General features: G+C 37.5%; 4 protein-coding genes and 1 pseudogene across 4 annotated transcripts in view; 3 read left to right on the top strand and 2 right to left on the bottom strand.

Annotated features, from left to right (window-relative positions):
* The window catches only part of LOC143566581 (cytochrome P450 CYP72A219-like), a 4900-nt gene extending 1242 nt beyond the window's left edge, over positions 1-3658 (top strand). Inside the window, exons 2-5 of the mRNA XM_077053244.1 lie at positions 1668-1885; positions 1978-2222; positions 2382-2766; positions 3155-3658. Coding sequence (XP_076909359.1) covers positions 1668-1885; positions 1978-2222; positions 2382-2766; positions 3155-3580 — 1274 coding nt within the window. The 3' untranslated portion in view covers positions 3581-3658. The remainder of the gene's footprint in view (positions 1-1667; positions 1886-1977; positions 2223-2381; positions 2767-3154) is intronic.
* Positions 3659-8503: 4845 nt separating this feature from the next.
* On the top strand, positions 8504-13402 carry LOC143566580 (cytochrome P450 CYP72A219-like). Its single transcript, XM_077053243.1, has 5 exons — positions 8504-8862; positions 11414-11631; positions 11724-11968; positions 12128-12512; positions 12899-13402. The coding sequence occupies exons 1-5, from the start codon at positions 8583-8585 to the stop codon at positions 13322-13324; spliced, it is 1554 nt and encodes a 517-aa protein (XP_076909358.1). The 5' UTR covers positions 8504-8582; the 3' UTR covers positions 13325-13402.
* An 8686-nt stretch (positions 13403-22088) lies between these two features.
* Positions 22089-22661, bottom strand: LOC143566592 (omega-6 fatty acid desaturase, endoplasmic reticulum isozyme 1-like). The gene has a single exon (XM_077053252.1). The coding sequence runs from the start codon at positions 22659-22661 to the stop codon at positions 22089-22091; it is 573 nt and encodes a 190-aa protein (XP_076909367.1).
* An 8045-nt stretch (positions 22662-30706) lies between these two features.
* LOC143566591 (uncharacterized) lies at positions 30707-31435 on the top strand. The gene has a single exon (XM_077053251.1). The coding sequence runs from the start codon at positions 30707-30709 to the stop codon at positions 31433-31435; it is 729 nt and encodes a 242-aa protein (XP_076909366.1).
* Positions 31436-50678: 19243 nt separating this feature from the next.
* LOC143566578 (delta(12)-fatty-acid desaturase-like) lies at positions 50679-51808 on the bottom strand (annotated as a pseudogene).
* Between the last annotated feature and the right edge of the window lie 17061 nt (positions 51809-68869).

Below are 68869 nucleotides of genomic sequence, written 5' to 3'. Positions count from 1 at the left end.
TATTTTTAAATATCAAAAATTTAAATTACTTAATTATAAATGCTAACATATGAATAAATATTCATACATAATTAAATTTACATATACTTAACGATAAAAATCAAAACCAAAACAAATAAAAGAAATTGATAATTTTGAAAGAATGCCAAAAGATTTTTTTAGAATTGTACACTGATCTATAGATGCTTTAATTTATGATATATAATAAACTAAAATAATGAAAAAATAGGTTTTCTTTGTAGGTAGGTTATAGGTGGGTAGCCTATATGTTTTAAAATACTACTTTAACTATTTTCATATTACATAGTATACTTCTTCTTCTTCAATGTTTCAATAAGAGTTCGCCAGGAACCGCTCTATTGCAGGAAAATTCTTAAAAACATTTTTTTTTCCTCTTTGAACTTCAAAGGTAAAGCTTTTGAGGGGTATCCTAATGTTTGTTCAAGGGTAACCTATCTCTAAAGTAGAGGGAAAAAACAAAAATTTAACATATCGTCAAGAAAGTTGAGGGGTAACCCGGGCAACCCCTGGCTTCCATGTAGATCCGCCCCTGGTGTACAATATCAGGATTAGGGGCATGGATACATGTGCCGGCTCAATTGTTATTTGGCCTTGGAATGTAGTCTAACCCGAGAATTAAAAAGGGTTATTAATTGGTTGCTTAATGATCATGTTAGGGTTATTAGGTTTCTTGTTAGTTAAGTTGTGTTAACATTTATAAATAAGGGCAACCGAGTTAGGGATTGTTGAGAAGAAGAGTCAAACCGAGTTAGGGTTTGAGAGTTGTAATCAGTTTTTTTGATTTATTTTTCTGATTAATATAAACGAGAGTTAGTCGTTTACTTCGTGTTTGATTATCGATGGAGACTTGAATAGGCGATCAGAGGAGGATAGAAGAGTAACGTATACTGGAACGATATATATGGTGAGATCCCAATAGCAAGGATGGTAATCTTGATCAAAGAGGCGCCTCTACGGTGTACCCTACCCGATTATGGCCTCGGCCGGCCTTGATTATATATATCTCAGTCAATCGTGCCGCCCTGCCATCTCCTTCCTCGAGAACCGAGTGAGTCTCATGTATGCCTTGTCCCCCGTGAGAACTGTAGAAATGCATGAGGCTCATAAACCATCTGAACACTTTCGTCGGAATTGGAATTTCTCGACATATTCTACGCAACATAATCAATAAAAAAAACCATTTTTTTTTGAAAAATTATGAGTCATATAGAAGCTATACGGGCCGTATAGTGGTTTGATGTTCTTGACCAGATGCATCATATAGGTCGAGGCTTTTGTTTAGAAAGATACGACTCATATGGTGGAAACTCTAAATTTAGTGGCTTTTAATAAGTATCATATAAAATAATTGTTCGACATGTTTTATCGTAAAAAACATTGATAACCCACAAAAATAGGTATTTATACTAGTCATATATAGCGGGTATAGGAAACTTTGCATATCCAGTGAGAGGTGGTGTCTGTTTAACAACTTTCTTATATTTTTATGGATGTCGCTTGTTCCATTAAATCTACCATTTAATGCATTTCTACACTATCGTGCATTAAACCAAGAAAATAAATGGGAACTATTTGCTAATATTTTAAAATTTTTGATTGTTCTTCAAATGACATATATAAAAGATGTTATTTTATTTAATGCATAGGAAAAAACTACTTCACCTGGTTGGGACCTATACCTGTGGTGCATATAACTGAACCGGCTATGATAAAAGAAGTCTTTGCAAATAATTATCAATTTCAAAAGGCGAAGGGAAACCCTTTTATAAAGTTACTAGTAGCAGGTCTAGCTGACGTTGAATGCGATCAATGGAGCAAACACCGGAAAATTATCAATCCTGCTTTCCATGTTGAGAAACTCAAGGTTTGTTATTATATATTGTCTTATGTCTTTAAGAAAATGTAGCAAAAGTTTTTTTAAAGAAACCAGTAAATGATATTAAGTTTTCTTTATAGCATATGGTTCCTGCATTTGATATGTGTTGTGCTGAGATGATCAACAAATGGGAAGATATTTTAGGGACGGAAAGCTCGTGTGAACTTGATGTATGGCCTTATCTACAAACATTCTCGAGTGATGTAATTTCGCGTACTGCGTTTGGTAGTAGTTTTGAGGAAGGTAAAAGAATATTTGAATTACAAAGAGAACAAGCACAATTGGTCATAGAGGCTATACAATCAATCTACATTCCAGGATCAAGGTGAGTATATATGTTCTTCATAACCTAACTTTTGAGCTCCTTTTGTTTTGATTCATGGAGGTCGAAGGATTATTACAATATATTTCATTTTAAAATTGCAATACTTTATGTTTTATTGTTGAAACGATATGAGTTTTAAAATCAAACACAACTTCGCAGATTTTTACCAACAAAGAAAAATAAGAGAATGAAGGAAATTGACCGTAAAGTGAGGGCTTCAATAAGGAGTATCATCGACAAGCGAATTGTCTCAATTAAAGAAGGACAAAGCACTAATGAAGACTTGTTGGGCATACTTCTGGATTCCAATTACAAAGAAATAAAACAACAAGGGAATACCAATTCTGGATTAAGTATTGATGAAATCGTTGATGAGTGTAAGCTTTTCTACTTTGCAGGACAAGAGACCACAGGAAACTTGCTTGTTTGGACGATGGTGTTGTTGGCTCAACACAAAGATTGGCAAGCCCGGGCTAGAGATGAAGTTTCACTAGTCTGTGGAGAGAAGAAAATGGATATCGATGGATTGAATCGTTTAAAAGTAGTAAGTGTTTTCACCCTTTGATGGAAAAAAAGATCTTATATATTGTGCTGCATTGTTTTTAGAAATCTATTTATTTCCATGATTCTATGGTGTAAGCTATAAAGTATCAAGTAACACTAGTTCTAAGATACTTTTCTCACTGGTTGGCATTAATTATAACTTAGCATAATAATAATAATAATAATAATAATAATAATAATTGGGATTCTTTTATAATAATAATAATAATAATAATAATAATAATAATAATAATAATAATAATAATAATAATAATAATAATAATAAGGTTTCATACTTTTTGCCTAAAGTAGCACCAACAATTGTGCAACATATATTGGGATTTGTCTATATTGTTTTTAAGAATATTTTACTCGCTATTTTTTTGCAGGTTAACATGATTTTTAGTGAGGTGCTTAGACTTTACCCCCCGGTGGTATTTTTAGTACGCACGATACATCAAGAAACCAAATTAGGAGACATAACCTTACCTGCTGGATCTTTGCTACAATTGCATAATATGCTTTTGCACCATGACCATGGCATATGGGGTGATGATGTTAAGGCATTCAAACCTGAAAGATTTTCCGAAGGTGTGTCAAAGGTGACCAAGGGTCAAGCATCATACATTCCTTTTGGTTGGGGTCCTCGTATATGCATTGGACAAAATTTTGCTTTGTTGGAAGCGAAAACCACGCTAGCAATGATTCTACAACATTTTCAATTTGATCTCTCACCATCTTATTCTCATGCCCCACACGTAATCGTCACTCTTCAACCTCAGTTTGGAGCTCATTTGATATTAAGAAAACTTTAAATGATATGAACGTCATGCATATGCTCGTATTTTGCTTTGTTTATGCTACACTAAAACTACAATACGTTGTCACCTCAGGGTTTGAGCTATATATATGTAATGTACGTGTTATGTTGATGTCTATCGAACGAATAAGAATTACTCTTTACATCCTCACTAGTTTTTATGCTTGTTTACCCTCAGTACTTGTTTTCAGTACTTCAAATCCACAAAGAACTTCAATAGCCTCTAATCCTCACAACAAGGGGCTTCACTGTGAAATTGTATGATGACTCCAGCTATCCACGGACCATGACATTTATCGTCCTGAACAGAAGGCATCAAGTTAGGCAACACAAGGAATTCCAGGGTTTTTTTTTTCTACAAATCTTTCTCATCTTTCTCATTTTTGTCTCATTTTATAGAATAACTTGACCTAGAATATTAACACTAAAATTAGTTTTCTGCGCTAGAATTTTAGCTGTATTAGTTTTCTATTGTATTTTAAGTAAACAAAAAAATAAAAATAAAAACGAAAGAGTGGCTTTTTGAATCAAAATACTCTTTAATTCTAAGTTCAGGAGTCGTGCTCTTAGTGTAATTGGTAAAACACAATTTTAATTGATATAACGCCCTATATATATATACACATCTTTATATAAACATGTACATGCTGTTCAAAAAATATATGTTCTACCTTTAAGTGTATCGTTATATATCGTAACATGGTTTGGACCTAAAATGTAGTATGTCTTGGAGTCCTTTCTTTGTCATTGTTAACGTACAATAATTTTGTAATTGGTTTTCTTGCCTCCCTTCGCATTAATCTCTCAAATAACAGCAATTTACAATTCTCTATATTAGGATAGAGATCAATATAATAAATATAATTACAAGGTAAATATACGTGCCAGCTATACACACCAGTAGTCGAAGCGAGAGGTGAACGGATGCTGAGATGGGAGTGAAAATCTTTGAATAATACTCGTGGAAGACCTTTAGTAAACATATTTGCAATCCGATATGGCGAGGGAACATGAAGTATACGAACCTGCTCGCAAACGAAGTGAATGTCAAGTTCAATGTGTTTCGTCCGCTGATGTTGCACAGGATTACCGGAGAGATAAATAGCACTAACATTATCACAATATGCAATGGTGGCTTGAGATAACGGTCGGTGAAGCTCCAGAAGTAGATTACGAAGCCAACATATTTCTGCTACCACGTTGGCTACTCCCCGGTATTCTGCTTCTACACTTGATCTAGAAATTGTTGGTTGCCGTTTGGAAGACCAAGAAATGAGATTGGAGACATAGTAGACACAATACCCTGACGCGGAATGGCGAGTATCTAGACAACCAGCCCAATCGGCATCAGTGTATACATACATACGTATATACATACATGTTTCTAACATGAAAGTTGACATGCATATCAAAAATAAAATAAAATAAAAAGAAGAAGAAGGAAAGAAAGACATGCGTAAAAGGCGGGGAGTTGATCACGGAGGAATATGACATCTTTGGATAATAAAGTTAAAAGCTTCTAATGTAAAAAGCCAGAAAACGAGTGAGAACATAGAGGATGTGTTAGGCGGGCGGGTAACCACTCCCATTATATTATCCATGTTTTCATTAGAGTTGACTACAATCTGGTCGTTATTCAAACAACCACGCGACAATGGATACACTGAGGCCATCTATAGAAACTAAGATTAGCATAGACACATAATATATCGCTCATTTACTAACATCTAAAAAGGGCTTCAATCTTCAACCGAGGAGGACTTGCACTGGCTCTCATTATTCTCATCGTTGTTAGCTCATCGTTCCGAACCATTTCGTTCGCAGATGCCCGACGCCGATACAACCGCGTCCGTCAACTAGGTTTGTTTATTATCCTTTTGATATACAACTGAGTTTTAGCTTTCATATGTTGCTGTTTAGAATTTTGTGTTTTCGTTAATAACTCTTAAAAGAGATTGCCGCATGATTGTTATTATATCTAAAACAATTATTATTATACACAAGTTTGAACTACAGCAGCTTAAATGGACCGGATTTGTTGTCGCAAACACTCGCAATTGCCCTTTTGCCACCACTTTGCAACCGAAACCGCTATGGATAAACCATGAGAAAGTTTTCTACCGCCTTAGACCGTCACAAATTTTATTTTTTTCTTCTCATTTTTGCGACTGCTCTAACAGTCGCAAAGTTTTCCATAACCATTTTTGTAATAAATTTCGTCACAAATTTATTTTTTTATATGGATTGTTTGCCACCGCTTTAAATGGTAGTTTGCCAACAAAACGGTGACTTGTTTGTGACTGAATCGAGGTTGGTCATTATTTTTGCGACCAATATGAATTTTGGTCGCAAGTCCGTCGCAATTTATTCACAATTTTTAACGTTGCAAATTAATAGGCAGCTTTAGCGGTGTGTAACTAATATATATTATACTATTCAAATGCTCAATTGCATTAATTAACGAATACAACTTTTTATTTAAACAATAGTTTGGTTGGATTTGAATAAATGCTTTAAGTTGTTCAATATATAAAATTTGCGTTTGAAAACTCAACTATCACAATTAATATTCTTGTTAATCAACAGATCACTTGGTTTAACAAAAGTTTAACCAATAAGTTGATGGTCTTGTTATCTTTTCCACACATAATTTTGTTTTGACCTTTTTATGTGCAGCTGACGACTGCATTAATTCACCAAGACAAGGAGAAATACCCAGGTGTGGCGGCCAAGGTGGAAGGGGTGGACCATCTAGACCGGGAACACCAAGTGGTTCGAGCCATTGTGAGAACGGTTGCTGTAAAAAGGATAACTTTGGTGAATGTGTATGTTGCTAATAGCAAACATATATGTTCAACATGTTAATTAAGATTTGAAATAATTTAGTTTTTTTAAAGGGAGATTAATAACAATTCATCTATGTTATGTTGACACAATATTCGATATATAATTATAGCAAACCAATACATTCTTGGCTCAATATGGCACTCATAATTTAGATATCATGACTCCTACGTCCAAGTGTGTGTTAAGTTATTACTCAGCGAGTAGAAAACGCTCTGACTAGATGTTGCGTTTATTTTCCACGATATTTTCAATCAAACATAACTTTTAAGTCATGACAAGTATATAAAGATTTGACAGAATTGCAAATTTAGTTTTTTAAACAGACTAAGTCGTCTAGGTATCCCATGGCAAATATAGCTGAAGGGAGCCTATCTGACGAAGCCAAGGCCTTTAACTCTTTCCTATATGCTGAAAAAATCCCGACTTATGTGGAACAAGCCTTACAATCAAAGAATTGGTAGGATGCAATGGAAACAGAGATGAGGGCACTAAAGAAAAATGACACATGGGAAAAGTGTGACCATCCACCGAGAAAGAAACCAGTAAAATATGTCGATGGATCTTCTCAATTAAACATAAGCCTGATGGAACTATTGAAAGATGTAAGGCACGATTAGTGGCTAAAGGCTATACCCAAACTTACGGAGTTGACTACTCAGAAACATTCTCTCCGGTAGCCAAGGTCAACACAATCCGGTTCCTTTTTTCTTTCGCTGCAAACGAAGGATGGCCTATTCATCAATTTGATGTTAAGAATGCATTCTTACATTGAGAATTAAAGGAAGAAGTATATATGGAAGCTCCTTCTGGATTCACAAAAAATAAGGAAGTCTGTCGATTAAAATAATCACTCTACGGGCTTAAACAATCTCCTCGAGCTTGGTTTGGCAAATTTACCCTAGCAATGATATGATATGGGTTTCGCCAAAGCAACTTCGATCATACACTTTTCCTTAAACAAAGAGGTAAACTTGTAACTTGCTTAATTATATATGTTGATAGCATGATCATTACAGGAAACGATAAGAAAGAAATGAAGAAGTTAAAGGCAAATTTATCCACAGAATTCGAAATGAAGGACCTAGAAAGACTTAAGTACTTTCTTGGAATGGAAGTACTAAGTTCTAAACAAGGGATCTTTATATGTTAGAAGAAGTATATTCTTGACCTTCTAGCTGAGACAGGAATGATCGATTGCAAGCCTACCGACACACCAATTGCGGTAAACCATAAACTCCATATGAAAGAAGATGGGAAATTGGCAAACAAAGAAAGATACCAAAGCTTGGTAGGAAAATTGATATACCTCTCGCATACTCGTCCAGATATTGCATATGCGGTTGGGGTGGTCTGCAAATTTATGCATCAACCTCAAGTAAGTCATATGGAAGCCATAAAGAGGATTATTAGTTATCTCAAAGGGACAGCAGGCCACGGGGTCCTCTTTCAACCAAATAACCACCTAAAAGTTCAATTGTATAATGATTCAGACTGAGCAGGAGATAAAGATGACGAAAGATCAACATCAATATATAATATTGGTCCTACAATATCTTTAAACATATGAACTACAACATCAAGGAGATCTTAAAAAACAACACAATAAGTACATGCACAACTTATAAATGCCCTCGCACAACATTAAAGATAGCATGCTTGATGCATTAATGCATTTTATGACAGTTCAATCTCACAATAGCAACATGGACCTTTTTAAGCTTCTAAAATATCTTTCAGACCATGACCACTGCCCCGAACAACGCAAAAAATGACCGTTACTCTTACATTGAACCTGTCTTTACCCTAAAATAACCTTTCATATATTTACTTCCGTTGGAGTCTCGTCATGAGGGATCTAGCCTAGTCGAGCCTAGCAGTATCGTGTCTTTGAGATCAATATCGGATGTGTGAGAAACCGAATTTGTCATTATATTAAACTTTTAACCATTAATAAATACCATGTTATATGCTACACTCTTTATAAATGGTATACTCACATAAATCTGGGCTTTCAGTCTTTCACACAAAACTGTTAAAAGGGTCCATCATAAATTATTCAAAAGTATAAGGGAACTAAAGCAAACATCATCCATCAATAAATATCATTTTCTCCTAAAGTCATCACATGATTTAGAAAGTTTCCTACCAAGATGGAAGTAAGTGGGGTATGGCGTGGTGTGGGAATAATAATATTGATAATACTTGTGTGGTGTGCATCAAGGTTTTTGATTTGGGTGTGGCTCAAACCAAAGAGAACGGAGAAGTTCTTAAGAAAGCAAGGCCTCAAGGGAAGCCCTTATAGATTCTTGTTTGGAGACGTAAAAGAGTTTGTAAAGATGGTAAAAGACGCCAAATCAAAACCTATAAATCTCAACGACAATATAGTCGTCCGAGTCTTGCCCTTCCAACATAAATCTGTCACTGCTTATGGTACACGTTCTGGCTCATTTAACCTTACTATTTTCCTTCATCCATTCCCATTATTTTGATACTTTAGTAGTATTTAAAATAGAACAATACCCGCAATTGTCAACATGACAACAACGTGTGTTTATCTCTTTTGTTTTTTGCTTTTGACACATATAGTTTCCTAGCCTCGAAGGTTGTGGAATTTTTTAAGTGGGTCGTGCATTCTTTGGCCACTAAGACCTCAAACTTTGTTGTTCTTAGGATTGGTTTCCCTGTCTAAAAGGGGGATTGCGACGCAGCTTTGTTGCTCGTTTACCTGCTATGTTATTGTAATCAGTTTGTATTTATTGGAAATATAAAAAATTTTGTTTAAATACTAACCACTCTGTTTTAAAGAAAAAAGATCTAGCTGAATTTAATATAATGAAAAATTAAAATGAGGATAGATATGTGGGTGGACATGGTTGAAAGATGGTAGGGTCAGACTCAAGGGCGGACATAGGTGTATCCCTTATTTTCTTCTTTTTATTATTATTTTTTTCCTGATGAGCGAAGACTTGGTCAATGTCCCAAAGTCCCCTATCACCACCTACTTCTACAAAATATTCTGAAGAAAAACACCGTTCATAGTACCTTTGGGCATGCATAATCCCGATAAAGTTGCCCACTGGGGCATGATGGAATGCTCATGGATAAATAATTGGAAGTGTACAATACGGATCTATAAGAAAATTTTAAGGGTAACCTAATTTTTTTTAAGATGTTTTTAGAGAGCATTTGTGTGACCTAAAATATCTTCTGTCAAGTATATAAAAAAAATTAAAGTTATTAAAAACTAGAAAGAATTGCTCACATAAACCCTAATTTCGTAACATTAAAGAATTATAATTAGAGTTTAGCATAATATTTTTAAATATCAAAAATTTAAATTACTTAATTATACATGCTAACATATGAATAAATATTCATACATAATTAAATTTACATATACTTAACGATAAAAATCAAAACCAAAACAAATAAAAGAAATTGATAATTTTGAAAGAATGCCAAAAGATTTTTTTAGAATTGTACACTGATCTATAGATGCTTTAATTTATGATATATAATAAACTAAAATAATGAAAAAATAGGTTTTCTTTGTAGGTAGGTTATAGGTGGGTAGCCTATATGTTTTAAAATACTACTTTAACTATTTTCATATTACATAGTATACTTCTTCTTCTTCAATGTTTCAATAAGAGTTCGCCAGGAACCGCTCTATTGCAGGAAAATTCTTAAAAACATTTTTTTTTCCTCTTTGAACTTCAAAGGTAAAGCTTTTGAGGGGTATCCTAATGTTTGTTCAAGGGTAACCTATCTCTAAAGTAGAGGGAAAAAACAAAAATTTAACATATCGTCAAGAAAGTTGAGGGGTAACCCGGGCAACCCCTGGCTTCCATGTAGATCCGCCCCTGGTGTACAATATCAGGATTAGGGGCATGGATACATGTGCCGGCTCAATTGTTATTTGGCCTTGGAATGTAGTCTAACCCGAGAATTAAAAAGGGTTATTAATTGGTTGCTTAATGATCATGTTAGGGTTATTAGGTTTCTTGTTAGTTAAGTTGTGTTAACATTTATAAATAAGGGCAACCGAGTTAGGGATTGTTGAGAAGAAGAGTCAAACCGAGTTAGGGTTTGAGAGTTGTAATCAGTTTTTTTGATTTATTTTTCTGATTAATATAAACGAGAGTTAGTCGTTTACTTCGTGTTTGATTATCGATGGAGACTTGAATAGGCGATCAGAGGAGGATGGAAGAGTAACGTATACTGGAACGATATATATGGTGAGATCCCAATAGCAAGGATGGTAATCTTGATCAAAGAGGCGCCTCTACGGTGTACCCTACCCGATTATGGCCTCGGCCGGCCTTGATTATATATATCTCAGTCAATCGTGCCTGCCCTGCCATCTCCTTCCTCGAGAACCGAGTGAGTCTCATGTATGCCTTGTCCCCCGTGAGAACTGTAGAAATGCATGAGGCTCATAAACCATCTGAACACTTTCGTCGGAATTGGAATTTCTCGACATATTCTACGCAACATAATCAATAAAAAAAACCATTTTTTTTTGAAAAATTATGAGTCATATAGAAGCTATACGGGCCGTATAGTGGTTTGATGTTCTTGACCAGATGCATCATATAGGTCGAGGCTTTTGTTTAGAAAGATACGACTCATATGGTGGAAACTCTAAATTTAGTGGCTTTTAATAAGTATCATATAAAATAATTGTTCGACATGTTTTATCGTAAAAAACATTGATAACCCACAAAAATAGGTATTTATACTAGTCATATATAGCGGGTATAGGAAACTTTGCATATCCAGTGAGAGGTGGTGTCTGTTTAACAACTTTCTTATATTTTTATGGATGTCGCTTGTTCCATTAAATCTACCATTTAATGCATTTCTACACTATCGTGCATTAAACCAAGAAAATAAATGGGAACTATTTGCTAATATTTTAAAATTTTTGATTTTTCTTCAAATGACATATATAAAAGATGTTATTTTATTTAATGCATAGGAAAAAACTACTTCACCTGGTTGGGACCTATACCTGTGGTGCATATAACTGAACCGGCTATGATAAAAGAAGTCTTTGCAAATAATTATCAATTTCAAAAGGCGAAGGGAAACCCTTTTATAAAGTTACTAGTAGCAGGTCTAGCTGACGTTGAATGCGATCAATGGAGCAAACACCGGAAAATTATCAATCCTGCTTTCCATGTTGAGAAACTCAAGGTTTGTTATTATATATTGTCTTATGTCTTTAAGAAAATATAGCAAAAGTTTTTTTAAAGAAACCAGTAAATGATATTAAGTTTTCTTTATAGCATATGGTTCCTGCATTTGATATGTGTTGTGCTGAGATGATCAACAAATGGGAAGATATTTTAGGGACGGAAAGCTCGTGTGAACTTGATGTATGGCCTTATCTACAAACATTCTCGAGTGATGTAATTTCGCGTACTGCGTTTGGTAGTAGTTTTGAGGAAGGTAAAAGAATATTTGAATTACAAAGAGAACAAGCACAATTGGTCATAGAGGCTATACAATCAATCTACATTCCAGGATCAAGGTGAGTATATATGTTCTTCATAACCTAACTTTTGAGCTCCTTTTGTTTTGATTCATGGAGGTCGAAGGATTATTACAATATATTTCATTTTAAAATTGCAATACTTTATGTTTTATTGTTGAAACGATATGAGTTTTAAAATCAAACACAACTTCGCAGATTTTTACCAACAAAGAAAAATAAGAGAATGAAGGAAATTGACCGTAAAGTGAGGGCTTCAATAAGGAGTATCATCGACAAGCGAATTGTCTCAATTAAAGAAGGACAAAGCACTAATGAAGACTTGTTGGGCATACTTCTGGATTCCAATTACAAAGAAATAAAACAACAAGGGAATACCAATTCTGGATTAAGTATTGATGAAATCGTTGATGAGTGTAAGCTTTTCTACTTTGCAGGACAAGAGACCACAGGAAACTTGCTTGTTTGGACGATGGTGTTGTTGGCTCAACACAAAGATTGGCAAGCCCGGGCTAGAGATGAAGTTTCACTAGTCTGTGGAGAGAAGAAAATGGATATCGATGGATTGAATCGTTTAAAAGTAGTAAGTGTTTTCACCCTTTGATGGAAAAAAAGATCTTATATATTGTGCTGCATTGTTTTTAGAAATCTATTTATTTCCATGATTCTATGGTGTAAGCTATAAAGTATCAAGTAACACTAGTTCTAAGATACTTTTCTCACTGGTTGGCATTAATTATAACTTAGCAGAATAATAATAATAATAATAATAATAATAATAATAATAATAATAATTGGGATTCTAATAATAATAATAATAATAATAATAATAATAATAATAATAATAATAATAATAATAATAATAAGGTTTCATACTTTTTGCCTAAAGTAGCACCAACAATTGTGCAACATATATTGGGATTTGTCTATATTGTTTTTAAGAATATTTTACTCGCTATTTTTTTGCAGGTTAACATGATTTTTAGTGAGGTGCTTAGACTTTACCCCCCGGTGGTATTTTTAGTACGCACGATACATCAAGAAACCAAATTAGGAGACATAACCTTACCTGCTGGATCTTTGCTACAATTGCATAATATGCTTTTGCACCATGACCATGGCATATGGGGTGATGATGTTAAGGCATTCAAACCTGAAAGATTTTCCGAAGGTGTGTCAAAGGTGACCAAGGGTCAAGCATCATACATTCCTTTTGGTTGGGGTCCTCGTATATGCATTGGACAAAATTTTGCTTTGTTGGAAGCGAAAACCACGCTAGCAATGATTCTACAACATTTTCAATTTGATCTCTCACCATCTTATTCTCATGCCCCACACGTAATCGTCACTCTTCAACCTCAGTTTGGAGCTCATTTGATATTAAGAAAACTTTAAATGATATGAACGTCATGCATATGCTCGTATTTTGCTTTGTTTATGCTACACTAAAACTACAATACGTTGTCACCTCAGGGTTTGAGCTATATATATGTAATGTACGTGTTATGTTGATGTCTATCGAACGAATAAGAATTACTCTTTACATCCTCACTAGTTTTTATGCTTGTTTACCCTCAGTACTTGTTTTCAGTACTTCAAATCCACAAAGAACTTCAATAGCCTCTAATCCTCACAACAAGGGGCTTCACAGTGAAATTGTATGATGACTCCAGCTATCCACGGACCATGACATTTATCGTCCTGAACAGAAGGCATCAAGTTAGGCAACACAAGGAATTCCAGTGTTTTTTTTTTTCTACAAATCTTTCTCATCTTTCTCATTTTTGTCTCATTTTATAGAATAACTTGACCTAGAATATTAACACTAAAATTAGTTTTCTGCGCTAGAATTTTAGCTGTATTAGTTTTCTATTGTATTTTAAGTAAACAAAAAAATAAAAATAAAAACGAAAGAGTGGCTTTTTGAATCAAAATACTCTTTAATTCTAAGTTCAGGAGTCGTGCTCTTAGTGTAATTGGTAAAACACAATTTTAATTGATATAACGCCCTATATATATATACACATCTTTATATAAACATGTACATGCTGTTCAAAAAATATATGTTCTACCTTTAAGTGTATCGTTATATATCGTAACATGGTTTGGACCTAAAATGTAGTATGTCTTGGAGTCCTTTCTTTGTCATTGTTAACGTACAATAATTTTGTAATTGGTTTTCTTGCCTCCCTTCGCATTAATCTCTCAAATAACAGCAATTTACAATTCTCTATATTAGGATAGAGATCAATATAATAAATATAATTACAAGGTAAATATACGTGCCAGCTATACACACCAGTAGTCGAAGCGAGAGGTGAACGGATGCTGAGATGGGAGTGAAAATCTTTGAATAATACTCGTGGAAGACCTTAAGTAAACATATTTGCAATCTGATATGGCGAGGGAACATGAAGTATACGAACCTGCTCGCAAACGAAGTGAATGTCAAGTTCAATGTGTTTCGTCCGCTGATGTTGCACAGGATTACCGGAGAGATAAATAGCACTAACATTATCACAATATGCAATGGTGGCTTGAGATAACGGTCGGTGAAGCTCCAGAAGTAGATTACGAAGCCAACATATTTCTGCTACCACGTTGGCTACTCCCCGGTATTCTGCTTCTACACTTGATCTAGAAATTGTTGGTTGCCGTTTGGAAGACCAAGAAATGAGATTGGAGACATAGTAGACACAATACCCTGACGCGGAATGGCGAGTATCTAGACAACCAGCCCAATCGGCATCAGTGTATACATACATACGTATATACATACATGTTTCTAACATGAAAGTTGACATGCATATCAAAAATAAAATAAAATAAAAAGAAGAAGAAGGAAAGAAAGACATGCGTAAAAGGCGGGGAGTTGATCACGGAGGAATATGACATCTTTGGATAATAAAGTTAAAAGCTTCTAATGTAAAAAGCCAGAAAACGAGTGAGAACATAGAGGATGTGTTAGGCGGGCGGGTAACCACTCCCATTATATTATCCATGTTTTCATTAGAGTTGACTACAATCTGGTCGTTATTCAAACAACCACGCGACAATGGATACACTGAGGCCATCTATAGAAACTAAGATTAGCATAGACACATAATATATCGCTCATTTACTAACATCTAAAAAGGGCTTCAATCTTCAACCGAGGAGGACTTGCACTGGCTCTCATTATTCTCATCGTTGTTAGCTCATCGTTCCGAACCATTTCGTTCGCAGATGCCCGACGCCGATACAACCGCGTCCGTCAACTAGGTTTGTTTATTATCCTTTTGATATACAACTGAGTTTTAGCTTTCATATGTTGCTGTTTAGAATTTTGTGTTTTCGTTAATAACTCTTAAAAGAGATTGCCGCATGATTGTTATTATATCTAAAACAATTATTATTATACACAAGTTTGAACTACAGCAGCTTAAATGGACCGGATTTGTTGTCGCAAACACTCGCAATTGCCCTTTTGCCACCACTTTGCAACCGAAACCGCTATGGATAAACCATGAGAAAGTTTTCTACCGCCTTAGACCGTCACAAATTTTATTTTTTTCTTCTCATTTTTGCGACTGCTCTAACAGTCGCAAAGTTTTCCATAACCATTTTTGTAATAAATTTCGTCACAAATTTATTTTTTTATATGGATTGTTTGCCACCGCTTTAAATGGTAGTTTGCCAACAAAACGGTGACTTGTTTGTGACTGAATCGAGGTTGGTCATTATTTTTGCGACCAATATGAATTTTGGTCGCAAGTCCGTCGCAAATTATTCACAATTTTTAACGTTGCAAATTAATAGGCAGCTTTAGCGGTGTGTAACTAATATATATTATACTATTCAAATGCTCAATTGCATTAATTAACGAATACAACTTTTTATTTAAACAATAGTTTGGTTGGATTTGAATAAATGCTTTAAGTTGTTCAATATATAAAATTTGCGTTTGAAAACTCAACTATCACAATTAATATTCTTGTTAATCAACAGATCACTTGGTTTAACAAAAGTTTAACCAATAAGTTGATGGTCTTGTTATCTTTTCCACACATAATTTTGTTTTGACCTTTTTATGTGCAGCTGACGACTGCATTAATTCACCAAGACAAGGAGAAATACCCAGGTGTGGCGGCCAAGGTGGAAGGGGTGGACCATCTAGACCGGGAACACCAAGTGGTTCGAGCCATTGTGAGAACGGTTGCTGTAAAAAGGATAACTTTGGTGAATGTGTATGTTGCTAATAGCAAACATATATGTTCAACATGTTAATTAAGATTTGAAATAATTTAGTTTTTTTAAAGGGAGATTAATAACAATTCATCTATGTTATGTTGACACAATATTCGATATATAATTATAGCAAACCAATACATTCTTGGCTCAATATGGCATTCATAATTTAGATATCATGACTCCTACGTCCAAGTGTGTGTTAAGTTATTACTCAGCGAGTAGAAAACGCTCTGACTAGATGTTGCGTTTATTTTCCACGATATTTTCAATCAAACATAACTTTTAAGTCATGACAAGTATATAAAGATTTGACAGAATTGCAAATTTAGTTTTTTAAACAGACTAAGTCGTCTAGGTATCCCATGGCAAATATAGCTGAAGGGAGCCTATCTGACGAAGCCAAGGCCTTTAACTCTTTCCTATATGCTGAAAAAATCCCGACTTATGTGGAACAAGCCTTACAATCAAAGAATTGGTAGGATGCAATGGAAACAGAGATGAGGGCACTAAAGAAAAATGACACATGGGAAAAGTGTGACCATCCACCGAGAAAGAAACCAGTAAAATATGTCGATGGATCTTCTCAATTAAACATAAGCCTGATGGAACTATTGAAAGATGTAAGGCACGATTAGTGGCTAAAGGCTATATCCAAACTTACGGAGTTGACTACTCAGAAACATTCTCTCCGGTAGCCAAGGTCAACACAATCCGGTTCCTTTTTTCTTTCGCTGCAAACGAAGGATGGCCTATTCATCAATTTGATGTTAAGAATGCATTCTTACATTGAGAATTAAAGGAAGAAGTATATATGGAAGCTCCTTCTGGATTCACAAAAAATAAGGAAGTCTGTCGATTAAAATAATCACTCTACGGGCTTAAACAATCTCCTCGAGCTTGGTTTGGCAAATTTACCCTAGCAATGATATGATATGGGTTTCGCTAAAGCAACTTCGATCATACACTTTTCCTTAAACAAAGAGGTAAACTTGTAACTTGCTTAATTATATATGTTGATAGCATGATCATTACAGGAAACGATAAGGAAGAAATGAAGAAGTTAAAGGCAAATTTATCCACAGAATTCGAAATGAATGACCTAGAAAGACTTAAGTACTTTCTTGGAATGGAAGTACTAAGTTCTAAACAAGGGATCTTTATATGTTAGAAGAAGTATATTCTTGACCTTCTAGCTGAGACAGGAATGATCGATTGCAAGCCTACCGACACACCAATTGCGGTAAACCATAAACTCCATATGAAAGAAGATGGGAAATTGGCAAACAAAGAAAGATACCAAAGCTTGGTAGGAAAATTGATATACCTCTCGCATACTCGTCCAGATATTGCATATGCGGTTGGGGTGGTCTGCAAATTTATGCATCAACCTCAAGTAAGTCATATGGAAGCCATAAAGAGGATTATTAGTTATCTCAAAGGGACAGCAGGCCACGGGGTCCTCTTTCAACCAAATAACCACCTAAAAGTTCAATTGTATAATGATTCAGACTGAGCAGGAGATAAAGATGACGAAAGATCAACATCAGGATACTTTACCCTAGCTAGTTGGTGGAAATCTAGTTACCTGGAGAAGCAAAAAAACAGAAGGTGGTGGTAGCATTATCTAGCGCTGAAGCAGAATTTCGAAGAATATGTAAACTTCTGACATAAATGGGTTTCCCCAAAACGAAGCTAGTAGGATCATGTGTGACAACAAAGCTATGATACAAATTTCAGAAAATCTGGTTCAACACGATCGTACAAAACATGTGGAGGTTGATAGGCATATCATCAAAGAAAAGCTTGAAGCAAGGATTGTAGAACTATCGTTTGTTTGATCAGAAGACCAATTAGAAGATATATTCAAAAGCCGTCAACGAAAGAATTTTCAGTCATTGTCTAAGCAAGTTGAGTATCGAAGATCCCACTACTCAACTTGAGGAAGAGTGTTAGAAAATAATAATAACAATAATAATATTTGGATCAGCAAATAAGCAAATACATCATATTCCTATTTTAGATCTTGACAGCCATACATCTTGCAAAATAAAGAGCCGTTGCTACAGCAATCAAAAGAATCACCAGCCTTTTTATGTGATTGTATTACTATGTTTAGTGCAACATTTTCCTATTTATTTTGTCTCCTTCCATTGCAACATATATGATTTACTAAAACAATATGCAAAGAAATATCAATACAGTTTAGTATTCTTTGTATCGTCTAGAAAACAGCACACACACGTACTCAAAATCTGATTTTGACCCCCTTTTTAATCCAACTATCAAAGAATGACGAACCAGCCCATGACCTTTCACTGGCCATGTAATCAACTTAAAAGTTGGCGTTTAAACCCCAAAACTCCATTCACAAAGCTTTAAATGGTTAACTAATGTTCCCACCAATTAAGACAATATTCTTTGAACTAAAATCCAAGCAATGTTAATACAAATCTGATTCATTATATTAATAAAAAGTTGTTATAAATTTATATACTTTTGGTTTAAGAGTACACACAAATCAAATAAAATATATCAATTTCTATATGAAATACTTCCATCTTGTATTTTATTAAGAACATGATATTAAAATGGATAATTTCCAAAGAATATTTAAATACAAATAAATTTGGGTGTTACAACTCTTTTAATATACAATCTAGTCGGCCACCTCTACTTTGCCATGCAAACTGATCGTCCCTGTCATTTATCTCAAAACCCTATGGCATGACTACTTTCAGACTCAACCCTAAGCTGCGCGTGGTTTGATACCCACCTAGTCGACGGCGTCTAATATACCCAACAAAACTGATCGGCCTGCACAGATTTCTTGAAACCCGTGGCCGCGTGTAATTTCAAGACGAAACTCATCAGCGCTAGGAATTTGAAGAACACGTAGAAAGCAAGGTTGCAGTTTGTCCCCCGCACTAGTTTTTTAAGTTGTTATATAACAGTAGTTTGTGCATATTTGATCCGTCATATATAACATAACAATAAACACTACAAGAATTTTGTCCTATTCACAATAATTTCTGACCTTTTCCCGACAACATATAGTTGGGACAAATCAAAAATACTTATCCCGACTACTGTTGTCTGGAATAGTGTTGTTGGTATAGCTTCGTCCCGAAAAATAACATAAAATCTTTTCCCACTACATGTCGTCGGGATAAATATTACAAAATCTTTTTTAAGAAAATGTTTTATTTTTAATAAAAAACATAAAAAATATTTTATAATTATAATAATATAATATTCATTTATCTATGCCGACGACATGTTGTCAGGATATAATATAAATATTATTATATTTCTTTATCTATACCGATGACATGTTGACGGGATAGAATATAAATATTATTTTATTTCTTTTTCTATACCGACGACATGTTGTCGGGATAGAGGATAAATATTATTTTATTTCTTTATCTATACCGACGACATCTAGTTGGTATAGATATATGAAGAAAATAATATTTAAACTCTATCCCGACAACATATCGTCGGTATAAACAACTGAATAAAATAATATTTAAATCTCTAACGACAACATGTCGTCGGTATAAACTAACGACTATTATATTGTTATTCTTATACCGAAGAAATGTTGTCGGTATAGAACTTAAAATTATTTTATTCATTTATCTATACGGACATTATGTTGTCGGGATAGAGTTTAAAATTAATTTATTCAGCAGACTCTGCTGCATTTTTTGCTGTTTTTCCGGATTTTTACCTGTTTTTCAACTAAATCCAAAACACCAAAATGAAAGTCCAAAATAAACCATTCATAACTTAAATTATCCTACATCAAACATACGACATTCAACCTTTTAATTTGTCCAAAACGCACAAAAAAAAGTTATCCAAATGAAATACAACTAAAATGACATTGCCCTTGTTTAATCATCACTTTCATCATCGGATTCATAAGGTTGATGTTGTTTCCATTGTTTCTTGGCATCTTCAAGTTTTTTGTCAAACTCTTGTGACATTTTTGCGAACATCTCTTGCATCTGACTTTGTTGTTGGAGTTCGGCTTTTAAACTTTCTTGCCAATCATGTTGTGATGATCCGGAGGAAGAGCCAAATTTAGGTACAACAGGTGGTGCTGCCGTTCTTGCAATATGTCCAATTCCCAGTAGATGCATGTGCGATTCACCAAAAACATTTCGAAAAACTTTTGAATCGCAATAGTTGTCATCATCCGTTAAATCTCCAATTCTTCGTCTTTCCGCTCTAAGTCGTTCCTAAAATAATAAACATAAATATGCTCATTTTGGTTGAAATGGGTAATTTTGGCCCATTTGAACCAAAACCCCCATATTATGAGTTATTTAAAGTGTGTTATGATCGTTTTGGCCTGAACAAACTTAATTTACCAAAATATATAAGTTTTGGTGAAATGGGTAATTTTGACCCATTTGAACCAAAACGCCCACATTTTGAGTTATTTAAAGTGTGTTATGCTTGTATTGGCCCGAACACACTTTAGTTGAAATCGGCAATTTTGACCCATTTGAATCAAAAAAATAGGGGTGTTCTTCGGGTTATTTATTCGGGTTTCGGGTTGTTTGGGTCGGGTTGTTCGGGTTGAGCTCAAAACAAATTGACCCAAGAACCGACCCAAATAAGTTCGGTTTGTTCGGGTTGAACGGGTCGGGTTAACTCGAGTTTAACAAATTAAAAAAAATATATCCACTTTTGACAATATCATAAATTAAAAAACCGTATTCCAAGCCATTATAAAACCATAATATACAGCCATATTCAACAATAGCATATATTATTTAGCAAAACATGAAATTATCATACAAGCAAGTATTAGATCGGATGAAGGAGTGTCGTAGCCTGCGGATCAATACTTGTGTAGATTGAACAAACATGCTCAATACATATTGGTTTAAATACTATACTATTTAAGTTTTTGAACTGAATATACATTCTCAACATGCTTTATCGTAATTAATGCATTGGGATGTGATAAATCCAATATTAATCGGAGTCTTGAGAACAATCGAACAAGAATACATAAGGTCACTATGTTACTTCACCGCTAAACTACCATATAAAAATTAGGGATACATGCATCGATGTATTATAATTCGGGTTATTCGGGTCAACTCGAATTTGGGTATTTCAACCCGAATATTTTATCTCGGATTCGGGTTAGGAGATTAATCGGTTCGGGTGAATTCGGTTTGGGATATTCGGGTCTCAGGTCGCTTCGATTCAGGTTCGTTATTCGGGTACGGTTAAAAACCACACCCCTACAAAAATCCCATATTTTTGAGTTATTTGAAGTGTGTTGTGCTCTTTTAGGCCCGAACACACTTTAGATAACTAAAATATATAAGTTTTGGTTGAAATGGATAATTTTAACCCATTTGAACCAAAATCCCATATTTTGAGTTATTTAAAGTGTGTTGTGCCTTTTAGGCCTAAACACACTCTAGATAACCAATAAAACTAGGAATTTTCCCTTTTTATAAATAGCTTGATATGATGTCACACCATTAACTTCAGATTCATATTGATAGTTAAATAGATTCGATTGATATATGCTGTGTAGGATATAAATAAGATAGTTATAATTCTTCCGTTATATATGACATAACATGTTTGTTTTTTTTGTTTATGTGTATGTGTTCTGTTATTTTTTTGAGGTATATTTATTGTTTATGCATGAGAGTATATAGTTATTTATGTAGGTTGTTTACTACAAGTTGAACATAGTGCCATATATATCACAAATACTCAAAAGATCCAACCAATTACTAGTAATCAACCAGTTGTAGATGTTGCATCAAAGTCAAACAAGAAAAGTAGAATTGCACATAAACATATCAACTAAGTACGTAACTGCATCGCGTGGAACGGACACGATTATTTATGTGCTTCAGCGACGCATACGGAATATAAGCTATTAAGTTTACTTGCGCCACCAGTAAACACCAGTATCCTCAGCACCTACATCTGGTTCAACAAAAATGCACTCCTTTGTTTCTCTCCAGAAAGCCTTTAGGATCGGTGTATCATCGTACTTGTAGTAGTCACCTAGAATGGGCTTGATGGCATTGGTTGCCTCAATCAAATGATAATGAGGGATATGTGATATCAGATGGTGAACCACATGAGCACATGTAACGTTATGAAAAATACTATTAATGATACCGTAATCTCTGTCAACTGTCGACATGGCACCTCTTATCCAGTCCCACTCTCGTGAGTCGAAGTGAGGTAGGGAAGGATGGGTATGATGCACAAAACTGAAAACGATGAAATGACCGTTCAAAACCATCAAAGGAACTCCGTATATGCAGAATAACCATGTCGCACTTGTGGCTGTAGCAATCTTGTATAGTGTATACACAGCTCCAAGCAATCCAGCATCAGAGAGCCAAATATATTTCCGCTCGCTATCATTGAAAAGAGGACTTTGAGGGTAAAAGTGACTCACAAACCCATCGTATTCCCTGCCGTGGATATTGAAAGCGAAGTACATGGGAAAGCTAAAAACCAACCTACCGTATTTTGTTTATGAAAGCTTGAAACCGTATTTTTACAATGTAAACGAAACAAAAATAGAAACATAATACATATGGTATAAATTTATCTTATTCGGTTTTTGAAAACTTGAAACGAGCCATTACACCATGTTCTTTTATTTTATCAAACGTTTCTCTTTCGACTGCATAAAAGCATTGTTCAAATACTCATAACCAATTCGCTTACGCAAACCTGTATTGATAAGTTTCATTTTAGAAAAACATATTTCAACGATTGCGGTTGCAATCAGTAAAATCAGCGCTAGCTTCAATATTTGATAAATAAAAGAAAAGGTGATGTGCTTTCCGGTTTCCACCATTACACGAGCAAGGTCACACGTTCACCCAATTTCGAAAATTTATCTTCCTTTAAAGTGTGATAAAATGCTGTACGATCACCCGAAATACACCATCTTTTTTCATTACTAAAATTATTCGGATTCATTTCCGAAAATGCCACTATCTTAGATATGTCAAACTTGGAAAGAAGAATCTCAAGATTTAAAGCAGGCATATTTTCTAGCAAACTAGTTAAGGCCTCACTAAATCTATTTTCAAGTTATTGAATTTGTATATATCCAAAAACGTATTAAAAATATCAACCTAAAAATGATGATTACGTTGAGCTTGCTTTTGAAGTTTCTCATTCAAACAAAAGAAAAAAAGGTTAATGGTTTCTATTTGCTTTGAGCTATAAACTTTTTTTGGCTTTATTTGATTTGAACTTTTAAAAAATGACGATTCTGTTGAGTCTGTTTCTGCTTGAGTCTGTTTCTGTTTAATGTTTCTCGTTCAAACAAAAGAAAAAAAAATTAGTTGTTTTTATTTGCTTTGAACTATAAATTTGTTTGGGCTTTATTTAATTTGAACTTTTAAATTGGTTGGCCTTTAAACAAATAGGGGTAACGTAAAATTTTTTTTAGGGGTAACGAAAAACGAAAACCGGCCCAAAAAGAAATAAATTTACACTGCCGACGAAAAGTTGAGGGGTAGCGGATACTACCCCTACTTACGAAGTAAGTCCGCCACTATTGGGCAGATCATGCTTCTGGCGATGAATCTGGGTTGTTTAAGATAAATAGGACACCTGGGATGAAAAGAGTTATTCGAGTTGTGACAAGTTATTCGAGTTGACCATGGAAAGTCAAAATTGATCGGGTTTTTTGCCATAGTTTGACCGAGTACTCCAAACTTATTATTTGTATATTTTTTTCCAAGACGTTCGGGAAGTTGCATTTGTGCAGTGAACTTCAAACAAATTGGATTTGGATTTGAGGAGGAAATAATAAGTTTTGTCATTTGATCGTTGAATCCGGTAATTTGAAATCAATTTTGGATATTCGAGCTCACCTCATGCCTAAATAGCTAAAGATCCGAGAGAATGGATAAAGAAGCGAGAACTCCTTCCTGAACGGAAATTAGGTGGTCATACCTTGAGGGGTGAATTGAAACAAAGAGTCATTGATTTTTATCGGGTGATTCGTAAAGATGTGTGACATGGCTAAACAATTGATATTATAAGTCGGGGGGGGGGGGGTGATTGTAAGGCCAAAAATTATGACTTGTGATATCAATGTGGCGAAACTCGTTAAATATATTTTGGTCAATCATTCAGTTAAAGTTGGTGAGCAATCTGGATCCGAGACTAGAGCTTTGGTGCACGCTTTATCTTCAACGGGGAGAAAGCTTCTAGATTACTTGTGTTTTTGCTATAATAGGATTTTATTGTTTCTATTTATGTGTGTGTTTTCTATGGTGTAATCAACCACCTAAGGGGAGCTCACCTTAGGTGAGATGGGATCGTCTAGTATATTACATCTTTTATTACCGATTACAGAGTCGTTCACTATTCATATTATCTTTATATTATTTATTTGATCGTTTGATTCACTGCACCTGTCTCGATCGTTTATCAAGAACAAATCCATTCAATGTTAGATCCGGTTAGTAAGGGACCTACATCACCACACACATGCAACTATTCTGCCGATTAAAATCGATACACTCTCATTCAGATCTAAAGAAATGGTATAAATTAAGACTTACACATTCAAGGATCATGCAATCATTCCATCCATTATGGTATCAGTCAGTGGCGAATTTTGGTCTTAGTCAAAACGGTGATCAATGTCATGGACCCAATACCTCGGGGATGACCTTGCTCAAAGCCTATAACAATTTTCAAGCAAAATCGCAAAATTTACCCATGCTAAGCGAAAAAACGACACCCCCGGTCCCTCAAGGCACATGATATCAGTACAAAATCAAATTGTTCAACATACACAAATCAATTGTGTTCGGAATGCTGGAAGAACAAATTGCAATCAATTCAAAAGGTAAGATCCAATGCTGCTTCTATCACTTATCTGGGCACATAGTTAGATTTTGCATAAACAAGAAAATATTTGAGAAACAATATATGTTTTCGGCATACTTTAAGAAAACTGCACACAACTTTGTATTTATGTTACTTGGATTGTATGATGGGCAACCACTATTTGTTCACTTATTTAAAATATATGTAAGGTGATAAAAATCAGGGGGTGAACAAAATTTTATCAATGCACCATAAGCATTATTACTACATATGAGTTGAAGAAAGTCCAAATGAATTTTACTATGCACCTAAATTACTTAGAAAGAATGTTAATTAGTATGGAACAAGTGATCTTTGAAGGTTATTAAGTTAAGATTGATGGAAATGTTGGCGATATGGTGAACAAACATCAAATGGACCAAAAACTATTTTTTGTTGAAAAGAACTTATGTGGCATTATAGAAGGAGAAATTGGCGAATGCATGATGACCCAAATCAATTGCATCATCAAGCCACTCGTATTCGCTAAAGCCATGATGACCCAAATCATGACCAATGCTCCATATACCCATAAAACTACTGCCTTGGATGAACCAGTAAAGCGGCCTGCTATGTAGTTAAAGGGTTTAGGTAAAAGCGGAATGTAATTTGATGCAATCTGGTAAAATGTGAAGCAGATGGCTATGCCAGCAAAAAGATAGTATAGAGAACGTGTGAGATCACGTTTATAACAGTGCAATGGTATTGCTTTCTTAAGATCGCTAATCTCGAATGGAGGTTTTTTAGTAGGAACGCGTTCAAGGAGGTTTTTCTCCCCAGTACTGTTAGCATTCATCCGACCGCCTGCTCCCATCTTGTTGTTTTCAAAGAAATGAACCTGCAAAAAGACATATATTAGCCACTATGCATTAAATCAACTTAAGCATAATTAGACTGTTATTATAGATCTATATGACCAAGAGATACCTCAACCAAAAGCTTTGATATTTGCTACTGGTTTGTGTTCAAAACAGACCAAGCTCCTGGCATTTTATACTAGGAGTTGTGAGCTTTAATTTGGATTTATTTTATTATTTTTAGATTCTAACAACATTGGTCTGTTTGCCTGTGCTGAGGAGTTACAATATTAACAGTCTCAAACAATCAATCATTTCAGTTCCTTAACAGCTATGGTTTTGGATGCATAGATTTATCTTTAAAATGTGTTGAAAAAATCAATCTAGTCAGACATTCTGGATTTACTAAAAACATATTTTATCTTATTGTTTTCTCCTCCTGAAAACGTAGTTTATCTTCCTTCCTGTGTTAAGATATATGCAACTAGCTTTTGAATCCGTGTATTATACGAAATTTGTTAAATAATAAAAATAAATAAGGTACGTTTTTTTGAAAGAAATGAACAAAATTAAAAGGTAAGAAGAAATAAAATATATACTACAAATAGTAAGAAGTCTATAATCTTAAATTTAGAAATTAGAATGAGATGAATCATTACAACTTTACAACAATATACAACATTGTTAAAATTGTTTTGATCATTACCCATGGATAACTATAATGAATGAGATGAGAGATTAGAAAATTAAAAGGGAAATTATAACTCATTTGTCAAAATTGTTTGACCCGTGACCCATGGACATGCAGGATAAATAAGATGAGGAATTAGAAAATTATGAAGGAAATCATAACCCTTTTGATAAAATTATTTTGACCCATGACCCATTGATAGATATAAATGAGATGAAATGTTAGAAATGAAATTATAACTCATTTAAAAAAATAGTTTTGCCCATAACCCATGAATAAGTAGAATGAATGAGAAAATATATTAGAGTAAAAATGAATACGGGATTGTCACATCATCCTCATTATTTTCTTTAATTAGTAAAGTTAGATTAAAAGTAATTTGTTATAATAGGGCGAATTAACTTTGTTAAGTTATTCAACATATAGCTCTGCTTATATTACGCAAAAGCATTCATCATGATCTCTATTTTTCTGGCTTTAATTATTTAGGTACATTGGAATATTCACTATTAAAGGGTGTGTGTTATCAAGTAAAAATATAACTATTTGCGGGAACTTGTAATGTTGGTAATTTTGAACCGTAATATGAAAGGGCCTAACTTGGCAAGTTAGTCAGGTTATTGGTTTAGTTTCCTAATTGTAATAGGATTAATATGGTAATATCTTCATCAAGTTAGGTGTAGATCTGGAAACATAGAGTTTGGGTAAAGGTTTGGGATGAGTGATGAATAAAGAATTATTGTAACGAGTTTTTAGTCAGGTTTCTCTTCCAATATTAAATTGTTTAGCGATCATATGCCTTGAAGAGATATTGTAAATGCGGTTTTTGTATAATAAAACACTTAAAACATCAAGATCAAGATTACTTTAAAACATGGGTTTCTACAAAGTGAATTTGAAACATAAAAAAAAAGAAGAGAAAATTACTGTTTGCGTTTATGTAGTTTTAGAGCGGAAACACAATGAGTCCCCGAAAAATTTTAAAAATTTTTTGAACTGGTTGAGTCCCTGAAAATTTTTTTGAAATGGTCGAGTCCCCGTGGTTTCAGAAACAAACAATTTGAGTCCATGTGGTTTCAAAAATGAACAATTTAAATCCCTGTGGTTTCAGTATAATGAAAGTTTACCACGAAAGTTAAGTAACGACATAGACTCAAATGGTTCGTTTCTAAAACCACGAGGACTCAACCAGTTTAAAATTTTTTTCAAAAACCCATTATACCTTCGCCTTAAAACCACTTGAACGCAAACATTAATTTTCTCATGTGTCAAAACTACGTAGTCAACAGCCATAGTTTTGGTCCTTTTGGATGAGTATGATTTTATTCTTTTCTTGACATAATGATATTGGCTATGCTAAAAAACATGTTATCTTACTGTGTTCTCCTTCTGAAAAACAATTAATTTAACATATCTATACTTTTAATATTGTAAGTAATTTTACCATAGAATAATTACAAAATTTGATGCTGATAGACCTTCTATTGGTTTAAGTGCATTGCACCTTTGGTCACACCAATTTTTATGGTTTTTTTATTATTATTTTAGTTTCGATATCATAATGAAAATCCAAGTCGACCAAATTCGCGAAGACTCACTGCTACAACGTCCGGTACCGACAACTCTCAGGTTTTACCAATGCCCGGGTTTTATTGACCTATTTTTACGTAACGAATATAATCGAAACCAACTGAATTTACATGGACTTACCGCTGCAATGCCTGGGACTGACAACATTTACGTTTCACCAAAGCCTAGGTTTTACCAACTCACAGTCGGAACACGGGGATTGCAAGGCTCCTGTTTTATCAAGAGAATAAAGTCACTTTAAATATTTCTTTATACGTTAATTTGACGAATTTTTTTGGAGGTTTTAACGATTGGGTTTTACCAACGTTTTTTATACTGTAACGAGCGTAATAAATATTGACCGAATTTACATAAACTCGCCATCGTAATGCTCGGGTTTTACCAACGCCCAGGTTTTATTGACCGAATAAACATCGTTATAAATATGTTACAATTTTATATGTTAATTTGACAAGTTTATTTTTTGTTTTTAATTCTGGTACCATTACGAACGTAATCGATACCGACCGAACTTTTTAATATGTTAATTTTTAGTTATACAAGCGATGCTACTGTTTCTGAGTCAACATACACATTATTTTTTTTTAATTTATTGTCAGTATCTTAATGAACTTAACTCATACCAATTAAATCCACATTAATGACAGGATGGGACGGGACGTGTATATAAAGATATCCCAACTATTCTAGTGAAACGCACCGGATAAAAACTAGTTTAACATAAACAACCTTTTTTCATGAGTTGTTTCGTCTACGCCCATTGCCTTTAATTTATCGTGACCACTTTCTTTCTTCTGTCTACCCTGAAAACAATAGGGGTATGTTTGGTACGGGGTAATGGAATAGATGAGGGAATGGAATGGACGTGGTAATGGAATGGAGAAAGGAATGAAATGGATCTTTACCATTCCATTGTCATGTTTGGTTACCATGTAAGAATGGAATGATTAATCACTTTATCATTATTAATATTTTTATTAGTAATAATAAAAAAAAATAAATAAATAATATTAATAATAAATGAATATTCATAATAAGTATTTTTAGGACCTCGTGCTGCAACGAGATCGTTAAACTGTATATGCGTTGTGAAATGTTAACTCATCTAATTTAAAAATAAAATATATTGATAATGTAGTAATAGTTCTAATATAATAATAGTTATATTATAATATACAAAACGACAATGATAATATAATAATAATAATAATAATAATAATATAATTATAATTTTATAATAGTAGTAATGATGTTGACTTTTTGACTTTTTCATTCCTTGAAGGAATGAAAAAAAAACTCATACCCAAAGGAATGAAAATCCTAAAAATGGAAGGAGTTTCATTCCATTTGGAATGATCAATTCCATTCATGCATGGTAACCAAATATGTTTTTTCCATTCCTTTGGAACGGCTTATTATATTCCACCTTCCATTCCTCCATAACAAACACTAGCTAGGTGTATTCGCTTAAGAATGAGTTAGCAACAGTGGTTGCATCCGTTGGTTTTAGAGTTAGAGCTTGCTACTTTGCTATGCAATAAGAAGACAAGACATGATAGCATTTGGTAAACACCTGTTTTTTGTTTTTTTTGGGTTACTACTTCTATATGAGCAGGTTAGAAGCGTGGAACTAACTAGCTAGGGATGAACATTTTGTCCCAAATACTCGTACTCATATCTGTACGTGTATCCGTACCCATACCGATTTAGCCTATTTAGTACGGGTATCGTACTCGTTTTTGTTGAATTTCGGTCGGGCACGGGTATAGGTAGGGTACGGGTATGTTTGGTATTTCGTACCTATTTGGAATATGTAGGGGTTTAATTAGGATTCTTCATATTTAATATATAAAATAAATTCTTCAACCATATTATTATTAAACAAGTATCATAGGCTTCTTTAATATTAAATAATATAACATCCAAGAGTCAAACAAACAAACATATCACTTAGAATCGACGACCGAATTAAGGCTCTTTAAGTAATCTGATCATTAAATTAGCTATTTATTTGGTACTTGTACTAATTTGATACCCATCACAATTCAACATATCTTTTTATTGTTTGAAATTGTTATGGGCTTATTGATGCTTCTCATTATCCAGTTCAGTGAGGTTATTTTGGGTTCTGGACCTGGCCCATGTCTTCGTTTGAGTCCATTAGTATGTTAGTATGTTTGTTTACTTAGTTATCTATTTTCAGTTATGAATTTGTATGAGTCTTTGTGTTGACCTAGTTTGTAGGAGAACATGGAGACTAGTGGTAGATGTTGTGAGTTAGTGGAGTCAGTTATCTTTTGTATTGCTATTTAATAGCTTTGATGTTGAATTAATTAAGCACCAGAAATTGTGAGTCTATTGTATGATACCTCTTTACAAGTGGTATCAAAGCGCAAACACTGGGAGAGAGAGATAGAGAGAGAGAGAGCGTAGTGAAAGACAAGAGAATCCGCCTCCATGGCTGAAGAGAAGACAATTTTTCAAGCCCCAACGGTTCCAAAATTTGATGGTGACTATGACCATTGGAGCATGGTGATGGAAACGTTGCTGAGATCAAAAGCGTACTAGATGGTGATTGAACCAGGTTTTGAGGAACCTGAAAAGGGAGAACAAATCAATGCCGCGCAGCGCACACAACTAGAGGCGATGAGATTGAAAGATTTGAAGGCCAAGAATTACTTGTTTCAATCAATTGACAAGCAAATTCTAAAGACAATGACTAAAAATGAAACCACAAAACAGATTTGGGATGCCATGAAGGGTAAATATCAAGGGAACGCTAGGGTTAAACGGGCTCAACTGCAGAGACTACGTAAGGCGTTCGAGACACTCGAGATGAGGGAAGGAGAAGGTGTTACCGAATACCTTGGTCGTGTGATGACCACAGCCAACGAAATGAAGGATTTTGGGGAAGATATGACGGACGTGAAGATAGTGGAGAAGGTATTGAGGTCCCTTACTAACAGCTATAACTTCGTTGTTTGTTCAATAGAAGAATCAAGGGACATTGAAGATCTTTCGGTAGACGAATTACAAAGCTCCCTCCTCGTCCATGAACAAAAACTGTCACGCAAAACCCCCGATGATCAGGTGCAGAAAACAGAACTTGATTCATTCGGTGGACGTGGATGTGGACGAGAGAGAAACTACTTCGACAGAGGACGGGGACGTGGCAGATCAAGACCGGAGTATGATAAGACATCGGTGGAGTGTTATCGTTGCCATCAATTAGGACACTTCGCCTACGAATGTACTCAAGATGAGAAAGCAGTCAATTATGCCGAGTTTGACGAATGAGAAGACTTGTTATTAATGACCAAAGCTGTTGTACGTGAAGAGCAGAGATCCGGAATTTGGTTCCTTGACTCGGCATGCTCCAATCATATGACTGGAGCCCGTGAATGGTTTGTGAGGCTGGATGAGAACTTCTCTCACACCGTGAAGTTAGGAAATGACCAACGTCTTAATGTGAAGGGAATTGGTGATGTGAAGTTGGAAGTAGATGGAATGACCCAAGTTATCACTAAGGTATACTATGTTCCAGAGCTCACTTCAAGTCTTATCAGCCTTGGTCAACTACAAGAGAAGGATGTTATTGTGATCATAAAACGAGGTGAATGCAAACTCTACCATCCTCAAAAGGGTATGATTATCACTTCAAAAATGACGAAAAATAGAATGTTCCTTGTGAAAGCAACCATGAAACTAGATGTGGAGAGATGTTTCAAAACAGAAAAGGAGAATCTACAGCAACTTTGGCACAGGAGGTTGGGCCATGTGAATAATAAGAGTTTAAGGATGATGTAATTCAATATATGGTAGACGGAATGCCCTCGATCGCCGAATCAAGCAAAGTTTGTGAAGTATGTAGCCTGGGAAAACAGAAAAGAGAAGATATGCCAAAGAAAAGCTCATGGAGGGCCTCTCAAAGACTTGAACTTATTCACACTGATTTGTGTGGACCCACTCATCCAACCTCTCTAAGTGGAAAAGGTATGTTATGGTTCTTATAGATGACTTTCAAGAAAGGGTTGGGTGTACTTCCTTGAAAATAAAAATGAAAGTTTGGAACATTTTAAGAAATTCAAGCTAATGGTTGAAAATGAAACTGAGCAAAAGATAAAATGTTTGAGGAGTGACCGTGGGGGAGAATTCACCTCGAAACAATTTCATGATTTTTGTGAATCTCATGGGATAAAAAGGCAACTCACATCTGCATACACACCCCAACAAAATGGGGGTGGCAGAATTTCGTAACCGAGCCTTAATGGATATGGTTAGGTGTCTGTTAATTGAGAAGAGTATGCCTAGCTATTTATGGACTGAGGCCACTAGTTGGGCATGCCACATCTTAAATAGATGTGCAACCACTTCTCTGATTAACATTGTCCCTGAAGAGAGGTGGTCTAGGAGAAAACCCAATGTTAATTACTTGAAAATTTTTGGGTGTATTGGTTATGTGAAAATTCCCTTTCAATTGAGGACCAAGTTGGATAATAAGAGCATAAAGTGTTTTTTCTTGGGAATTAGCAAAGAATCAAAAGCTTTTCGTATGTATGATCCAAAAGACAAGAAATTCATAGTGAGCAAGGATGTTATTTTTGAAGAAAGTGAAAGCTGGAATTGGGGGGTTGAAGTGACTGGTCAACATGACTCTATTGTCCATGATGGTGATGGGTCAGATGAAAAAGAAAGTGTGCATGAAGAGGTACAAAGTGATGGGACTGATCATACTTTACACAATGGTCCCATCTCTCAAAATAATAATACAAATGGCAACACAAATGAAGAAACCGAAGAAGTTAGCTGTGATATAGCCCAACCGAATACTCCACAACCCTCTGATTATCAAAATAACACTATAATCCAAGGTGAAAGGGCAGAAACTTCAAGAAGAAATACAAAAGCGCCTGGGTGGATGAATGATTACGTGAGTGGGGAAGGAATGTTCGAAGATGAAGTGGACCTTGCCATGTTTAGTTCACTCGAAGACCCCTCTGAGTTCGAAGAAGCTGTGAAAGAAAGAAAATGGGTGGCTTCCATGGAAACTGAAATGAAATCTATAATGAAAAATGAAACGTGGGAACTGGTGGATCCTCCCAAAGGAGTGAAGGCTATCGGGGTAAAGTGGGTATACAAAACCAAGTTAAATGAGAAAGGTGAGGTGGATAAACACAAAGCTAGGTTGGTTGTGAAGGGATATTCTCAAAAGAAAGGCGTTGATTACGATGAAATCTATGCTCCGGTGGCTCGTTGGGATACCGTAAGAAGTATCTTGGCATTGGCAGCACAGAAAGGTTGGGTCATCTATCAGTTAGATGTTAAGTGTGCGTTTCTAAATGGCGAATTGAAGGAAACCGTTTACATACAACAGCCACAGGGTTTTGTAAAGAAAGGGGAAGAACACAAGGTGTGCAAACTGAAAAGAGCTCTATATGGTCTGAAACAAGCGCCCCGGGCTTGGTTCAATCGCATCGAAAGTTATTTTTGAAGACCGGATTCGTTAAAAGTCATTATGACCACAAACTTTTCATCAAGAAGATGGAACAAGGGGTAGTGATTGTTAGTCTATACGTTGATGACTTGATTTATACGGGAAATAATGAAGTGTTGTGTGAAGAATTCAAGAATTCCATGATGAATGAGTTTGAAATGACAGACTTGGGAAAAATGAAATACTTTCTCGGCGTTGAAGTACATCAGAAGAAGAATGGGATTAGTGTGTGTCAACAGAAGTATGCAAAAGACATACTAAACAGATTTAATATGTGGAACGTTAACGGAGTGAAAAATCCAATTGTTCCTGGAACAAATGTGACCAAAGAAGGAGTAGGGGGAAAGTAAATGGGTCTGAGTACAAGAGTTTGGTAGGGAGTTTAATGTATCTCACCATCACAAGGCCTGATTAATATACTCGGTGAGCTTTATATCCCGGTTTATGTCTGAACCCCATGAAGAGCATCTCCTGCTGGCAAAAAGAATATTAAGGTTTGTGAAAGAGACTTTCAATTTTGGTTTGTTTTATAAAGGTTCAAAGGGAGGGGGATTGCAAGTATTCACTAATAGTTACTATGCTAGAGATATTGAAGATAGAAAAAGTACATCGGGGTATGCATGTATGTTAAGTAATGCGGCAATATGTTGGAGTTCCAAGAAGCAAGACATTGTCACTCTTTCATCAACAGAAGCCGAGTATGTGGCTACAACAATCTGTGCTTGTCACTGTTTATGGTTAAAAGGTTTACTAGAAGAAATTAGTGGAGAATCAATGGGAACTATCGACATTTTGTGTGTAAACAGCTCAACTATTAAACTTTCAAAGAATCCTGTGATGCTTAGGAGAACTAAACACATTGATGTTCGTTATCATTATTTGAGAAATCTGGTGAATGAAAGTAAAGTTTAATTGAAATTTTGTTCCACTGTGAATCAAGTGGCAGACTTGATGACCAACCTGTTAAGCTGGAAGTGTTCAAAAAGATGCGTAGGTTGCTGGGAGTTCAAGAAATTGAAGATTAAACTGAAGTGGGAGCATAACTTCAGTTTAGGGAATGATATGTTATGGGCTTACTGGTGCTTCTCATTATCCAGTTCAGTGAGTTATTTTGGGTTCTGGACCTGGCCCATGTCTTCGTTTAAGTCCATTAGTATGTTAGTATGTTTGTTTTCTTAGTTATCTATTTTCAATTATTGTCACACCCCGACTCAGGGCCTGGGTGCGACGCCCGTTATTTGGTACCTTTTTTGTAAATATATCAGAGTTGCGGGTTATAAGCGGAAGTCTTTTATTAAAATGAAATATTAATTTATTGTGAAAATCTTTTGGAAAATAAATATTCAAATATTTTGTTTTACAGACCTTTGTTTACATTATTATATTTATTTAAAACTGAGCCATTTCCATCTGCGAGCTTCTATCTTCAAGATTGACTCTATTTCCTTGCTATATGTGCTATACTTATTTTCCTGTAATGAGGGGGAAACATACGTCAGCGATATGCTGGTGAATTGTTGACTCTGAAAACATTTGACTGACAAGATAGTTTTGTAACTAACTCAGCAGAAACGTCCCTTATTTCTGTGAACTTGTGCCACTGCCATACACACCAATTATGGTTCTCCAAGAACTAATGCCTCCTTGGAGAACTTTCGTTATGTCTGTTAGCCTGCGGCCACGTAGCCTTGATTGTTAGGTTAACCGATATGTTTGGATCCAGACACATGTGTACTCGGTCTGAGTTGCTTTTATTATCTACCTTGTGACTTAGGGATCACGTAATCCCTTAAAAAAATTAGAGATCACGTAATCTCATGTTTGACTGACTGTTTAAGATAAACAAACCGTTTATCTGACTGACTGAAAAAGGTTTAATGTATTCACCTGTGATTGTGATTGTCTTTTCTGTATAATGTGGTGATCTCGTTTGAAAACCTTTGTGAATGAATGATGATTGATCTATAATAAAATAAGTTTATATAAATACCCGGATTGTCTCTTGATACAGCTACTGACCTTTAGTCTGGTTTTGATAGCTATAAACCTTGACTGATCGTTTGTTTGAATAATATATTTATACCTGTAGTCTTTTCATATGTTTACAAATCATGTGTTAAGTTTCTTCTTCATAAAGAAATATCTATTGATAGGTTTCTTCGTCAAGAAGAAACATTGAATTGACTATAACCCTGGTATGTAAAATCTTACGTTTCTTAGTTGTATATAAAAAGCTTATGTTTCTTATTATAAACATAATCATGATCAAGGTTTTTGGGCTATACCCCTGACTATGGTTTAAGCCATATAATAATAAAATAATATTTAGGCAGAACCCCTACTTTAACAAGTACTCGGGAATGTTAATACTAATACAGAATGATGGCTTGATTGGCAGAACCTTGTTTCCTATTCGTTTAACTGATCTACGACACGTCAGAACTTCGATTCTCGCACGAACTTCAAGAAAACGGACCTCGGAACTTCTCGGCAAAGCTAGCACGCTTCCCAACACTAAGTGTGTGTTTGTGAATGTGAAAATAGGATGAAATGGGTTGAACCCGTAGCCGCCCTTTTATAGGCGAGTTTTGGCCACCATCACGTAGCGCGATGCCGCAATCCATGAGAGGCTGCCACGTGGTTGGCCACGTGTCCCTGGTTGCTTAATGGGGTCATCGCGTAGCGCGATGCCCTTTTGATCATGGACCATCGCGTAGCGCGGCGCCCCCTTTTTCAGAATTTCTAGGGAATGACATCGCGTAACGCGATGATCAAATGTGTCCACCCATCCCGTAGCGCGATGGGTCTGGAAACCCAAGTTTTTCATTTTAACCTCTTTAAGTTTCATAATTGTCACTTTTTAGCCCAATACTTGAATGGGGTATTTTCGAGATGTTACATCCTCCCCACCTTAGAATGAATCTCTTCCTCGAGATTCGATGACTTAGGTTCGGATGATTAGATTCTCTCTAATCTGATTTTCATATTTAATTCTGAGTTGATGAGTAGTTGGAACCTTTGAATCGTTGCATCATAATTGATATTATCAGGCAATGGTTCATAATATCATAAGTAATTGTAAATTGCTAAACACAGTGGCCAGTTGTGTTTAATTATTTATCTTACCTTTTGAATTCTAAACATTTACTGATGTTAACCAGAATGCCTTTTGGATTCAGTCTATTGAATCTTTTCAACTTATTCATATAAGATACCACCACTTGTCTCGTGTTGTCCTTTACTTTATGATCTTAACGGATTTCTTCCGTTTATATCCATCGGTTATCTTCTTGAGCTTTTTCAATGTTCGTATAACCGATTTTCTTTGAACTTCCTATGTGCATACAACCGATTTTTTTTCTTTGATTAGGACATACTCCTTTTATTCCATTTAATGCATCCTTTTCTTTACTTCATCTATCTATAGATGATGGACTATATTAACCATATAGTCTTTATATTCCTTGAATAAAACGGTCTTTTTAATGAATATAAGCATTCTTGTGCAAAGACACAATCTATATACTAATATCTTCCTTTATTTACATTAGGGATTTAAAGACCCTATTACGGTTACAAAACTTCTCGTTCAAAATGAGTGTACAAGCAGTTTATAAGAGCTAACTTAACTATTAGTTATTTCTAATGCCTTAGAATCTTGCACATTCATTCCGCATACTCTTATCTACTTCTATTCTTGATCGCCAGATGCTTCTTGCATGTTCAACATATTTATTCTGGTGTTTCCTTTCTTAGCTCCGCTTCCACTTGTATTGTTTGTCTTCTTTGTACATTCCGTGCTAAAATGCCCATTTTCTCCACAATTAAAATACACAACTGTCTTTCTTCTGCAATCATCTTCTGAATGACCAATTTTCTTGCAGAAGGTGCATGTGACAAATGGATTGGTTTTGGGAATGTTATTTGATCTCAAACATCTCCCATGGTGTCTCCTTCCACAGTTTGAGTAGATTGGTCTTGTGAATTTAAATGATCCATCTTCCTTTTCTTTATTCATTCTCCTTACCTCATTTTCTTTTTCCTTCCGCTTTTCATTTTTATCTTCTTCTTGATTTCTGATAAGTCCATTCATGAGATAACCAGCCAATTCCATGGCTGAGTTAACAGTTTGAGGTAGATTGGATCTAGGGCTGTCAATTTATGACACGGACCTATTAACACGACACGACATGGGTTTTAACAGGTTTGGGTTTGAGCTTAACAGGTTTCGTGTCTTAAACAGGTCGACCTGTTTAAATTCATGTCCTAACAGGTTTATGACCTGTCAACCTGTTAGTAACCTGTGTAGATTTTTATTTTAAAAAATAAATATATATACACTCCTAAAGTCTTAAACCTAAAGTCATACTTACAAACGACATTTCATTGATGCCCGCCATAACCCGATATTATGTTTTTTTATGGATGTTATGCTTGCTTATATAGTTTTTTGTTTCAAGTATGTTATGAATTTGTCGTTTTTTGTTTCAAGTATGTTATGGATTTGTGGTTTTTTATGGATTATCTATTAATTAAGACTTTATGCTCGTTTTGAATATTTGGGTTTCGTTACATATGTATTATTCATCGTGTCTTTAATCAGGTCTTTTAACAGGTCTTAACAGGTTAACCTGCTACTAAACAGGTTCGTGTTTGAAAAAAATGACACAATTAGTTATCGTGTCGTGTTCGTGTTTAGCACAACAGGTCATCGTGTCTTATCGTGTCGTGTCCGACATGTTATGACAACCCTAATTGGATCTCACCATGTCTCTAATCTCTCAAGGCAGTCCCCAGATTTATCGAGTCACCTTGTTATATTCAGGCGTTACCATGTGTGGTACCAGCCTACAATACTCATGAAACTTAGTATTGTATTCTCTGAGATTTGTGCCTTCCACTTTGTGATTCAAAAACTTGGTTTGAATAAGATCTCTTTCATGCATGGGACAGAACCTTCGTATTACAAGTTCTTTGAATGCTTCCCATACCATTTGGTACAAGATTTCTCTACCCTTTGTCATGATTAGGTCATTCCACCATTCTAGAGCTTCACCCTTGAATAGTTGAGACGCATACTGAATCTTTTGAATCTCAGTACATTGACTTATGATAACAATAGACTCGAGCTCCTCAAGCCATCGTAATGCTGATATGGCACCTTGATCGCCATAGAACTCTTTTGGTTCATAAACTTGGAAATTCTTGAAATTACAACCTTGGATTACTAACTTTTTCTTAAAATCACGATTGAGACTGTTATCAGCGCTAGAACTATGAACGCTTTCTTCATGGTCAGCAGGATTTCGGTATGGATGAGGTCTAACAGTTTTGTTTGAATGCAAAGATTTACTTTTATGTGATCCTCCTTTCATTGCATCGACGAGAGAAGTGATTGCATTATTAATCATTTCTTGTACTTTGACCATAAGTTGCTCAGGAATCTCCTGGGCATGTTCGGATACTTTGTTGATTCTTTGATTTGAAACTTCATCATTGTTCTCTTGATTGATTTGATTTGACATTTCTATGAACATAATTTATTTAGTATGAAAGAAATATATTATTGATAATACATGTTCGCAAATAACTGCATGATACAATATAAGTATGAAATATCTATTTATTCTAAGTTTAATGATTTTGTCGTATTTCGAGAGGATTTATAGAAGATCTCTTGTTGACTCTTCCTTTTATTCTTTTTTTTATCTCCAATATCTCTTTCTTGATATTATCTATATCACATAAGGCACAATCCCAATGCTTTTACTTTGATTGAAGGATGATGTTAAGGTAATCGTGTGAATGACAAATTCATGTATCTCATCACCACTTTGTGATTTTCTGATTATATTTGTTCTTGAATCAGCAGACCTTGAGAATTTCTCTTAATTCTCTTTCTAGGTCTTTTTCCTATTAAAATACTTCATCTCTTGTTGACTTAGAGCAATTTATCCATTGAAATTTGTTCACCTGGACTTTTCCTTTATTGATGGATCTTCTTTTACTTCCAATTATATCAAAGATATTACTCGATGAATTTGTGCTTTCTTTTCTTGATATACTACAATAAAATTTTAAAGACAAGTTCAATATTCGGGGAAATTAAAACATATCTTTTATTCATCTTATTGTAGTTACAAGAGTGCATAAGATTATTATAGCTACACTTGTTTATAGCTACTACTTTTCTTATTATCTATTTCTTCCAGCGGATAATCAATTTCTTGATCTTGATACTGTCAGTGGTCTTCTTTTCTTTTCCTCTTTCTCTTTATTTCTCCTTCTCTTCTTCCATTTCTATATCGTTGAGCATTTCTTCGCCTATTTTTGTAACATCGACTCCATAACATGTTGAATCATCTCTGATGTACAGTCCTTCATAATCTGTGCTCCAGCCTTCATTGTGAGGATGAGCAAAGTATGGATCCTGATTTGTTGGGTAGCTAAAATATTCCTGCCCCTGAGGATTTTCTTCCAAATCAGTCATTATTCCTTTTCCCTTTGACTTTATTGATTTCTGGGATCTACTTGATCCACTTGATCTTGTTCCTTGCACACCTTGTCTCTGAATGATATGGGCTAGTGGGATGTTGGAATCGAAGGAATCTGAATTTTCTTCCATTGAGGTCTGATACGAGTCTTCACTACTAGATATTGGGATTGGGAGTAAAGCGGTTCCTATACACCCTTTTCCCTTACCTGAGGGAGGTTGATATGATCCTTGGCTGGATTGACGGTCAGACATCTGTATGATGTTAGATTGGAAATAGGGTCGTGTTCCTATCTTATCCCTAACAGTTTATTATTCAACGATTGTATGTAAATACTTTTAATCAAGTACCTATCAGTATCGGTATGGTAAGATTGAGTCTTATGTTTAATCATTCAATGACTATATCAATTAATATTCTTAATTGAATATTAATATTTTCAGCATAATTTTATTTCTGCTCAAACCCTAGGCATACTCAATACCTAATTCGCTAAAAACGATAGCTCTGATACCTACCTGTCACACCCCGACTCAGGGCCTGGGTGCGACGCCCGTTAGTTGGTACCTGTTTTGAAAATATATCAGAGTTGCGAGTTATTAGCGAAAGTCTTTTGTAAAAATGAAATATTAATTTATTGTAAAAATCTTTTGGAAAATAAATATTCAAATATTTTGTTTTACAGACCTTTGTTTACATTATTATATTTATTTAAAATTGAGCCATTTCCATCTGCGAGCTTCTATCTTCAAGATTGACTCTATTTCCTTGCTATATGTGCTATACTTGTTTTCCTGTAATGAGGGGAAAAATACGTCAGCGATATGCTGGTGAATCGTTGATTCTGAAAACATTTGACTGACAAGATAGTTTTGTAACTAACTAAGCAGAAATGTCTCTTATTTCTGGGAACTTGTACCACTGCCATACACACATGATGTGGCCTAAAGTAAACATATTATTAGATAAGTATTTCCTACACTGTGAATTAGTTTTGAGTTGGTTTTATTTAATATTACTCATAGTTGGTTTATATATGGATTTTAAAGGGTTTAAGAGACAATGTGCTAACATGAATTTATTTAACTAAACTTGAGACCAACGAGTGATAGTCGAATAATAATAATAATAATAGTAGTAGTAGTAGTAGGTATGCAAATTCACGTTCAAAACAATTCAATAATTATTAATGTGCATTTAGTGATTAAATAAACTTTCAAGAGTGAAGTTACAGACAAGTAAAGGAATAAAAGAATAAGTTGTAACAAATTATTATTTCTTGTTTAGTTGGAGTTATAGCTATTGGGCATTGAAACGAACATTACATTTTTTGGGCCAGCGATTTTGACGAGTGGGAAAATAGGTGGGCTACCAATGGACCAAATCCCAAATTTGAACCATATTTTGAAAGGCAGCCGTGAACTAAAAGGGATGAAGCAAACGGAGAACAGAAGGTTGGAGGAGGAGTTTCGAAGCCTCAAGAAATAGACAGAGAAAGCCTTTGGTTCGAGCAGTTAGCATCCGGGTTCAGCACCTACTCACCCAAACATCATTATTATTCGGTTTGAATTTAATATTTTCGTCATGAATTTATTATTTGAACATATTTACTTTGTTTTGTTCTTGAGTATGATTGTTGGCTAAACCCTTAGACTACCTAGGTTATGATGAACCTACTTTGATGTTTTGATTTAACTTGGGATTATTTATTGTTATGGTTTTTATGATTTAGTAAAAGATTTATTTATATTAAATTGATGCGTATGAATGCTTATGATTGTTTGATGAGTTTTATTTCATAGCTTTCCTTGATTATTGTTTGTCATGATTGGTTTCTATTAGGTCAATTACTTTGTGTTCTTGATTATTTTATTGTTGATTTCATGATAAGATCATAGGAATAATATTGTCAAATAAACCTAGGTGTGCTGCTAACCTAAAATTTGTAAAGTGCTAGGTTATTGATAGATCTTTATTATTTAATCTTGCTAGATTTAGTTCTTCGTAAGGAGTCCGTCTAGGGTTGATTATTTATTATTGCCTATTAAGTCAATTAAATATTTTGAATTGCCTTTGATTTTCGCGCTGTAAGGTAGGATTTCGTATAAAGGAACTAGATCATAATTAATTAGGTAGTTTTCTCATCATCATCTTATTTTCACAATAGACTTTGTTTTCATTTATATTACTTGTTTTCTTAATTAGTTTTTAATTATAGTATTAAATTAGTATTTTAAATAAAAACCCCAAAACAAATATAATTAATAAGTCGTGTTTATAGTCGAGTCTAATTAGCTAATAAACGTAATTTAAAGAGTCTCGTGGGTTCGATATCCGGACTTACTTAGCTTTGCTAGAGTCGATCGGTTCACTTGCCGGTTAGTAGTTTAGTTGAGTTTTAGAGAGTCTAGAGTATTACTTAGTGTTTATTTTTAGTTAATTTAGTTAATAATTATTAAACCACTTTTAGCACATCAACACACAATTATGGTTCTCCAAGAACTGATGCCTCCTTGGAGAACTTTCGTTATGTTTGTTAGCGTGCGGCCACGTAGCCTTGATTGATAGGTTAACAGATATGTTTGGATCGAGACACATGTGTACTCGGTCTGAGTTGCTTTTATTATCTACCTTGTGACTTAGGGATCACGTAATCCCTTTTAAAAAAATTAGAGATCACGTAATCTCATGTTTGACTGACTGTTTAAGATAAACAACCCGTTTATCTGATTGACTAAAAAAGGTTTAACGTATTCACCTGTGATTGTGATTGTCTTTTTTGAATGATGTGGTGATCTCGTTTGAAAACCCTTGTGAATGATGATTGATCTATAATAAAATAAGTTTATATAAATACCCGGATCGTCTCTTGATCCAGCTACAGACCTTTAGTCTGGTTTTGATAGCTATAAACCTTGACTGATCATTTGTTTGAATAATATATTTAAACCTGTAGTCTTTTCATTTGTTTGCAAATCATGTGTTAAGTTTCTTCTTCATAAAGAAATATCTATTGATAGGTTTCTTCGTAAAATCTTACGTTTCTTAGTTGTGAAGAAACTACTATATCTGCTTGTATATAAAAAGCTTATGTTTATTATTATAAACATAATCATGATCAAGGTTTTTGGGCTATACCCCTGACTATGGTCTAAGCCATATAATAATAAAATAATATTTAGGCAGAACCCCTACCTTAACAAGTACTCGGGAATGTTAATACTAATACAGAATGACGCCTTGTTTGGTAGAACCTTGTTTCCTATTCGTTTAACTGATCTACGACGCGTCAGAACTCCGATTCTCGCACAAACTTCAAGAAAACGGACCTCGGAACTTCTCGGCAAAGCTAGCACGCTTCCCAACACTAAGTGTGTGTTTGTGAATGTGAAAATAGGATGAAATGGGTTGAACCCGTAGCTGCCCTTTTATAGGCGAGTTTTGGCCACCATCGCGTAGCGCGATGGGGCTTTCCCTACGACCATCGCGTAGCGTGACGCCGCAATCCATGAGAGGCTGCCACGTGGTTGGCCACGTGTCCCTGGTTGCTTAATGGGGTCATCGCGTAGCGCGATGCCCTTTTGATCTTGGACCATCGCGTAGCGCGGCACCCCCCTTTTTCAGAATTTCTAGGGAATGGCATCGCGTAGCGCGATGATCAAATCTGTCCACCCATCGCGTAGCGCGATGGGTTTGGAAACCCAAATTTTTCATTTTAATCCCTTTAAGTTTCAGAATTGTCACTTTTTAGCCCAATACTTGAATGGGGTATTTTCGAGATGTTACAATTATGAATTTGAACGAGTCTTTGTGTTGATCTAGTTTGTAGGAGAACATGAAGACTAGTGGTAGATGTTGTGAGTTAGTGGGGTCAGTTATCTTTTGTATTACTATTTAATAGCTTTGATGTTGAATTAATGTAGCACCAGAAATTGTGAGTCTATTGTATGATACCTCTTTACAGAAATAATAGCGTAAATCGTTCATCATGACTTCTATTTCAAATTTATGTCAAGGTTGAAACTATTCATTTATACGTAGGAATCAAACAAAGGGTTTGTAGCTTAACGCTATATTTAAAGGCTTAAAGGAAGCTAGGATGCCTTGTCAAAATGATTATCAAGCAACAGAAATACTCCAATTTTATTACTCAATAACATAAATCAATACAAAGTTCTGAAGAGTACAAAAACTCTAATCAAATCATTAACACGGTGATTTGATTCTTATGAACACAACGATCCAACGGGAAAGATTCTGAACAATGAGAAAAACGAACTCAAACCCTAGGTCTAACAACTTCTCAACAATATGAACAAATAGAGAGAAAACTGAATTGTGTTTTTTTTATTAATTAAAAGATATCTCTATGACCGTCTGTATTAGACGTGCACAAAAAAACCGGTTCCGGAACCTAACTGGTGGAACCGAACCGGAACCGGTTCCATTTCCAACCCGGTTGGAACAATACCCGGTTTGGGTATTTTTGTACCCGAAAATCGTACCCGGTTCTCCTATTTGTATGTCGGTACCAGTTCCAACCCGGTTCCTACCCGGTTCTTAATTGGAACCGGTTTGGTTCGTACCCGGAATAACCGGTTTCGACGGGTTTTTTTGAAGGGTCAAACAAAAGTCAAACTAGCCGTTGGAACCGGTTCCAACGGTAATATAGCCGTTGGAACCGGTTTTTTTAGACACCAATTAGCCGTTGGAACCGGTTCCAACGGTAATATAGCCGTTGGAACCGGTTTTTGAGACAATAGATCCGTTGGAACCGGTTTTTGGGCCAAACCTATATATAACTTGTTTCCATTACTTGTTTCACCACCAAACTCAAAAACAAACTACAATACTACTCCTTTAGCAAACCCGTTCCTTTACCCGACCATCCAACTAAATATTATTATGGCACCCATCAAAAAAACTAACAACAAGGCTAAGAAGAGTGTTTTTGTTGCCCCCGTTCCTGTTACGGAGGACCCAAGGGTTGTTACGGTAGTCAACCATAACCGCAACCAAGACATATGGAAGAATTGGGATTTGATTGTGGATGACGAAGGTTATCAAAAGGCTCGTTGCAAACTATGTGGTTCAATATTAAAGCACGATTCCAACTCTACTTTGAGAAAACACATCGAGAAGCCATATTGCAAGGCGTTGAAAGGGATTGGCGCGACCGATCAAATTGACTTGGGTAAAGATGGTACACTATTTCGTTACAACACGACTCAAGTTCAAGATAGAATGGCAAAGTTCGTTATTCAACGAGGTTTGCCGTTTAACCACTTTGATGACCCGGAGTTGACGTCGTTGATTCGCGAAACTCTACAACCGAGATACACACATGTAAGTCGTACTACCTTAAGACGTCATTGTATCAGGTTGTGGGAGTGTGCTAAAAAAGAGTTAATCGAGTCTTTTCATTCTTTAGAAGCCATGGTTAGTTTAACTACCGATATTTGGTCGGCACCACACGGGTTGCCCGAATCATACATATGTGTCACCGCTCATTGGGTTGATCCGGTGACATGGCAATTGATGAAACGCACCATCGCTTTTATAAACTTCCCGTTCCCACATACCGCCGAAAAATTGTTTGAATTACTTGATGAAGTTATAACGACTTACAACTTGAGAAATAAAATATTTTCGATTTCGTTTGACAACGCTTCAAACAATACTAAGGCGGCTGAAAAATTTATCATTAAATATTCACCACCTTGTTTCGGGGATTTTTTTCATGTCCGATGTGTTGCACATATCATCAACTTGGTTTCCAAATAGGTCTTGACAATGAACACATTTGTGATGATTTAAAATACTTTAGACTTATGTTACAAGATGTCTTCAAAAGTGGTAAAAGAAGACATCTTGAATATAAGAACTATTGCAAGTCGGTTGAAAGAAAGTATTTGGGGCCGAATTGGGACGTTCCAACCCGTTGGAACTCAACTTGTCATATGTTAAAGTGTGCTTTTGCCCAACGCCAAACTTTACAAGCTTTTCATAACAATCTTGTTGAAGAACGCGAGGCCGATATGTTTCCGGAAAGTGTTTGGGTCCAAGTCGGTTATTTGTTGGAGTATCTTGATGTGTTCAAAAAGTCAATAACAAAATTATCGGGAGTCTATTACCCTACTAGTTGTTGGGTTTTGCAAGAATTGTACTATATGTCTTGTGTTTTTAAAAGCTTTGCGGAGAAGAACAAACTCTTCGAAAATATTGTTGCGGTGATGAAAGAAAAGTTCATAAAATATTTTGAAATCATACCGCCGGTCTTTACTTGTGCCGCCGCATTAAACCCCTATTGGAATGTTAATGGGGTTGAAACAACGATTGAGGAAATATTCGACAACTTAGGTATGCACGAGATTGACCCGAAGTTGTCGACGGAAGCGAAGGACAAGTTCAACAAAAACCTTCAAGACCTTTATGACCATTATTTTCAAATGTATGGTCCAAGCACGAGATCGTCTTTTGTGAAAAAAACAACTGGTAGGCCGTGCAATGACCCACTTATAAACTTGATGAATGGGATTCGTGAATCGGCATCTAAGAGGCAAAGAGGAAACACACCAAGTAGCGAACTTGGTCGATATAGTGGAGCAAACTATGTTGAGGGCGCAACGGTCGACGAAATTCGCAATATTGATTTGTTGGCTTGGTGGAAAGGAAAACAAAACGAATTTCCCATTCTATCCGCCATGGCTCGTGATTTGCTTGCCGTACAAGCCTCAGCGGTTGCTTCCGAATCGGTTTTTTCTCTTAGTGGGAGGGTGTTATCTATGCGAAGAACAAAACTAACTCCCGAGTCTCTAGAGGTTTGCATTTGCCTAAAGGACCATTTGGATGCGGTGGATCGTGTACAACACAAGGCGAACTTTGAAGACGAAATACCAATAGAGCGTCATATTCATGATGAGGAGGCGGAGGACGGGGTTTCTTCCGATAACGAAGACGAGGGTGAAAACGAGAATGAAGACGAAGAAGAGTTGTAATTATTTGTTTTGGTAAAATTATTTGTAACTTGTTCAACTAATATTTAGTTTTGATTTGTTTTATTATAATTACTTTTGTTACTCATGATTAATTGTTTGTTACTTTTTTAATAACGACGAACATTTTATTCATCTAAAAAATAACTATTACAAACATTATTAAAACATAAACGATACTAAACATAACAACTAAAACATAAAAAACAAAGTCCGTCGTTTTAATCCGGGAATACTTATTTTTGGGTTGTAGAGCCGGACGACTCTCCCACTTCCGTTTTTTTAGCTTCCAATCTTCTTTTCTCTCGACAATACTTATTCGTATGTTTTCGTAATGTCGAGTTGGACGCTGCTTTAAGAAACTTCGAGCAATATTTGCAACGTGCCAACTCATGTGAGTCGGTCATGAGACACAAATCGTAATGAACCCAAACATCGGGGCATCTTGTTGTTTCGATCACCATAACAACGTCATCATTGGTTGCCATTTGTTGTCGGTTTAAGGTTAATTGTGGTTTGGAGTGTGTTTTATAGTTTTGGGAGTGGTTTAACAAGTACACAAACAAACCTTACTATTTATAGAAAGAAGATAACCTATTTATAGTTAAAAAACCGGTTCCAACGGTCAAAAACGGCTATATAGCCGTTGGAACCGGTTCCTAACGGCTATAATGTTTAAATTTCAAAAAAACCTGTGGAACCGGTTTTTACGTAAAAACCGGTTCCGGTTCCACCCTACCCGGTTCCTAAAAGTTTGCATTTCTGGGCATCGGTTCGGGTCGGGAACCGAACCGGTTCCTGACTGGAACCGGTGTCATTTTGTACCCGGGGTGAAAAAAACCGGTTCCGAACCGGTTCGGGTTTTCAAGGTTAACCCGAATTGTGCACGTCTAGTCTGTATATATAAGTCCAATCTTTATCTTGCTAAAAGCCCAATCAGACCCAAGCCCATCAGTTGTTCCAGGCCCACCTAGCATCCAAGCCCAATAATAATAGACCGTCAGATTTAAAAGGCTATCCACTATGGTGACCATTTATCACAATCAGTTGCAAGGTGGCACAAAAAGACAAAAAAAATCATTTTAATTAACAAATTAGAAATTCTTTTTTGTCCACAATCGGTTGCAATCTAGGTTGTTCCAGCAACCTAAGTTTGCAACCAAACTTTTATATAACTTGGTTTTTTCATGAAAAGTACAACTTGTAATCTTTTTTAAAAAAATGCAATGACATGATTTTATTAATAAAAAATATTGAACATTTTGATATAAATTTTATAAATAATGAAGCATTTTTATTTAATAAAATATTGGTTTAGGTTGGGTTATGATAGTGAGTAAAATATTAGATTGGGTTGGTTTGTATAGATGAAAAAGAGATAAGTTAGTTTTTAATACATAGTAAGGTTGGGTTGGATTGTGATAGTGGATAGCCTAAAGACCAACTCACATGAAAAATAACTACAATTGAATTGCATTAGATATTTATTACATTCTAATATGACATTTGACATTTGACATTTGACATTAGAATATTGTCAGCTTCATAATTATCTCATATTTATATTTTAAAGTAGAGTAGTTCTTGATTAATTAATAAAAAAAATAATTGAATGATATCTTCCAAAGTGTTACTATGTATATTCACCGAAATACTGACATGGTGTACAATTAACTGGATCCTTTTTTTTACGTTCCATCTCATCTTAATGTATACGCGTGTTTTAACATTAAACATGATCTTATGTTCGGTTTAACGGTCCCACGGATCCATTTGTTTTACGTTTCGTCCTCGTTTTAACGTATACGCATGTTTTAACGTTAAGCATTATCTTATGTTCGGTTTAACAGTCTCCTGCAACGTGCGTGTCTAAAAACTAGTTTAATACTAATAATGAATAAATATCTTCAATATGTCTTTCCAGATAACATTTAGAATTCAAGTTTCATTATTATAAACAAATGTATTATGTATATACTTGCGCAGAGAGTAAAAAAGTTGTTTGTGAGAACTTGTAATAAACATATAATTTTAGTTTAAAAAAACAGTTAAAACATTAAGATCAAAATTATTTAAAACGTGGGTTTTTTACAAGTGATTTGAAACATAAAATGTAAAGTATCAGTATGTGACAAACCACGAAGATATTATAAAAGAATCCCTCATTTGACACGATTTATTTTCGTCCATATGCTTCAGAAACTTACGGTATTTTCGTCCAAATTGGCGGCTTATAACAACCAGTCTTTTGTTTACTAATATTATTTTGGATGTAAAAGACTAAGAGATATATGCCTCAACCAGAAGACCAGGATCCTGGCTTTTTGCACTAGAGGTTGTGAGCTTTAATTTGGTTTTTTATTTTATTTTTTCAGATTATAATACCTATTCCTATTCATCAAACAGCCAAAGCTTTGGATGTATATTGAGATACTTTTTTGAAAAAATTTAGATATAGATTCATTGACAAATCAATTAAAAGGCGTGCTTATTATACGAAGGTGCATTTAGCAAGATCTCTACTTCAAATTTATATTTTGTTCAATTATGTAAGAATTATGCTAAATGTACCCTCTAGAAAAAATCATTGTTATTTATAAGGTAGTTTTAATGAATAAAAAGGAACCTTTTTTTTGTGTTAATATTTTTTTAATAAACAGAAAAAATGATTTTTTAAATAAATAAATTTTTTTTAAATAACTAATAAAAAAACTTATTCTAAATGATTAAAAAATTATTTTTAAAAATAATTAAAATACCGTGTTTTTCTCAAATAAATACAAAATGTATTGTAAATAAATAAAAACATTGTTTCACAAAGTAACAAAAATGTACTTTTTAAATAATACAAACTTTTCATCTTAACGTTTTTAAAAATAAAATAATTTAAAAATAGTTAAAAATGATTTTTATAAGGTAAATTGGATTTTAACAATCCCATCTTTTTGCTATTGTCGATAATAATCACAACTTAGAAAACTATCACCAGTCCCAACTTAATTTCACACTAATTGTTTTCATTGGACCTTCATTATAAAAAATTTAACGTTGTTAAGTTTTTTCAAAATTACAAATTTATGTTTTAGAGTTTTTTTATTAGAATGAGGATACGAGTCAATTGATGTAAAACCTACCTCGAAACAGTGGTCCAAACGACGAAACGGTGCTTCAATTTTGTTGATATTTCAATTAACAAAAATCAAGTCGTTTGAAGTACCGTTTCGAACCCGAGTGCCACATTAGATTTCTACAGCTAACCGCCACCTAAAATTCACCGATCACCCGCATGAGGGATGGCGGTGTATCCATGCGACACATCCCTCAACGCATGCGGCGAACCGATTTAATAGGTAGATGTTGTACGTACCAAAGTAAAACCAGAAACGTAGAAGAGGAAAACAAGAAGGAATAGTTGTATAATTCCACATTTATATATTAATAATTTAGTTACAAGTTACATCATGATACTCGAGTTGGTTTTAAGTAGACATGGGGGTGCAAATTTGGGCACATTTATTCTTGCCTTAAGGAGGTCCGCAAAAGATAAGTTACGAAGTCTATTTGCGGAACCAGTAAATGCCACTATCCTCAGCACCTTCATTTGGTTCAACATAAATGCAGTTCTTTGTTTCTCTCCAGAAAGCCTCAAGAATTGGCGTATCATCGTATTTGTAGTAGTCACCCATGATGGGTTTGACAGCTTTGGTGGCCTCTACAGTATGGTAATGTGGAATAGTTGAGATCATATGATGCACCACATGAGAGCATGTTACATCATGAAAAATGCTATTAAAGATCCCGTAATCCCTATCAACTGTGGACATGGCACCTCTTAGCCAATCCCACTCTCGCGAGTCGAAGTGAGCCAGGGAAGGATGGCTATGGTGCAGAAAAGTGAAAAAGATGAAATGAGCATTCATAACGAGCAAAGGACCTCCGTAGATACAAAATAATCATGTCGCACTTGTGGCTTCCGCAATCTTGTAAAGTGCATATATCGCTACAGCCATTCCAGCGTCAGAGAGCCAAACTAGTTTCCTCTCGCTGTCATTGAACATAGGACTTTGTGGCCAGAAATGACTCACGAACCCATCGTATGGCCTCCCGTGGATATTGAAAGTGAAGTACATGGGAAAGCTAAAACATAACCTAACGACAGTCATGAACAAGTTGCCTAGTGGGTTGTTTAGAACTTCGGAATACAACTTATCGGCCTTTCGTTTGGGGATCCAAACCTCGTCGTACTCCATTGAATTGGTGTGAGCATGGTGACTACGGTGACTGTATTTAAACGAAAAGTATGGAGTGAGGAATGCGGAGTGGATGACAAAACCAATTGCATCATCCAGCCACTCGTATTCGCTAAAGGCATGATGACCCAAATCATGACCGATGCTCCATATACCCATAAAACTACTACCTTGGATGAACCAGTAAAGCGGCCATGCTATGTAATTAAGGGGTTTAGGTAGAAGCGGGATGTAGTTTGATGCAATCTGGTAAAATGTGAAGCAGATGGCTATGTCAGCAAGAAGATAGTATAGAGAACGTGCGAGATCACGTTTGTAACAGTGCTGTGGTATTGCTTTCTTAAGATCGCTAATCTCGAATGGAGGTTTTTTAGTAGGAACGCGTTCAAGGACGTTTTTCTCACCACTATTAACATTCATCCGACGCCTGCTCCCATCTTGTTGGTTTCAGTGAAATGAGCCTGCAAAAGGATATAAATCAGTTGCTATGCATTAAATTATCAACATAAGCATAAGACAGTTTATTTGGATACGAAAAACCAAAGAGATACCTTAACCACAAGCTTTGAGTTTCGCTGCCAGTTTGTTTTCAAAATAGGCCAACAGCCATGCAATTTATACTAGGGGTTTTGAAGAGGTAGGTCCCAGCAGAGCTCAGTTGGACCCGCAAGACTCACCTTGAACAGGGACGTCTGCGCAACGACCAACTGCTCCCGCATGACCCACCATGCTCAGAGAAAACCTTACGCGCAGTACGCCAGCTGTACCCGCAGGGAAAGCCTCCCAATGGTGAAGTACCCCGCCTGTTCCCGCAGTTGCGGATACAAGCCATCAGGGAAGGCTACCCACACTAACAGCAAGGCTACACGCACAAGGCACTAGCTACTTCAGTAGTCACATGAAGGAATGAGCAAGGCGGGAATACTCCCGCCTAAATGAGCCAGTCCGTATGCTTCTGGAAGATCTTTTGTACTATACCTACTAAGGTATGGGTAGAACAGACGATCTGACCAGAACAGCCTATGAACCAATCACAGGGTGACAGCTCACTGACAACAGTACGAGGAGGAGCACCCTCTAGTACTGTTTGTCACTATTAGCCGCTGCCTACTCACCAACCCTTACTATGGGACGTGCGCAGCCTACAGTTGGTGGAACAGTGCATAGCCGGCAGTAAAGGAACAGTGTACAGCCGACCTTGTTACTGTCGGCCGTAGTCTATCCACCAACCAGCATGGCCTGTGCGTAGTCCACTGTTGGTAGAACAGGAATACTATTCAGCTGGCTGTACCTTCTAGGAAACCTACCTTCGGCTATAAATACTCCAACACCTTGGAATGGTAAGGACATCATCTGATATCTCGTTATCTTATCTAGCAATCTCTTAATATACACTTATATTCAGAGCAATCTAGTCTGATTCTCACGCCGGAGGGTGGTCACAAGGAGGAACCCCCCCCCCCTTCTCAGTGACGAGCTTACGGTGTCTGTTTTGCAGGTCATCTGAAGAACAACCTTCTCTGCTGAACCTCATCCTCGTGGGAAACATTATTTAACCCACAGATTATCCGTAATCTGCCCTGGGTCACTTAGTGTTTCTTCATTGGCGCCATCTGTGCATAAAAGCTAGAACTAATTCTTAGTTTTTTCAAAAATTTCTGAAGAAATGGTTAACGTTACTCCGGTCCCAAGGCCAGTAAGCGACCAAGAAACCCCGGTAACCACAACCCCAGCAACTGGGGGGAACACCGGCGGTTATACAAATTTTACGAACACTACCCCGGTTACCCAAGCCGGGGCAAGTGCAGTAAACAATATTCCACTGGGGTTCACTAATGCCCAGTTGGAAAAACGAACGAGGGTCCCTCGCCAAACACTAGATCAAGTTAAGGCGTGGGCTGAAGCACGTCAGAAAGAGTTCCAAGCTGAGTTGGATGAACGCTTGCGTTCAGTTCAACAGGCTGACGAATTCGGCAGTACTCGCCAACATCTCAATATGAACAGTGAGTGCGAGTACTCAGACGATGAGCGGGAAGAATCCGATACCGACGCAAACCCTCGCCATAAGGCAAAAGGGAAGCGTAAGGAAACGGACTTCCAACCGACAAGGAATTTTGGGGAAGCCTTTAAACCAATGAATGCGGAGAGAAACCCGCGTGACTTCTCCAAAACCTTCAGACCAACTGCTGCAAATGCAGGAAAGTCAAAGTTTGCAAGGGACATTGCGGAAGCAATCGCCCCGAGAAGTGCCAAACAAATGTCCAACATTGGCACTTATGATGGTCTATCCGACCCAGACGACCACTTGAACAGATTCATCGCGGGGGCAACCGTCAGTAACTGGACGGAACCCACGTGGTGTTGTATGTTCCAGATGACTCTGGTTGGAGCGGCCAGGGCATGGTTCGATCGTTTACCGGTCCACCACATATATGATTGGGCGGACTTTCAGAACAAGTTCAGCCAACACTTCAGCCAACAAAGGAAATATACTGAAGAACAGTGGACGATCCTCAACTGCGTTAGAGAGGAAAATGAATCTTTACTAAACTTCATCACTCGCTTCAACTCCAAAAAGCTAAGTCTGGGCAACATAAGTGAAGATCTTGTTCGCAGCCGCTTTCATCCAAGGCGCCGAATACCCAGAGCTTATCCGCACATTGACGGGTAAGGACGGCATGCCATCCACATGGGATGCCATCATGACGGCGGCCAAGCGCTTTGCCGAGACGGAGAAGCAACTGGGAAGGGATCTTCCCCAGAGTACACACCTCTACACGCAAAGGACTAGAGAAAACAATGTTCGGATCGCCCGGCAGAACAAAAAGAGGAAGCTAGGTATTTGGCAGTCAAGGGTAAACTTTGACACCTCATCCAGCTCTCACCCTCTTGTTGGCGGAAGAAATAACACACACACTTCAAGCCAAAAACACCGGTGGACGCCACTCACCAAAAGCGTCACGGAGATATTTGCCACTGAAAAGCTACCATGGCCAAAAGCTCCAATGATCCGGCAGCGACCTAATGCGGATCAGAGTAAATCCTGTGACTTCAACGGGACAAAAGGTCATAGTACGGAAGAGTGTACATCCTTGAAGGATATTGTTGAAGCATTCGTCAAGGATGGAAGACTGGCACACCTGGTGGCATCAATCAAGAAGGGAGGAAGGAACGACAACCGGTACCGAGGCAACGGACGAAAGCCCGTTGACATCAGCATCAACATGGTTCATGGTAAGATCAGAGGAAGAAAAAGGCGAACGACAGAACCATGCGCGTGGAAGGAAGCTGAGGTGCGCTTCCCGCGAGTGCCAGGAGGACCCAGCAAAGAAGGCCCTATCGTCATCAAAAGCCAGCTGGGGCACTACATCACTTCTCGCACTCTTGCTGACAACGGCGCCTCGTCAACGGTGATGTACAGGCAGTTCTTCGACAAGCTAGATGACGAAGACAAGGAACGCCTGGAAACGATCTGCGCCTCGATGGAAGGGTTCGATGGCAGCACAAACACCCCCCTGGGTATCCTATCTTTCCCCGTCACTCTTACGGACGGGAATCACTCACGCACAGAAGACGTGGATTTTGTCGTAATGAGGAAGCCACACCACACATACGACATTCTCTTCGGAAGAGACGGGATGGCAAGATTCAACGCCATGGTATCCTCAGTCCACGGCATGATGGGATGGCCAACAGCTGAGGGTGTAGCGATGATCACCGGCATTCCCCATGTATGCATCGCATCTGTCTCATCTAAACCCAAACCAAAGATGGCTAAACCAACCATCACCGAACCAGAAAGATGGGCCTTCAATGGCAAGTACCCTGACCAGGCCGTTTCCATTGGCCCAACAGTTGTTGATCCCACACGCACCTTACTCAAGCGCTTATTACAGAAAAACGCTGACATCTTCGCGTGGACACCAGCTGACATGACTGGTGTACCCCGAAGTAAGGCAGAGCATAAGCTCAAATGCGATCCGGCTGTTACGCCAATCGTACAAAAGCGCAGAGTAATGGGGCCAGAACAAACTAACGCGTGTAGAACCCAAGTCAAGGAACTCCTTGACGCAGGCATCGTACGCGTTAGTAGATATCAAACATGGGTTGCAAATCCCGTTATGGTACCGAAGAATAACAAACAATGGCGCATGTGCATAGATTTCAAGGACTTGAACAAAGCATGCCCCAAAGATTGTTATCCGTTACCAGAAATTGATCTTAAGGTGGATTCGTTGGCACCGTTTCGCCTTAAATGCTTCCTGGACGCGTATAAGGGGTACCATCAAATCCACATGGCCGTTGATGATCAGGACAAAACCGCTTTTCGGACGCCCGATGGCACATTTTGTTACCAAATGATGCCATTCGGACTTAAGAATGCCGGGTCCACATACCAACGCCTGATGGACAACCAGTTTCATGCCCAAATTGGGAGGAACTTGGAAGTCTACATGGATGACTTGGTCATCAAAAGCCCCGACGCAGAAGCGATGTTGAAAGACATCGAAGAAACCTTCAACACGCTCAGGAAGATAAACATGAAGCTCAACCCGAGCAAGTGTGCCTTTGGAATGGAAGAAGGGAAGTTCTTGGGGGTCATCGTCACTAAAGATGGCTTCAGAGCGAACCCTGAAAAGGTCGAAGCCATTATCAAAATGGAATCACCTACTACCATCAAACAGGCTCAGACACTGAATGGACGACTAGTGGCACTTAATCGCTTTTTGGCAAACCATGCGGATAAGTCGTTTCCTTTCGTGTCAACGTTGAGAAACTGTTTAAAGAAAACGCACTTCCGCTGGACACCAGAAGCGGAAGCAGCTTTTCAGGAGATTCGGTCACGCTTGATCGAACTCCCAACGCTCACAGCACCAAAAGCGGGAGAGGAGTTAATCCTATACCTTTCCGCAACAGATAGAGCAACCGGGGCAGTCCTGCTAGTAGAGCGAAAAGGCATCCAGATGCCAATCTATTATGTCAGCCGTATCCTAACAGACGTAGAAACCCGGTACTCTACCCTCGAAAAATTAGTCTTAGCACTTATACACGCTTCACGCAGGTTAAGACGATATTTCCAGGGTCACCCAATCACCATTCTCTCCAACTTCAAACTTGCAAACGTTCTAGGCAAACCCGAGTTATCGGGACGCCTAGCCAAATGGGCAATTGAGTTGGGGGAGTACGCGATAAAGTATAAGCCAAGACCAGCCATAAAAGGCCAGGTTTTGGCCGACTTTATTGCGGAAGTACCTGCATCGCGGGAAAAAGAGTGCCAGGAAGAGGCTCAACCCTCTCCAGCACAAGACATCAATGATGTCTGGCGACTCTACACTGATGGAGCAGCTAGTAACGAGGGTTCAGGCGCAGGGCTGAAACTAACCAACCCAGCAGGCCAAGAATACACTTACGCTATTCGACTGGATTTTCCAAGTATGAATAACGAAGCCGAGTATGAGGCATTCTTGGCTGGGCTGAGAATTACGCGTAAGATGGGAGTGAAAAACTTGGAAGCCCACGTGGATTCCATGTTAGTAGCCAATCAAATCAACGGGACGTACACGACCGTGAACGACACAATGGCCCTGTACCTCGCACAAGCAAAATCCCTTATGCGCGATTTCAACGACTGCAAAGTCATACACGTCAAGCGAAGTGAAAACAAATCTGCGGATGCGTTAAGCAAGCTTGCATCATTAGCCTTCACCCACTTAGGAAAGGTCATTCGCATTGAACTCCTCGAGACACCTTCGTTCCCGCACAAGGAAATTTGTGTCATCCAAACCGGCACAGAAACGTGGATGACACCAATAATAAAATACCTTGCGGCAGGTACATTACCAGAGTCAAAAACACAGGCAAGAAAACTACGCTGTAAAGCACTGAATTATCAATTCATCGATGACATCCTTTACAGACGTAACTTTCTTGGTCCACTCTTAAGATGCGTGGACAACCAAGATGCTGACTACCTCCTAAGGGAAGTACACGAAGGCATCTGTGGAGTACACGCAGGTCCCCGTGCTGTTGTAGCTAAGCTAAACAACGCGGGATACTTTTGGCCGGGGATGCATACGGATGCGCTGGCATACATCAGAAAATGCAGGTCTTGCCAGCTCTACGCACCTAACACGCACCGCCCGAAGAATGAACTTGTTCCAGTCACCTCTTCATGGCCATTTCAGAAGTGGGCCATCGATGTGACAGGCCCATTTCCTACAGCAGCAGGAAATGTTCAGTTCCTAGTGGTAGCCATTGACTACTTCACCAAGTGGATAGAAGCAAAACCCTTAGCCCAAACAACCGCGAAACATATCAAAAAATTTATTTGGGAATTTATTATTTGTCGTTTTGGACTTCCACAGAATTTGGTGAGCGATAACGCCACCAACTTTGCTGACAAGAAGCTACAGCAGTGGCTGAAAGAACTTCAAATCACCCACACCTTTACCTCAGTGGCACACCCGCAAGGTAATGGTGAGGTGGAAAGAGCAAATAAGCGCATCGTCGAAGGCATAAAGAAAAGACTCTTGGAACACAGATCCGGCTGGGTGGACGAGCTTCCGCACGTCCTTTGGGCAAACAGAACGCTGAAGAAGGCCAGTACGGGAGAAACCCCGTTCAGTCTCACTTATGGCACTGAAGCCATGGTCCCGGTCGAAATTGGTTTACCCTCACCAAGGGTCTTGATTCAGCCAGAAGACAATGATACGGAAAGACGGTTAGATCTTATGCTAGCCGAGGAACGCAGAGACTTAGCCGCAATGCGTGAAGAGAACTACAAGCGACAAATGCAAAAGTACTACAACACGCGGGTAAAACTCTGCAACTTCAATGTAGGAGACTACATACTGCGTATCAACGAGGCTTCGAACCAAGAACGCCCAGGAAAGCTGGCCCCGGTCTGGGAATGGCCATACATTATCAAAGAAGTTCTGGGAAAGGGCGCGTACCGGTTCGAAAGGCTCGATGGCACTCCCATCCCAAGAACATGGAATGGAGCTCAATTACGCAAATGTTATATGTAGATCAATTCCAAACTTGTAAAGGCCTAGAGCCACTTCTAATGGAAATGATTCTCCTTTCACAATGTGTTGATAGCCTTACCTTTATACTTATGAACTTCCCACACTGATGTGCCGGTATTCACCGCATAAATGAGGGAAGAAGTAAGTCGTTACGTGTGGAAGGCGGAAAAACCCGCATAAACACAACGGTAAAAATTTCAAGTTTTAAGGAAAACCTACACGCAAGTCAGATGTAAGTAAAGTTTAGCCATCCTTGTAAGTGCAAGTGACGGTCTTACCCGCACAATCACGAACAAGGAGGCAAAACTTCAACCTATCATCTACCACGTCCAAAGGTTAACTTATTCTGAACACTTAGAAAATTTCAAAGGAAAAGATGAGGAAAACTTCCACGCAGGTCAGATATAAGTAAAGTTAAGCCATCCTACTAAGTGCAAGTGACGGTCATACCCGCACAATCATGAAAGAGGAAGCGAAACAAACTTATAATTTACCACGTTGAAAAGTTAACTTATCTAAGTACTAAAGAAATTGGTAAGTTAGATCAAAACATGCGTAAAATAAACAAGGCAAAGAACTAACACAATCTTTATTCCATCAAATTCAAATATTACAAAGATTGCTGGGTGCATACCCGCATACAAAAGAAGCTATACAAAAGCAAAAATCTACGCTAATGGTGGAAAGGGATCTTCAGAATCAAGCTTCAGGACCACTTCCACTTGGACCCGCTCCATCAGTAGAGCGTGGTGGTTCAAGGAAAGCTTTAAGGATAGCTAGCCCATCATCAGCAGCGGCGACTTCGTTCACCTTCTCCACCACCGGATGCGGGAAGGCGGCATACTGGTTCACTGCTTGGTCATAAACAGCTTCAGTATCCACATCATACAAAGGGAAGTTGGAAGGCGGGATGCCTTTCTCAACGAACCCTAGACCAAGCAGGAAGCCGGCCTTTTCCCCATCCTCATGAGAAGCGTTGAGGGCTGCACTCATAGCATCGTCATAAGACGTCTCTGAGAAGACCCGATGCACAACCTACAAAAAAGAAAAAATACAAGTATCAAAACCTTTTCTATTTACAAAGAAAAGCGTAAAGACATGAAAAGCTTACCTGAGACAACGCTTCTGAATAAGCCATTCCTTGGCAACCAGAGCTTCTTGGAGGGCGGCTTGAGCTTGGGTACAGGCGCGTTCGGCTTCACTTTTATTGAGGTTGGCAAGCAACACTTCCTTTGCAGCAGCCTCTTCGACGCCCTTTAGCTTCCGCTCAGTGTGGTCAAGCACGCCCCTCTGGTCCAGGATCTCTTGGAGCTTCTTCGCGTCCTCCATCGCCAAGGCGTCATGAGCCTGTTGGAGCGCCTCTAATTTAGCTTTAAGTTTCTCATTCTAGAGGCGTAGAGGCTCAGCAACAGCTTCAGCCTTGGTGGCCCTTTCAGTTGCGTTCCTAGCAGTTTCCTTAGCCAGCCGAAGCTGTTCGTTAACAGCTTGGGCTGCCTTGGAACGGGCCTCGAGACGGGCCTGAACCTCAACTTCAAGGGCCTTGAACGCCTTCTCCTTCTCCGCAGCCGCGGCGGAGAGCCTCCTATTCTCCTCCCGGACAGCCCGCGCCTAAGCTACTCCTTGAATGCGAGCTGCTTTTAACTTGTCGTTTTCACGAGAAAGCAGCTCGACCCGCGGCTGCATCCGGGCCAGGAGAACCCGAAGCTCATTGGTTAGCCTACCCTCCTGGTAGCTAGCCATGGCTTCCCCCAACGCACCACTGGGAGCTGCGTGACGAGCCCAATCCACGCACTCCACAGGTGTGCGAAGGGTTGTTCCTCGGCGGATGTTCCATCGTGGAACATACACTTCATTGGAATCCGAAACTGCAAAAAACAAAAAGCAGTTAGGAAAAGATGATATATAAAAAAAAATATAGTAATAGGCCAAGAGAACCCTACGCACCTGTAGGGTCAATAACAGGCCGATAGCCGCCAAACCCGTCACCTGAACTCAAGGGAAATCCGTCCAACAGGTCAGGTAGATGGGAAGGAGGCAGAGGTTGGCGAGAAGCCCCATGCATACCTGAAGGATAGGCCGTCGATGCTGATGACGGAGGAGGCATGGTGAAGTCCGCCGCGGTCGCCGCTGCGGAGTCCGCAGCAAAAGTAACCGCCGGCTCAGTGAAAGATGCGGTAAAAATGGCACTGACAGCCGGCGGTGAAGTCACAGCTGGAACAGTTGGCTCAATGGAATGAGCAACTGAACCAGCGGAAGCAGGCGCAGCCGCCTGGGTCGTCGCCTCAGGTAGGCTGACCAAGCCTACCGTCATGGGCGGGGGGGTACTCCTCCCCGCTCCACCCTGGAATGCGTCAACATCCACGCCTGCACAAAGAAGAAGTATTAATGATGGAAAGCTATGCAGTTAAAAATATAGCTTGTACTTACGGGTTTTCTTGAGCCTAAAAGTGCGGACAGGCGGGGATGAACCCGATGGAGCCGGCCTCTTCACGCCGGTCACCGTTGTCATCCTAGGCTCTCCGGAGGTGACAATCGTCACACCCTCCGGAGCAGTGGTCTTATCACCACCGGGGTTCCCCGCCACCTCCTCGCTCTCGGCCTCTGAGTCAGACCGAGGCACTGGATCGGCAGTGGAGGCCACCTTCTCCTTCCCCTTCCCGCCGGCAGCCTTCTTCTTCCGCACCAACGGAGGACCATCTGCGGATTCCTCATCAGAACATACGATTAGAGGAATTCCAGCAGAGGTTTCAACATTGAGGGGTCGAGGGTTGAATAGCGCCTTACCTGGCCGCCTGGCGCTCAGGATCTCGTGGCCTAGCGGGTAGACCTCCACGAACCGATCCGAAGTTTGTTCTAGGATGGGCAACTCGTTCTCGTCTAGAGCGCGAGTACCCATCCGAGCGGGACTGTCAGCCTCCCGCGGATACATGAGCGACTGCAAGTCGTTCCCCTCTGAAATAAACAGGAAAGAAGTTAGAAGAGATTCTAAATCAACAAAAAGAAACAGAGCATACCGTAAGGAACAGAGTTCGAACCGTATTCAAGGACGATTGGGATCTTTTGCGCATCCGCATCCTTCCACACCCGGCTCATCCCGAGCATCACCATCCCGGACACCGCAAACCGGTAAACCGGAGATTAGACCCGGGATATCTTCGAGAACCATTCCGCCTCCTGGTAGTTGGAGGCGTGAAGGCTGGGAAGTGCTTGCCCATTCTTGAATTTCATGGCAAGGGGGATGGCGCGAGCGGAGATGTAGAAGAACTCCCGCTTCCACGAGCGAAGACTGCGCTCGGTTGCGCAAATCTTCAAACCCTTAATCCGGTTTATCAGCGTATACCACCTCTGGATGCACCTCCAAGAGTAGAAGGTCATCAGGCGGTCGACATAGGGCTCAATGCCCAGAATCCGGCACACCCACTCGAAGTGGCGAATCTTCACGATCGCCATCGGGTGCACCTCGGTCAGGTGCACACCGTGCCTCTCCAGGACACGGTACACAAACTTTGTCAATGGGAACCTAAGATTCCCATAAACAAAGAATGCAGCATATACCCCGATCTTGCCTCTGGGGGCATCATACACCGTCTGATGGGGTTCAGGAAACTCAGGCTCGAGAGACTCGAGCATGAACTTCCTGACGATGTACTGATATAGATCGACAGGCAGAGCACACTGGCACTCGCCAGCAGTACTCTTGTCATCAGCAAACACCCCAGCCTCCTGGGCTGTAGATTCGAGATCACGACAAGACATCTTGCAGATGAAAGAAGAAAACGATTTCAAGAGAATGCTCGACTGAAAAGATGAGTATTCGCCGGAAATCGTTTGAAAGATGAAGAGAGAAGTGAAAGTGTGGATTAACAAAGAACCCTCTCCCCCTTTATATACTAATCGCAATTAATGCGATGAATTTAATGCGGAAGAGAGAGAAATCGAAGGTGCAATGAAACTATGACACGTGGCAAAAAGCAAGCTGGCAACAGCTGTTGAAAGGACGCGTACCATTAATTTCGCGGCCACGCGCCCGAAAAATCGCGCCCACGCGCCTGAAAAAGCGTCTGAAATGACCAGGTACTGTCACGTCACCATAACTTCCTGCACGTCCTGACACAGTCAGAAGAAACCGTCGCACGACGTTTCAGCAGTTTGGACTGTTCTTATCCTTTCACCAACTCTTCGAATTTCAAAAAAAAATAAAAAAAAAAATTCAAAAAGATTCAAAAGTAAGCGGGAAAATACCCCTTATCTTGGCAACCAAGTAACCATAAGACGGGTGCGGGTACAGTGTCAAGGCAAAACCCTTCACATACTTAGCACCCGCAGGGAATTGACACCAGGAATACCTTGGAAGTGAAGTAACCGTAAGACAAGTGCGGGTACAGTGTCAAGGCAAAACCCTTCACATACTTAGCACTCTGCAGGGAATTCAAACCAAGAAGGATCTTCTGGGCCATGCTTGCGGAAACGGGAATAACATCCCCGCATGACGGGAACGTCGAGAACTATATTGTTTGAAACTCCAAGATGGAATTGGTGGTTTTAGCATAATTGATCACTATGTTGAAAACTACCAAAACCCCATGGAGAATCCACACAAATGGGACTCAACGCTCCTGACTTGCAAGGAGGTTACAAATCTACCCGCTTCATACCCAAAGATCAAGCAGAAAAGTCGGGAATTTCTGCGTGACATCAGGAAAACCGCGGGAAGAATCCCCACGGAAAACCTTAAAACTAAAAACCCCTTTTCAAAACCCCTTGCTAGTCCAAAAGTTCACCTCACTTATTAATAATTCATGAGAAGAACATTGGACTGGGGGGACTTGAAGAGGTAGGTCCCAGCAGAGCTCAGTTGGACCCGCAAGACTCACCTTGAACAGGGACGTCTGCGCAACGACCAACTGCTCCCGCAGGACCCACCATGCTCAGAGAAAAACTTACGCGCAGTACGCCAGCTGTACCCGCAGGGAAAGCCTCCCAATGGTGAAGTACCCCGCCTGTTCCCGCAGTTGCGGATACAAGCCATCAGGGAAGGCTACCCGCACTAACAGCAAGGCTACACGCACAAGGCACTAGCTACTTCAGTAGTCACATGAAGGAATGAGCAAGGCGGGAATACTCCCGCCTAAATGAGCCAGTCCGTATGCTTCTGGAAGATCTTTTGTACTATACCTACTAAGGTATGGGTAGAACAGACGATCTGACCAGAACAGCCCATGAACCAATCATAGGTGACAGCTCACCGACAACAGTACGAGGAGGAGCACCCTCTAGTACTGTTTGTCACTATTAGCCGCTGCCTACTCACCAACCCTTACTATGGGACGTGCGCAGCCTACAGTTGGTGGAACAGTGCATAGCCGGCAGTAAAGGAACAGTGTACAGCCGACCTTGTTACTGTCGGCCGTAGTCTATCCACCAACCAGCATGGCCTGTGCGTAGTCCACTGTTGGTAGAACAGGAATACTATTCAGCTGGCTGTACCTTCTAGGAAACCTACCTTCGGCTATAAATACTCCAACACCTTGGAATGGTAAGGACATCATCTGATATCTCGTTATCTTATCTAGCAATCTCTTAATATACACTTATATTCAGAGCAATCTAGTCTGATTCTCACGTCGGAGGGTGGTCACAAGGAGGAACCCCCCCCCCCTTCTCAGTGACGAGCTTACGGTGTCTGTTTTGCAGGTCATCTGAAGAACAACCTTCTCTGCTGAACCTCATCCTCGTGGGAAACATTATTTAACCCACAGATTATCCGTAATCTGCCCTGGGTCACTTAGTGTTTCTTCAGGTTTGGAAGCTTTAGTTATTATTATTATTATTATTATTATTATTATTATTATTATTATTATTATTATTATTATCAGATTCAGATATCACAGCACTTAGTCACCAACTAAGGTTTTGGATGCATATGATATAACTATGCATAACTTAAATAATAATTTGATAAATAACACAAAAATAAGTTTGACTAGACAAAAATATAGACTTTAAGTTATCTATCCACTCGTCACTTGTTTTGTAATATCTGAACTAGGATATAGCCTATGTAATATTCGGGTGATTAAAAAAATACAACAAAAAGTTGAATTTGATAATATACATAATAAAACACCTTAGGATTCACATTATATAAAATAATGATAAATAAAATTTTATAATTCATAAATATCTAAAACTTCATTAATAAAACTTTTAAAGTTATATTTGTAGTTTTGTTAATAATTTTATAAATAATAATAGTATTAGTTGACTACTTTAATTGAATGACAAGTGAAAAAGTTAATTTGTTTTATTAGTATAGATAGATTGAAATTGTAAGTTTTAGTGGTACTCATAATGGCAGCGATGGTGTATTGGCTAGGCAAACCTTACCGGCAAGGGGTACCTAGGATAAACTTGGGTGCGAAGGTGATGGTGACTAAGTGTCATTAAATAAAAAAGGAGAAAAAAAAACGTTCAGATAATTTTAGTTCTTTTGGTTTCTACAATGTGATTTTGAAATATAAAAATAAAAGAATGTGACAAAAACATGGAAGATACTCCCTCAATAATTTAGTAGGAGTTATTTAATTTCGTTCAGAAACTCACCGTTTTTTTCGTCCAAGTTGGCGGCCAACCACCAATTTGCTAAAATAAGTGTGTAGTTAATTTCAAACTTGCGTGAGATATTTTGTAATATTTGGATTACTTTTAAATGAATTTTTATTATGCTTGAAACATGTCCAGAATTTTAACTATAAAAGTTTATAATCCAATTGTTATGGGCCAAGGGTAGTATTAACTAAGACCGCTCGACGCGCTCGACGCTCGGTCAATTTCAGTTCGTTTATAAGTATTAATTAGGACTGTGCAAAACGCTCAAAGCTCGCTCAATTAAGGTTGGTTCAGTTTGGAAACAAGCCAAGCAGCGAGCAAAGGTACGCCTGGTTAGATTGATGGTTCTTGCATAGGTTTGGGTAGGATTTTGGAAGAGAAAAACTTGTAAAAGCTACAGAATTGTCGGAGTTTAGGGTAGTTAACAAGCTATTAGGTGGGGCTGGCGACAATGGTAAACGAGAAGAAGGGTGACAATTTTTGTACTCGACCTTAGAGGTGCACAAATTGGTTTTTTAACCTAAACTGATTACTTTGAGTCATAACTGAACCGGTTCATAGTTAACCTGATAAAAACGGTTCTAGGTGCAACTGGTTTGGGTTGGAACCCGTTTAAGGAGGAGGCTAAAAACCCAAACAGGTGGAACACATTAGGGTCGATTTTACATTGATATATGTAAAAACCTATTTAGAAACAGGTTTAATATAAATAAATGAATAAAAGGTTAGTTAACTATAAATTAATTGCATGTCCTAAACAACAACAAAAAATTAAGAGGCATTTACATATATTCCACCTATTAACTATGGGGAGTGTTATCCTAAAAACAAGTGGTTTCTCAAGAACACATGCTAATCAAAGGGTGAGATTTAAAATTATCAAAAACCGACACAGTTTCTTAGATTTGCTCTTTCACTTGTATAAACCGTCATAGTTTCCTAGAATTGTTCTTTCACTATAGTTTGTTCACGCCACATGTCAAAAAATCTATTGGTTCTTACCATTCCTGGAAAACTTTTTATTTTTATTTGAACCCTACTCTATATGTATATATCTTAAATATATATAAACGAAACCTTTAAAAGCTCTCTGGTTGCCCTCTACTTTCTCTCAAGCCACCAAATTGCTTTATTTGTAAATAGAGACTTCTCATGCATTTGACCTAAATACATGGGTATGGGTTTCACCAAACCCAGATAGCCCTTAAAACGGGTTATACATATCATTAAATTAAAAATCAATCTAACAAAATATTTAATATGAATATCCTAAAAATAAAATAGGGATATATTAAAAATTAATATCAACTTTTAAAAAAAAGATATTATTTATTATTAAGAAACAATTTTATAATTAAAAAAACAAGTGGAACCCAGATCTTTTAAAACGGGTTATATCACCATCTCATTTATTTGTGAAACCCTTTTATCATAAAATCCTAAGATTTTATTAACTTCCCTACAATAAATAAAATTAAAATCCAAAAAATATATAAATATCATAAACGAATAATGCAAAACAACCCCGTAATACAGGGGATAAAAGCTAGTATATATAAATATATAAAAACGAAACCTTTCTAAATTCTCTCAAGCCATCAGATTGCTTTATTTGTAAATGAAGACTTCTCATGCATTTTACCCGAATTTACGGGTATAGATCTCACCAAACCCATATAGCCCTTAAACAATTTATAATATATCATTATATTAAAAATTAATCTCACCTAATATTTGATATGAAAATCCTATAAAAATTAATGTAAAGTTGTAAAGTCATACTTAAAATTCAAAATAGCATCAAGCATCCAATATTACCATAAAAAGGAAGCAATATTTATTTTGAGCCAACAAACATGATAAAACGTCCAAATTGAAAACAAATTTCAGCAAAACATCAAAATGTGTCCATTTCATCTCCTTCACACCCTATTGCTCCTATTGTATTGAGAAGTGACATCTACGATAATATCAACCATTGCTTTTTTTCCTTCGTGTCACACCTCAATCTAGGGCTTAGGCGTGTGACTACAAGTTGGTACCTATTTTGTAAATATATCAGAGTTTAAGTGGTAAAGCAGAAGACTTTATTAAAATAATATTATATTTAAAAGACGGGAGTTAAACACCCGATTGTCGGTACAAAAGTATTTGAAGTTAAGAAACCATATATTACATTATTTTAATAATAAAACATCAACTGAGCCATCCGATCGTCTAACGGCTATCCATCATTTTCAAACACCTATTATTCATTACCTGTAAAACAGTTTATAAAATACGTCAGCAACACATGCTGGTAAATACATTGACATAAAACATTTTAATACTTAGTTATCCCCTCGGGTATCTTATGACCCAACCCATCGTAGCTTAGGAAATAACCCAGTTCTGAAAGTCTGAATTACTATTATAAACATCCAGCTCTACTCGAAACCACTCAACGACACTGCAGCGTCAAGAACTTAGCAACTACCCATATACACAAGATAATCTCCTCTCGGACATTACTTAGGTCCGCCCCATCGTGGCGGAGGCATTAGCAAGTGTGGTGCGGTGTGCCCACCGTCTATCCACATATCTGAGGATCCAGACAAACGTATACGATAGCCTGAGGGCCAGCGATTACCTTTGTTTATAAAGTTTTAGGGATACATAATCCCATGCAAACAGTTTATATGACACATAAAAGAGTTAAGCGTATTCACCTTTGTTCTTGATCAGTGTTTCTTACTGATTTGTACTTTCTTGTTACATCGGACCTATAGTACGATAATAACGTTTTATAAATATTAGATCAACGATCTAGCTTCAGACCTTTAGTCTATTTGCATAACCTTTACCTTGACATTCATTTTTTTTTATAAAACATAAGGACCTCTAGTCCTTCTTTTATTCATCATTGATACACTGCGTTTCTTCTTTATGAAGAAAAGTATGTATTGAGTTTCTTCTTTTATAAGAAACATTTTATAAAATATTTATATAAAATAAAGAAATAATATTTCATCTATAATCTTATGTTATGAAATCTATATTTTTCACTTATTATATAATCAAGGTATAGGCTATACCCCCGACTAGGGTCTAAGTCATTTATAATAAAATAATCGGACATAACTCCTGCCTTGTATGGCTTGTTCAAAGGGAATGCCTAGGCTTCACTCGCACAGAACTTCTACTTGTCAGTGGAAAATCGAGAGAATAACTCAGTAGGTTTCTAGCACATACTTCGAGACAACAATTGTCAGAATGTCGGTACGTCGGGTTCGTGGCACGAATATCAAGAATATATGTGTGTATAGGATGTGATGTGTGATTGAGACTTCTTCCCATGGCTGCCTATTTATAGGCAGAAAAGTTGCTTCTTCGCGTCACACGAAATTGATCTTTGCGTCACAAGAACGGCTAGTAAACAGCCCTTGATATTTCTTGTCCTGTCGCGTGAAGTAGACCTATAGCTTTGGTGATTTGACAACAAGGTTTTCCACGTGTCATCACGTGGTGACGCGTGTCCTATGACGAGTCAGTCAACGGTACGATAAGTTAATCGCTACTTCGCGCAATGTAACATCTCGAAAATACCCCATTCAAGTATTGGGCTAAAAATGACAATTCTGAAACTTAAAAGGGTTAAAATGAAAATTTTGAGTTTCCAGACCCATCGCGCTACGCGATGGGTGGACAGATTTGATCATCGCGCTACGCGATGCCATTCCCTAGAAATTATGAAAAAGGGGGCGCCGCGCTACGCGATGGTCCAGGATCAAAAGGGCATCGCGCTACGCGATGACCCCATTAAGCAATCAGGGACACGTGGCCAACCACGTGTCAACACATGGCAGCCTCTCATGGATCGCG

This window comes from Bidens hawaiensis, unplaced genomic scaffold, assembly GCF_021521415.1.
Source record: "Bidens hawaiensis isolate Kalapana, Puna unplaced genomic scaffold, B.hawaiensis_p1.1 tig00022914_1, whole genome shotgun sequence".
In the NCBI taxonomy this organism is placed as follows: Eukaryota; Viridiplantae; Streptophyta; class Magnoliopsida; order Asterales; family Asteraceae; genus Bidens; species Bidens hawaiensis.
This window is presented reverse-complemented; position numbering and strand designations above follow the sequence as displayed.

Excerpts from the sequence above, each read along its gene's own strand:
- LOC143566592 (XM_077053252.1), bottom strand. The coding sequence starts at position 22,661 with ATGTACTTCGCTTTCAATATCCACGGCAGGGAATACGATGGGTTTGTG.
- LOC143566580 (XM_077053243.1), top strand. The coding sequence starts at position 8,583 with ATGGAAGTAAGTGGGGTATGGCGTGGTGTGGGAATAATAATATTGATA. Across the intron at positions 8,863-11,413 it reads TAAATCTGTCACTGCTTATG|GAAAAAACTACTTCACCTGG; the intron begins GTACACGTTCTG and ends TTTAATGCATAG. Across the intron at positions 12,513-12,898 it reads GATTGAATCGTTTAAAAGTA|GTTAACATGATTTTTAGTGA; the intron begins GTAAGTGTTTTC and ends ATTTTTTTGCAG.
- LOC143566591 (XM_077053251.1), top strand. The coding sequence starts at position 30,707 with ATGGTGATTGAACCAGGTTTTGAGGAACCTGAAAAGGGAGAACAAATC.